This window comes from Mangifera indica, chromosome 3 (genome assembly GCF_011075055.1).
Source record: "Mangifera indica cultivar Alphonso chromosome 3, CATAS_Mindica_2.1, whole genome shotgun sequence".
Taxonomy (NCBI): Eukaryota; Viridiplantae; Streptophyta; class Magnoliopsida; order Sapindales; family Anacardiaceae; genus Mangifera; species Mangifera indica.
In genome coordinates this window covers 21,354,736-21,415,683 of record NC_058139.1, presented here as the reverse complement: position 1 = coordinate 21,415,683, position 60,948 = coordinate 21,354,736, and the positions used below count along the sequence as shown (strand labels likewise).

At 33.6% G+C, this 60,948-nt stretch overlaps 8 protein-coding genes and 1 non-coding gene across 13 annotated transcripts; 5 read left to right on the top strand and 4 right to left on the bottom strand.

Annotated features, from left to right (window-relative positions):
* Positions 1-1,499: 1,499 nt before the first annotated feature.
* On the bottom strand, positions 1,500-4,640 carry LOC123209974 (stress-induced-phosphoprotein 1-like). The gene is given in 8 exon segments (XM_044628088.1): positions 1,500-2,081; positions 2,315-2,494; positions 2,774-2,862; positions 2,865-2,946; positions 3,055-3,105; positions 3,188-3,233; positions 3,235-3,270; positions 4,239-4,640. Coding segments are annotated over 8 exon segments (729 nt in total). The 5' UTR covers positions 4,370-4,640; the 3' UTR covers positions 1,500-1,967.
* A 6,351-nt stretch (positions 4,641-10,991) lies between these two features.
* Positions 10,992-11,894, bottom strand: LOC123211004 (EPIDERMAL PATTERNING FACTOR-like protein 4). Its single transcript, XM_044629501.1, has 2 exons — positions 11,606-11,894; positions 10,992-11,523 (listed from the first exon to the last, which is right to left on the bottom strand). The coding sequence occupies exons 1-2, from the start codon at positions 11,691-11,693 to the stop codon at positions 11,291-11,293; spliced, it is 321 nt and encodes a 106-aa protein (XP_044485436.1). The 5' UTR covers positions 11,694-11,894; the 3' UTR covers positions 10,992-11,290.
* A 4,757-nt stretch (positions 11,895-16,651) lies between these two features.
* LOC123211883 (protein TIFY 4B) lies at positions 16,652-20,445 on the top strand. 3 transcript variants are annotated; one of them, XM_044630836.1, is made up of 9 exons: positions 16,652-16,974; positions 17,107-17,252; positions 17,336-17,466; positions 17,716-17,806; positions 17,895-18,057; positions 18,615-18,674; positions 19,313-19,370; positions 19,473-19,686; positions 20,020-20,445. In XM_044630836.1, exons 1-9 carry the CDS (start codon positions 16,857-16,859, stop codon positions 20,074-20,076), a joined length of 1,038 nt encoding a protein of 345 aa, XP_044486771.1. In that variant the 5' UTR covers positions 16,652-16,856; the 3' UTR covers positions 20,077-20,445. The 3 variants fall into 3 exon arrangements, with proteins under 3 accessions (XP_044486771.1, XP_044486770.1, XP_044486773.1); XM_044630835.1 differs by having other exon boundaries at positions 16,660-16,974; positions 19,307-19,370; XM_044630838.1 differs by having other exon boundaries at positions 16,662-16,974; positions 19,307-19,370; positions 19,473-19,653.
* A 2,261-nt stretch (positions 20,446-22,706) lies between these two features.
* On the top strand, positions 22,707-22,785 carry LOC123212631. Its single transcript, XR_006501591.1, has one exon. It is a non-coding gene; the product is annotated as a small nucleolar RNA snoR114 (small nucleolar RNA).
* Positions 22,786-25,610: 2,825 nt separating this feature from the next.
* Positions 25,611-29,648, top strand: LOC123210021 (1,2-dihydroxy-3-keto-5-methylthiopentene dioxygenase 2). The gene is made up of 7 exons (XM_044628175.1): positions 25,611-25,740; positions 27,810-27,921; positions 27,998-28,092; positions 28,382-28,496; positions 28,575-28,699; positions 29,215-29,285; positions 29,401-29,648. Exons 1-7 carry the CDS (start codon positions 25,723-25,725, stop codon positions 29,471-29,473), a joined length of 609 nt encoding a protein of 202 aa, XP_044484110.1. The 5' UTR covers positions 25,611-25,722; the 3' UTR covers positions 29,474-29,648.
* Positions 29,649-32,199: 2,551 nt separating this feature from the next.
* Positions 32,200-34,539, top strand: LOC123210066 (heat stress transcription factor A-6b-like). The gene is made up of 2 exons (XM_044628248.1): positions 32,200-32,989; positions 33,688-34,539. The coding sequence occupies exons 1-2, from the start codon at positions 32,726-32,728 to the stop codon at positions 34,411-34,413; spliced, it is 990 nt and encodes a 329-aa protein (XP_044484183.1). The 5' UTR covers positions 32,200-32,725; the 3' UTR covers positions 34,414-34,539.
* A 2,313-nt stretch (positions 34,540-36,852) lies between these two features.
* Positions 36,853-40,776, bottom strand: LOC123210065 (perakine reductase-like). 3 transcript variants are annotated; one of them, XM_044628246.1, is made up of 8 exons: positions 40,594-40,776; positions 40,427-40,526; positions 39,527-39,697; positions 39,040-39,243; positions 38,734-38,906; positions 37,999-38,095; positions 37,697-37,850; positions 36,853-37,242 (listed from the first exon to the last, which is right to left on the bottom strand). In XM_044628246.1, the coding sequence occupies exons 2-8, from the start codon at positions 40,484-40,486 to the stop codon at positions 37,067-37,069; spliced, it is 1,035 nt and encodes a 344-aa protein (XP_044484181.1). In that variant the 5' UTR covers positions 40,487-40,526; positions 40,594-40,776; the 3' UTR covers positions 36,853-37,066. The 3 variants fall into 3 exon arrangements, with proteins under 3 accessions (XP_044484181.1, XP_044484182.1, XP_044484180.1); XM_044628247.1 differs by having other exon boundaries at positions 40,619-40,775; XM_044628245.1 differs by having other exon boundaries at positions 40,427-40,776.
* Positions 40,777-43,397: 2,621 nt separating this feature from the next.
* LOC123211493 (transmembrane emp24 domain-containing protein p24beta3-like) lies at positions 43,398-52,859 on the top strand. Its single transcript, XM_044630258.1, has 4 exons — positions 43,398-43,713; positions 44,191-44,377; positions 44,607-44,714; positions 52,405-52,859. Exons 1-4 carry the CDS (start codon positions 43,495-43,497, stop codon positions 52,536-52,538), a joined length of 648 nt encoding a protein of 215 aa, XP_044486193.1. The 5' UTR covers positions 43,398-43,494; the 3' UTR covers positions 52,539-52,859.
* Positions 52,860-56,024: 3,165 nt separating this feature from the next.
* On the bottom strand, positions 56,025-59,580 carry LOC123212319 (meiotic recombination protein DMC1 homolog). The gene is made up of 15 exons (XM_044631418.1): positions 59,493-59,580; positions 59,294-59,376; positions 58,735-58,826; positions 58,589-58,660; positions 58,461-58,499; positions 58,243-58,300; positions 58,104-58,149; positions 57,945-57,990; positions 57,624-57,685; positions 57,400-57,466; positions 57,211-57,303; positions 57,059-57,127; positions 56,879-56,957; positions 56,448-56,614; positions 56,025-56,287 (listed from the first exon to the last, which is right to left on the bottom strand). The coding sequence occupies exons 1-15, from the start codon at positions 59,507-59,509 to the stop codon at positions 56,243-56,245; spliced, it is 1,035 nt and encodes a 344-aa protein (XP_044487353.1). The 5' UTR covers positions 59,510-59,580; the 3' UTR covers positions 56,025-56,242.
* Between the last annotated feature and the right edge of the window lie 1,368 nt (positions 59,581-60,948).

Genomic DNA, 60,948 nt, shown 5'->3' with positions numbered 1-60,948 from the left:
AACAATTTCATCAGTTTAAAAAGGGACCAAGGTTCCTTGCCACAAAAAGAAAATACAGGAATCGATTTTACCATAAAAGAATGACGGCAAAAAGAAATGACTCAACAAGCCCAGCAAAATCTCCACAATCCAGAATTGGGTGCAGGAATAGTATGCTAAGAGACCAGTAGTTTTCATCAAAATTAACACATCCACTTGAGACATTGCATACCAATTCAAGGCAAAAGCAGGCACTCCAATGTTTACCACAGTGTTTCTTGATAAATGTAACTCTCATCCAATCGGTGCCAACTTTTTGCCTCTGTTAAGCAACAGACTAATACAAATCCCTACTATGAACTGGGAAGCTTCTCCTTGAATATCTGAGGGAGCACTTCATGAACACTGATGCCTAAAACAGGATCCCCCAATTTATTTCATTGATGCAATAGAAAATAAACACACAAAAAAGAAGAGGTATAATTGTTATGATTCAAGTACTGTGAACATGGAATACTAGGATTTTTAACATATTTCTACAAGGAGCCAATTTCCATCAATACCGAAAAGAAATCTAATTGTACTACGATTTTGTTTAGGTTTTATTCAACTGAAAATAAATTGCCACAAAAAAGGAGCTATAATTGTTATCATGAGACAACTATTCAAATATTGCATTTTTGTCTGATATACTACTGAATTACTAAAAAGGTGAAAAGAATCAGCAAAAGCTGGCATACTAGGAATTTATATATATACAAGGAATCAATCTCCATCATTCCTGAAAATGAAATCTAATCATAGCTTTCAACCACTATACATGTGAATTTTCCCTTCTATCCATGAGCTAAAGAGGTCATCACTCAGTTTGGGACCAACAGGAAAAAGGAACCTTCACAAGAGGGGTCCAATGGTAAAATTTAGAAGATACAATACAAGCGATACAGTCAAAAGGCCAGCCAATTTATCCACAATTACAGAAGAGAAGTTGCTCAGTTGTCTCCATTAAAAAAATATCATCAATACGAGAGTCACAGTATTATTATTGCACAAATACAGTGGAAGGATTGATCTACTACATTTAAAATATTCACCTTTAGATAAACTTCAGCTAACCAGAACACTTGAATTTAGAGTTAATTAACAAGAAAAAAAAAAACAAAATACTTATAACAAAAAGGATTATGTAAATATTAGCAAGACACAGACCTGCAAAATACTTGCCCCTTTTCATTGGAACTAGGTATAAACCATAGTTTTCACACATGGGGTGACTCAAATTGAACAAAGAAACCGTCATGTTGCCCATGTTTCCACTTTCTTGAACCTTGACCTTTCCAAACCTGCAAAGACAGTACATCAGTGACAATATCTTCTCCTAGAACCATTTTCTATTTCTCAACTGGAAAGAGTAAACAATCACATATCAAATATACCATTGGTTTTGGAGAATGTGAAAATCAGCTAGAACCAGTCAAAGCTGAAGTATCCAACTGCATAAGTGATTAGACACACACTCGTAATCATCTAGATTTAATTCTTTGGTAAAGTTTATAGAAGCAAATTTAAGTTTTTCTTTGCTTTAGAAATTATATAAGCATTACACAGATTGGTAGTGGATCGCCCCATAAAATTCAAGGCTCCAACCCCAATTATAATTGGAGTGGTTCAAGCAAAATTAACAAACTGTTGGTACATGTGTGGGTGGTAATCTGGGCAGTAGCTCCTACATTAATTGGCAGGAACCATTACAAATATTGCATATTAATAAATGACATTAAAAATTTGGCACAATAAGGAAGCATTTATATTCCAACAATTTAAAGCTCATTTTCCTGAGGCACAATCACATTGAAAGTTACTGTCTCTTGATTTTCAATAGGTTGCACCGTCTGCATGATGCATAAAAAGAATGCAAATCCTCTTCCAGTCAATAAGACTCTTACCACATCAAAAACTAATATGAAAATAAAATATGTTAACTGAGGTTAAGAGATAATTCTTTTGGGTGCCACTAGACATGCTGCACTAGAGAAAGAATCCTCAGCATACTGCCTTAGAAAAGAAAAACAACTGCTGTGTGTATGGGGTGACTCAAATGCCTGGTACAAGTACAGGAAAAGAACCATTACAAGTAGAAAAAAATTTTCCAATAAATATTTCAAAAGAAAAAACAAATTTGTACAAACTGAAATCCATGGACTAAAGAGCAGCATGTATATCTTCAATAACAAGCTAACAGTTCAAAAAATTTAATGTATGAAACGTAACAAGCAAAAAGTCTGTGAGAGAGGTTATGAAACCACATAAAGTTACAAGGCAGAAAAATTGGCACTTTATCAATATTGACAACTGGAGCATACTTCTCAGTGTCTGTCTTTTCTTTATCAAGAAGGAAATAGACTCTAGCATCCACTTTAGATGTTTCATGCCAAGACTTCACAGCTGTTTCCATTGTCTCGACAAGAAAAGAAAAGGCATCCTTATAATATCCTTCAGATCTATACTTCTCAGACTGCAAAGAGGAAGACCAACTTAATCCTCCTTACTGGGAAATGCTCAAAACAATTCTCTGAGGGTAAAACTGCATTATACAGTTCAGAGAATCAGCAGGCTTTCTGCTTGTGAGAAGAAAATATGGTAAAATAAACATCCAGAAATTACTCAGGAACTGTCTGACATAGACATGAGCTGTATATATAGATATGTGTGCTAATGTGTGTGCGCAGAATATGATGGAATGTAAATATAATATACTACAACTATGACTCTTGGCTGTAGAAGCTACACCCACCTTTTCTGATTTCCAGGCATCCAAATGCTTTTCCATATCAACATTTGATCTCGCGTTCTCACATTCTTTGGCTTGCTGTTTGTCTTTGCCAACTGGGAAATCCTCTTGATCTTTCTTGTTACTTGTGCACTCCGTGGATTGTATTGCAAAGCTGTCTGGAAGGCACTTAAGGCCTACAAGATGTGAAAAGAAGCGACATTAGCAACAGGAAATAAAAACAAGTGCTGTTGAGCAGAAGGCTGTTAAATAAGTCAGAGGAAGGATTAAATTATAAAATATACATCATCATATTGTTCCATAGCCTCCAATATGCATCCTTTTCTGAAATAACCCTGGAGGTGCATCAAAATAATACTTGTTATGAAAGAGCTTAGAAGAACCAAGTACAACGAATACAAATTAAAAAACAAACACCTTTTCCCACTGGGGGTTCAATGAGATTGTCATCTCTGCATCAGCAAACCTTAACCAATTGTAGAAATGCTGCAGCGCGGTTGGTGGCCAACAATAAAACATCATAATGAAGGAGATGCGTTAATTCAACAATAAGGCATCCTGCACTATGTCGCTGAAGTGAAACTAATTAAGAACTTAATAAATGCAGAGCATATAACAGTGTTTTGAAGTAGACAACCCAGAGTGTAAGCAACAAGTATAAATTTAAATTACACATACAACAACTCGTTAAAGGGGGCTTGCTCAAATCAACATCGCAGTAAGACATTTAGATACAATTTTCTCTAAAACAAAAGAATGACAACTACTAAATATCCTGTTGAATTTCTAAAAATGAATCCTGTTGAATTTCTAAAAATGAAAAAATATTTCTATTAAACTACTAAATATCAAAACTTGCATAGTTTGTTAAACAATTAAGTCATTTTTAGTCAGCACATAATTGATCCAATTTCAACCCAATCAGTTAGTCGATCCACCAGTAAATTTCTTCTGATTTGATTCATGTCTCAATTCATATAAATTTTCTCTAAAACGAATAAAAAAAGTACACCTGGTACAGAGATATATATTTTTTCCTTTCCAATAAGCAATTGTGAAATGATTTTTTTTTTTTCAATCATGCTACTGCCGAAACAATCTGTCAATCGGTATTTGAGAACATCTATACTATCATTTAGCATGGCAACTAAGGTCAATATGCAACATAAAGAAACTAACCAAGTGAATTAGTCACAATTCCATACTAAAGAAAAATAATTCTAACCTTACCATTCTCAAACTTTCGAATTAAGCATATATTGATAGCTCGTCATTCGCATGAATGCTACAATGAACATTTGTGTTGTAGTTTCTGATACAGCCATTAGGGTTTAGATATCATATATATTGTATACACTCAATTTCAAACTCATTTCAAGAAAAAAAAAAAACCCAGAATTAGAAACTTAAAGGAAAAATGCAAGAAGGAACTGAACAAAAAAAATAAAAAACAAATAAAAAAAAAAACCTGTAAAGAGTGGGATTAGAAGGGTCTTGTTTGATGGCCTGAGTGTAAAGAGCAGCTGCTTTGAGGTAGTTGCCAGCTTTGAAGAACTCGTTACCTTTATCTTTCAATGGCATCTCACCTGCTTCAGCCATAGTTAGAGAGAAGATTGCAGTGAACCTGTTCCGTTTCTAAGGACTATGGAAGATCTTTGCACTCCCCACTGTTCACAGTGACGAGGCCGCCCCTGATCCACTTCCAAGTTTAAATGTGTTAAGGCCAAATCACTGTTTCCCACCCGAACTTTAAAGAAAGTATGTTTTAATTGGTAAAATGTATTATTGTTATTTTATACCATATACAACAGGAGTAAATATTAGTTACACCCCTATAGAATAAAAAACTATATTATTTCCTTTAATTATTGAATTCTTTTATAATAAAATTATATATATTCTTTTTTTATATATAAATAAATATATATATTTAATATATATTATTATATAATTAAATAATTTTAAATAAAAAATAAAATAACGATAAAAAACGTATTCTCAGCAAACCCTGTTTAAATGCTGACCTTTAGTCGACTTAACCTTTTCCTGCGCCTAATGTTTACTTAAATTATTATTTGGGATCTCATCTCCGCGTTCGATCTCAGCCCTTTGCCTCAGATTCAAAGACTGAGGGATGTGATCGAGTCTAATCCCTCGTCACATGTTCCGCATCCCCAAAACTCGAACAGAAGGGGGAGAGGCTTTCCAAAAAGTCTACAAGCAAGAATCGCAGTCTACCTACTTCATGGCCACTACTCCACTATCACTGTCAAATCAAATATCACTTCAACGTGTTTTCTCTTTTTGCTGTCTCCCCAAAATTCTAATCACTAACCTGTTAAAAAAAATTAAAAATAAAATAAAAAACCATTTTTTATCTAAATTTTAATTTAAAAAAAACATATACTCAAATTTTTATTTATAAATTAATTTTTGATAAAATTTTTTATTAAAGAGAAAAATAACATTGTTATTAAAACATCTAAATTTTATTACATTTTTTATTTTATATTTTAAAAATTATTAATTTTATTTTTATTTAGATTTTTTTAATTTAAAAAAATAATATTTTTTTTAAATTTATGATTTATTTTGTTATCCTCTTCGTTCACTTACGATGATGTTTGAATTCATACACTAATTATCATCTCTTTTGTGTAAAAAAATATCTAGAATCAATAAAGATGTCATTTATTTGTTTAAAATCAATAAAAATATGTTTTCATTTCGTGTCAAAAAAGGTGTAAGATATTAGTCCGTGTGTCTTCAGACAAAAATATTGTCACCATTAGTAAGAGAGGATAAGAAAATAAATTCTAAGTTTTAAGAAGAAAAATATTTTTTAAATTTTAAAATTTTTAATATAGATAAATTATTATTTTTTAAAATTTAAAAAATTTAAAATTTATATTTATTAAATATTATTAATAAATAATAATTTTATATTTATTTTTAATAATTTTAAATTTTTTATATCTTATAAATATATATTTATTTTTCATAAAAAATTTAAAATAAAAAATAATCTTGTCATCAATTTCATGAATTATTGAATGTTGATTATCTGGAAAAAAATAATAATAAGTGAGGTGGGTCTGCAACTCTGCACCCTCTGATTTTGAAGAGACACTTGAACAAATACATCATCACCTGGGAATCGGGGTTCCTACTCTCCCATAATATCGTCCCTTTTTTATTTTGAAGATTCAGTGGGGCCCTCTTAAAAGATTTTGTTAAGCCTTTTTTTTTTTTACAGTCCTTTTTGGTTTTAAATTTATATAATATTTTAATTTTTTTTCTTTCCATATTAAATTCTTTGTTCGTTATAATGGCTGTCCACTAAATCATTGGATTAGAAGTTATACATATTTTATATAATTAGTTTAATTTTAAGTGATAGTTTAATTTAAATAAAATTTTTTAATTAAAAAATATTTCAAACAGTATATAATATTAATATAATAATAAATTTAATCAAATAAAAATTTATTTTAATATAAAAGATCACCATATTATTGTAATTATCTTACGTATTAAAATATTATTAATATAAATTTAAAATAATAATTTTATTTTTAATTAATGTTATAAAGATAGTAATATATTGATATTTTTTAATAATTTATTTTTAAAATAATTTATCATTTTAATAATAAAATATTATTTAAACCAAATGAAAATGTAAAGAACATATGCCTAATGGTTTCCCAAAAAGATACTATTATATATAAATTACGGTTAGATTCGAACTGAATCGAATTTGGCTCAACTTAATAATAATAGAGCTCAAGCTTAGGCTCGTCGAGCTTGTTATGTTTGAACTCAAATTCTGCTCGAGTTTAATTTAATTCATTTTGAATTTAAATTTTTAATTAATTCGTTATTAAAATGACGTCGTTTTAATATATATTAGTCAAAATGACGTTATTTTGTATCAAAATTTTTAATTTACAAATTTTTACAAGTAAACTCAAAAATATTGGCTCAAGCTCGCTCAAGCTAGCTTAAAATTGTCTCGTTTCGAGCTCGAGCTCAAACGGATTCAGTTTAAATTTAATCCTAATATATATATATACACACATATATGTTATCATATAAGTAAGTATTATTTTATTATTAATTCAAAATCACTTAACCATATAATAACATATATAAATATATATAATTATATTACGCATTTTTAATTGAATTAGTAATTTATCACTCCCAAGTACTATAAAGGACTGAGTACAAGCCATGAGATACGGAAAGTTTAAAATGTGAGAGGGTGAAAATTTAAATCCAAAATTTGTGCTTCATATTTTGTGTTTTAAGCAATTCTATTCGAAAAAATATTTAATGATGTGATTAAATATTTAAAATTAAAGACATATAATTTATACAATAAAATTATATATATAGATAATGACATGTTATCGTATAATTTAATAATGATTTATTTTTAAATTTTAACTATCCAATCATATGATGATATGACGTTACTTGTATATAAAATTATATACGAAAGTTATGTATATAATACTATTCTAATTTATATGTCTTTATTTGATTGTAACTGAACACTAAAAATTAGATGTACATAATTTTATTGTTTAAGTAATTAATATAAATTTACGCATTTTGAACCATTAATTACAAAATCAATTTCTTTGTACAATTTAGGATGAAAATTTTATGTATACACATTTATACGTAATACATACTATTGTATCAGATAAATAATGTTATAGATTTATTAGAATAATATTAAGAAAAATTAGAATAGTATTATGATTCTAAGATTATGGACAGATACGAATCAAACCGAGTTTGAACATCTTTAAATTCAAATTTGGTTCGAATGAAAAATAGTATGGTTTGAGTTTTTTGATTCAAAATTAAGGATAATTTGAATAAAAAACGGTTTAACTCAAATTTATAATTTAAATATATAACTCAAGTTTACGATTCATTTAGAAAATGAAAATATTTTTTTTATTATAAAAAAATGATATTATCTTGTTAATAAATTGTAAATTCAAATTAAACTATTTTTAATTTGAATTTAATTTAATTCAAATTTATTTTTTGAGCTAAACAAGTTTAAGTGAAACTAACTCAAAATAGATCAAACCACAGCTACAATGTTTTTCGATAGGCCAAACGACTATTTCCCACCCAAGGTTTAGCGTTTTCTCAAAAGTCCCCCCTTTAACTATAGAAACACCAAACACCCACCCATAGCCGGTTAAATTTAACCAAACCCTAACGGTGATAGGGGTAAAATCATCATTTTTGCTATAATATTAAAAATAAACTAAAATAGAATCTAATTTTGCCTCCCTAAACTTTAAAAACTGAAATTTTCCCCCCGCCTAAGTTTTAAAAAATTACAGTTTCACCCTAGGGTTTGGTTTTGAAATCTCCGGCGACCTCTCCGGCTCCGTTGCCGACGGCCGCTCCCTCCCGAAGCAACCTCTCCTTCCGGCGATCTCTTTCCTCCCATTTGGAGGTCCGATCGACGCCCGGAGACGCCGTGGGAGACGAAGAACTTCAGTTTTTAAAGTTTAGGGGGGCAAAAAGAGATAAAATTTTCAGGCGTTAGGGTTTGGTTAAATCTAACCAGCCATGAGTGGGTATTTGGTGTTTCCATAGTTAAAGGGGGGACTTTTGAGAATACATCAAACCTTGGGTGGGAAATAGTCGTTTGGCCTTTTCGATATGGTGAAGTCTTTGGTACTTGTGGTATATGGGAAATGGAATCTCAATAATCAAGAAGCAACACTGGGAACAACAATTGTTCTCGTGCTTCAAAACAAACAATAATGCAGGGTGTGGCTCCGGGGCCTTTTGTTTTGCACTTTTCTGTCATCACTATTGCCATCTTCAACTCTGGCTGTTCCACCATCACCAACTCATTTTTCCATGGAAGGTCCTTGCCTTTCACCGTTGGCTTCTCTTGCACCCAATGGTGTATCGCACGCAACTTTTTCTGTACCCACCATCTCTTGAATATTAGTGATTGTCGTTTAAACCCCTTGCTATCTCACCTCTCTCAACACTGCTTCATCTCCCCCAAGCCAAACAGTCAAGTTTATTCCTTTTCAGTCATGTTACCTCACCACCACTAGTAGTTGTCATTCTTTCTCCTCACTTGCTCAACTCACTAGCTAGCCCAAAAAAAGGCACCAAAAACCACCCATATCTGCTTTCAAATCCATTGTCGTTACATCAAGTAAGCTAACCCATGTCATTTGATATTAGGGTAAATATGAAAATGTAAATTCCAAAGCACATTGGAAATCAAATTGTGACCCAGAAAGGAACATTCCACATGCTTATAAAGACTGGAAAACGCATGGATTCCCTCCTCGCCCATGCAGCAAGGCTTACATAATACAGACTGCTAACCCATTACTCAAAACGAGGTTATCACATCTTAAAATGTTTACACTTTTTAAGGAAAATGCCATTACCTTCAAACCTTTTTTTTTACCAGGGAGTAAACCTGGGCACTGAGAAAGACTTCAGGACAAACTCAATCTGCAAATTCAGATAAGTTAAGAGAGAGAATCTAAAATATTATTAAAAAATATTTAAACTCTTATTTTTTATATATGTAAAATATTTAAATTATCACTCAAATTATCCTAGTTTGGATAGACTTCAATCATACCAAATTAGATAAATTAAAATGTTAATATTACAATATTATTAGTAATGTTTTTAAAATCAGAATCGGTGATTGAATTTATTGTCTTACTGATTTATGGTTGGACTGATTTAATCGGAGAATCAATCAGTTCAACTTATTATCAAATTATAATAAATAGATTTTTCTTAAAAATTTGTAAAAAATAAAATTAATTAAAATACTCATACCCATAGAGATTAGAATATATCCGTTTTAAAGAGTAACCAGTATTTATTTGATTTTAATGAAACAATTAAAATAAAAAAGTTTTAATCTCATGATTAAAAAAAACATAATTCTATAAATTATTGTCTATAGAAGACATTTCAATAAATATGAAATATTTTTTTAATTTTATTTTTGAACTTATTTTTTTTTACAAACTTTTAAAAATTCATCAAATCTTATAAAAAATATTCAAATTACTAAAAAATATTTAAAATTTTGGTCAAACCCAGTTTTTTACCAATTCATCTAGTCAAACCCAGTTTTTGATCGGATTTGATTAGTTCAATGAAAAAACCTTTTTTTTATATTAATTGGATCAGACTTGGAGCTAGTTCCTAGTTCAATCAGTTGAACCGATCAATCCGATTCAGTTTTAAAATCATTGATTATTAGAATAGGTTTAAACTTTTGCATTCTTATATAAAGAATCCTGAATTGTAACTCCAACCACCTTGTGACTTTTACCTTCATACTTCCACCAATTTGGACAATGATATATACACAATAAAACTCTATGCATATTTTTTATGTATAATTTTATGTATATATATAATAAAACTTATACATAATTTGTGTACATAATTTTATATATAAATAATGATATATCATTATATAATTGAGTATTATATATACAATAAAACTATTTGTATAACTTTATACATAAATAATGATATGTTATTATATAATTTGATATTATTTTATTTTTAATTTATAACTATTTAATTATATAATGATACATTATTATTTATACATAAAATTATATACATAATACGAACTTTTCCATATATGATTAGGCAGTAATCAGTCACTGCATCTAATCATCCTTTCATATCACAGTTTAGCAAATTGATAATGATTCCTTAATCCCAACACCCCCACTTTGCCTTCTGTAATTTCATGGATTCAGTAAGGGTGTCTTTGGAATCTAGAGATGAAGAAAGGTCTGCAGATACAATACGGACAGAAAAAGCAACGTCCGTATGGCAAATATATTCAATGCTGCCTGTCCTATCTCTCAACTGCAGAAGAAGAAGGGATCATGGCGGAACAGAAATAATACAATCAATTCAATACAATGCAATGCAATGGAACCCATTTGGCCATTTTTGCCGTCTGCAACTGCAACTGCAACTGCTCACTGTTTATTACTTACTAAAGAGGGCACCATTGCTACATAAACCAGGCCATGAGCCTGAAACAATGAGATTACGAATGTGGGTACTGTTGCAGCAGAATCCCTGCTCCTTTGCTTAAGAGTATGGAGCTCTTTCTTGTGTGTCAGTAGAATTCAACAGAGACAGAAATGGGAGAAAAGAGAAAGAACCAGGAAAAAGTTTAGGTATATTTTACAAGTTAATGAAAAGGGCACATCTTAATTACAGCTTTTTGCTCCAATCTGTCTCATAATCAACAAACTTGCATTTACTGCAAGTAGAAAAGAAACAAAAATGAGAGAGAGGAAGATGTTGCAGAGAGATCCCTCTTGGTAATCTGACTTACAAGTGACTTACATTCTTAATGTTCCCAAAATATTAAAAATACTGTAAAATTATACATATCCATTAATGCAAGTCACAATTGAGAAGAAGGCTCCGTATTTTTCAACAATGGCTTGTCTTTTAGGGCATGAAGAGGTTGTTGCCACACTTGCAACGCCAAGCTTCTGGGTAGTACTCTAATGGCGTAATAAAACCAGGCTGAATGGGCACGTGAACGGGTGAACAAGGAGAACAATTTCCACACTTGGATCTGCACGTGGGTGGTGAAGAGCCTGGACCACTGAGTCGCTTCTGGGCCTTCACACCTCCTTCCATCGTCTCTGAGTCTGAGCCTCTCTCCTGTAACCCGCTACCTGCAGGCAGACCAAGCTTTTAATGATGATAAGCTTTAATATTGTGGGTTTCTGTGAGCGTAAAGCTTAAAAAGAAACTGACCCAATTGAGTTAGTAAAAAGAAGAGAAATGTGAAGACAGTGAGGGATGACAGTAGACACCGCTGGTGGTCGTGGCGGTGGCGCCGCATGGCCTGAGATGAAAAGTGTAATTTCTTTGAGATGTTGCAGTTGCTGAGAGGATTACTGTTGCTATGTGGTAAAAAAGAAAGAAGGTGAAGGAGGAAGGAGAGAGAGGAGATTGAAAGAGAGAAGAGAGGTGAAGCAGAAGAGCTCTTGAGAGTCAAAGAGACATATGTAGATTACAGAGAGAGAGTTGTTTTATTGCTTGGCTAAAGGTGAGGGGTGGGGTGGGGTGGGGTGGGGTGGGGTGGGGACGGCCGTGGAGAGGACTTGCTGAATGATTATAATGGCTGGGCTTGGCTTGGCTTGGCTTCAACATCGATCCTTGATTAATGCTCTTATTTACTACTTCCCATTCTGTCATTCGCAAATTTTACCGTTTGGATTTTACCCTTTCTTTGTTTTGTGGTGCATGCCATGGTTTTCGATCCATTGAACTTGAGCTTTTGCTTAGTTTGAAATAGTTCCTTTAAACCAAATTGAGCTTGACTTCTCTTTTATTTAAATTGATTTAAAGAGAACTCGTTGAACTCAAACGTTATTATTTTATAAAAAAATAATATATCAATCAATATATCATTATTTAAAAAAAAAAATCAAATAATTTAAAAAATTTAAAATTTATGATATACACATTTACTATATTATTATTATTTTTTTAAAATATATCAATCTATATTGATAATAAATATCATATTATTTTATATAATATATTTATTATATTATATTAATTTAATATATCTTATAATACGTATTATTTTTTATTTATATTTTATATATTATAAAATATTAATAGTTATATTTATGATTCCATCAGGCTAGTTGAATTGGCAATTCTTAAGTTACGTGTGTTTGGTTCCTTGTAAGAAAACGTTAAAAAAGTTAACCTAAAAGTCAAAAATTTCAACTTAGTTTTGAAGTAGAAGTTGATTTAAAAGGAAATTGAGGAGTTGAAATCAGAAACATTAAACCTTATTTTGACTTCTTACAACTCTGTGATGTGATCAAATCAGAAGGTGGAGTCTTTGATCTTTCATGTTCTCATTCATACATCAACTCATCTGAGTCTTTCACCTGTACACGTCACGTGCCTCTAACTCAAGACGTGTAAACGCTCGTATTAATTATTAAATCAATCAATCAATCAGTTAACCTTATTATTTAATATAAATTAATTTAGAGTTTTGCGGTGTGAGTGGCAAAGATGTAAAAAAGGGAAAAGAGAGGGGTGTTGAGTGGAAGGCAGCAGTTGGGAGCATGAAGGACATCTGAATCAAGCCCTAGCCTAGCCTAGCCTACTATTATCCAATACAATTATTTATAAAGTAGGCCAAAGCACTTGTTCCCACCAAATGTTTAATGTATTCTCTGATTCTCAAATCTTAACAACTTGAAAACTTAAGCCCGATTCATCATTCAATGCATAAAATATAATTTTATCAGTAATATAAAAAAAAAAGTATTTTATTTTTAATTATTAAATTAATAAATTATATAATAATATAATGTTATTTATGTAGAAGGTAATTTATAAAAAAATTATTTATATATATATATACTGTGTGTGCGTGAACAGGCCCAAACCTGAAAGTGGGGTTCGGTAGCATTTAAGGCAAAATGACTTGGGCAGAGATAAAGGCACAGGACCAGCGCTTATCAGAGCGTTGGTTCGCTCATCAGTCACCTCATGTGCGTTCCATATGGCAAGGCAACCAAAAGAGCTATGGCTGGTCATAACCGCAGCAGTATCAAATCATCATCCAATTTAACTTCACTGATTCTAACGCTGTTCCTCTCTGTACACACCGCAAACTGTGCCTTCCTTTTTTATACTTCCACTTTGCGGTGGATTCCAGCAGCATAGCTCGAATTCGGTTATTAACCTTTGAGCTCAAATCGAACTCAGTTTATGTGACTGTAAAAGCTTGAATTTAAAGGGTTTGTATATTGTTGAACATGAACTCAAGTTTAAATAGTTTTATATTATCAAGTTTGAGTTAGTCGAATTAATGAGTCTGAAAGGATTTAATTCGAATCTAATGACATAAAATCGTTTTGAATAATATATATTAAAATAACATCATATCGACTGATTTTAGTTTGATTATAATATCATATTGAATTCAATTTAAGTTTGATTTAATACTATAGTTGAATTTAAATTGAATATGAGTTTGACTCCCCTTAAATTAAGCTAAAATCGAGTTCATTTGAAGAGAGCTCAAACCAAAACTTGAGTTTGACTCTTTCTAACCGAGTAGTCAAACTTGAGTTGAACCAAACTTAAATTCAATTGAATTTAAATCCACCCTCACTTTTATTTATGTGTAATGCTTAAAAAAAAAAAATAGTACCTCAATATTTGAGACTTTTTTTTTTTTGTTATAACAAATACTAATAATGTCGAATTTAGATTTAATTGGTTTGTGCTCAATCTATGTTTGACTTGAATTTTTTTGATAACTGGAGATCTCATCTGTATTTGTTTGACAGGTAAACATAAGATATAGTGATCGAACTCATAATCATTGTATCAAGTAAGTCAACGTTTTAAAAACGTTGAAAAAACTCGAACTCATATATTTCACTTTAAAAGTTTTAATATTTTACCAATTTTTTTAATCTTAGAGGGCTAAGTTCAACTTGAATTAGTTAAACTTGAGTTAAAACTTTAACTCAAGAATTCAATTCAAGTTTGGTTTATTTGGTTTTTACGATATCTTGCTCACTCTTAAAAGTATATCTATGACTACCTAATGAAGGTATGTCACCTTAAAATATATGCCTAACATTCACCTAATCTTCAATCGAAGTTCAGCATAAGTGGGCCTAATGTTGGACTGAAACAAGGCCAGAAGGCCAGGTCATGAGGCTTATGGGTGACCCATTTGAGGGCCTTTGATTAGAAGGGTGGGGGCTACCATAGGGACAAGTAGGGAAGGATGAAGAAGCAACCATTGCTTTTAGGTCATCGGGTTCGGAAACCGGAAAGGGACGTTTCAATTTTAGGGCACCTTCAATGTTACTGCTTCACAAGGAAATGGAGATCTACCGATTCCCCTTTTTTGTACTGAGTTTCAGCTTTTGAATGTGTTACTTTCTCCTGTCGCTTGGGCCTCTCAACAATGGCATAGCCCACCACAAACTCTCTTTTCTCAGTGTTGTTTAGTGTGACTGAACTAGGGTTAGACTTGATCTGAATGATTAAATTCAAATTTGAGATATAATTTTAAATGGCAAAATTACTCATTTATTATGTGTCACTTAGATCAAATTTTATATGAGATAAAGTTATACTCAATCTATATTTGACATAAACGAGGATAGATTCGATTCCAATGGAGTTTGAATAAATTTTAGTTTGAGATCAATGAGTTGGGGTTTAAACTTAGCTTAAAAATGGTTTAATTTTAGAATTCATCATAATGTTATTTAAATTCAAATGTTTAAATCAGCTCAAATTTAAGTCTTTCATGAAATTTTGTTCAATCCCAAGTTTGGGTTTAAACTCAATTTTAAAAATAATTTAATTTTATATTTTATTCAAACGAGACTCAAATATAAATAGTCAAATCAATTTAAATTTTAAACTTGATTTATTTATAAAAATGATCCAATTCTTAATTGGAATTCGAACTTCAATTCGTAAGTGTATACCTTAAATAATTGATTTGCATGGTAGATTTTGAAAATATTTCTATTTGTACTCAAATATAATAAAACTATGTACATAATTTTTATATAATATTTTATGTACGATCAATAAGACGTTATTATATGATTGGACAGTTAAAAATTGAAGATAAAACAATATTTATTCACATAGTGACACATCGTTATTTATTCTTTATCATATACAGTCCAAAATGAGAGTCAACTGGTTTAGAAATAGTATCATATATTTATAGTTATTTTTTATATTAAGCAAAAGCAAAAAATATATTATTAGAACTATTTAATTGAATTCAAATATCTCTTGATTTAAGTTCAGTTCGAATAAAAAATAATTTAATTTGAGTTTAGTTTGAGATTGTTAAATTAAAATTAAAGATAATTAGAATTTGGTTCAAATGAAGATAATTTAGTTTGAGTTTGACTCATATTTATTATTCAAATTTGTGACTAAAATTGGTTATACAGATTTATTATTCGAATTCATAATTTATTAATAAAAAGTATCATTTTATTTAATAATAAACAAAACAATATTATTTAATAATTGCTTAATATAATTTCATTCAAACTATAAACCACAATCGCATATCATATTGTGTATTAAAAATCTAATTTTTTATATCACGTATCAAATATTGTATTATATTATATAATACATTTTAAAAAAAATTAAAGAATAAAAAAATATAATTGACACATCATTTTTTAAAACACCTTATTATATCATCATTTTCTCTAAAAAATATATCGATTCGAATCAATAATATATATTTTATCGTATGAGATTTTAACTATATCGTATTAATTCGATACAACTTATGATATATATTATTTTTTATTTGTATCGTATTATATATCATAAAATATTGATAACTATGTTATAGACTAATTTTGAATTCAATAAAATTATATACATAAATAATATATATAATTGTATATATAAATAATAATATAATAATATATTATTTTATCTTTAATTTTAATTATTTAATTATATATTACGTTTTTAATTTTGAAATTCACGGATGGAATAAATTGAGTTTCGAGAAAAAGAGGGGGGTGAAAAACATAGAGTCAAGTTTAAACTCCCAAGTAAACCTAAATTTCTGCTAAACGGTGCGAGTCCACGAGATCACAGGAAATGAGAGATATTTCTAGACCCCATCGTCATCATCGTAACCACTACAACCTCCTCAACCTACTTAAATGGCACGAAAAGCAATTAAATAAATAATTAAGTCCACTATGGTCCAATAATAATAATTACTTGTCTAAAACAATACAGACAGGTGATTACGTGGCAGCCTAGGGTGCAGCGCAGCTCCTAAAAGGCTCCCCAAACAAAGCAAAAGCGCAGACGGCTGCGGCCACTCTCGCACTCACTCACTCTTCCTCTTCTTATTTTAAACCTTAAAATCCTCTCATAATTACCATTCTCTACAAATCACTGCCACTGACCCTAAAAGGAAACCAAATTCTCGACGGAATCTGCCGGCATGGACGGCGGTATGACGTCATGCCGGTCAATTCTTGACAAACCCTACAGTCAACTCACCGAGGAAGACATTTCACAGCTCACTCGTGAAGATTGCCGCAAATTTCTCAAAGAAAAAGGTTTTAGTTCTTCTCTCTTTCTTGCTTTTCTTTTTTATTTCCATTTTTGCCCTTTCACTTTCTCCTTATTTTCCGGTACCTGAGCCGAAACTCCTAAACCATTAAATAATGCTTCGACACGTGGCGCGACAGGAATGCGCAGACCTTCTTGGAACAAATCTCAGGCGATCCAGCAAGTGATTTCCCTCAAAGCTTTGCTCGAAAATGACGAAGATTCCGGCGCCGGTTCCGGTGCTTTGAGGAAACTCTTAGTTTCGCAGCCTGAAAATGCGCGGCGCGTGAGTACACTCTGGCCTTCGTGTGTACTTTTTTGGCGTGAGTTATATGTTTGTTGTTCAAATAATCAATGTTGTGTATGTAGGCCACTTCAAATTCAGGTGATTCGCTGAAGGAACAGAGCACTCCGGTCTTAGGAGACGAAAACGGTGCGTACAGGCGGAAGGATCCACCCAAATGCGTGGCTAACACTGATAACAAGTCATCTCCTTCCAGGTCTATTTCGTTACTACTTTGCTTTACCTTATTTAACGTTTTTGAAAAATAAAAAAAAAAAAATTGAACAAGTTATAGTCTTATAGATGTAGTAATTACATTGTGATGATTGGGCCTCTTTACAATTACATGTTTGAAATTTCAGTTTGTTGTAATTGATGATGCTGCATAACGATTGAGTTTCAATTAAATTTTTTGAGATTTCATGTATGATTTATTTTAATGGAAGTATTTAACCTGTGACGGCAGAAATCTCGGTGAAGCAAATATGTTGGTTGGACAAATGACGATTTTCTATTGTGGCAAGGTGAATGTGTATGATGGAGTGCCTACTGACAAGGTAATGAAACTTCTTTTTTCCATGGATTCCTGAAGCTGTAACTATGCTAGCATGTTGGCTTCCAATGCATCCAAATATGGGTTTGCAGGCACGGGCAATTATGCACCTGGCAGCAACTCCTATTGATTCTCCTCAAGATGGTCCATTTAGTGGAGTTGCGGCATTAAGATCTGTTCCATGCCATTTACAAGCGGCTGGTGAGAGACATAGTATTGTACCTCCTTCAATGATCTCTCATCCCATGCAAGCAGGTAGGATTTAGCATAGACAGGTCCAATGTCTTTTTGTGATCTATAGATTTTATTGGCTGGAATTGTGTATGTTGTTTGAATGTCATGCTGAAGCTGCATTTAGTGAACAAAATAGTAGATCCTGGAAATATGTCTAGACTTCTCCATCTTTTTTGTCCTATAGCATGACATTTCTTTTCAGAGAACACCTTTCAATTATCGAAATTAAATGAAAAGTCATCATTATAATTTTGTCAGTATTCTCTTCCATAACCAAGGCGGGTTGTACCTTTTATGTTTTGCATATGTTGATAGCATTCACCACTTTACTGGAAGCTGCTGAAATAAATTGAGAGCACTCACAATTATTTGGATTGCATTCCTGAACCTTCCTTTTCTAAGTGTCACTTGCAGTCTAAATCTTTAAGTTTTATGAGTAATAACTTTTTTTTGTTGGAGAGTACAATAGAGAACTATTTAAGTTTCTTACATCAAGATAGTTAATGTGACATTGCCAAATTTACCATACAAGCATTTCATTTGAATAGATAACTACTAATTATGATCGACTTTCACAGAGAAGATAGCAGAATATCCTCAGGGATATAGGGAGAAAGGGAATATTACTCGCGACTCTGGTAAGAACTTTTGTTTGATAAATTTTAGAATTTCCAGCTTGCAGAATGCTTTCTCTGCTGTCTTTTTGAGCATGATGATTACATTTGGTAGTTACTTAAGTGCAAAATGTATTATTACCTGGTGACCTTGAGATGGCCAAAAATCCAACCTTTAATATTCTATATGTGTGGCCAAATACTAGGTTGCATGCAAATGTTCAGTGATTAAATATATGCACTATTTTACACCCTTGCCAAGAGGAACTTCATGTTAATTTCCAATTTTATCTCCTTTTCTCCTATCGCAATTAACGCCATTTTCTCCACTAGTCATCACCTTTTCTTCCTATCCTGCAGTCAGTGCATGCATCTTTCCTGCTTTTTGGCAAAACAACTCTTTTAGCACTGTAGTTTTGTAACACAATTTTCTTTTATCTGTGTTGTACAAAAGCATGCCAAAACATGATTATTTTAATTACCAAACCTTTTTGAGAAGCCTATCCAAATAGTGACATGACAAAACAAACTGGGCCACAGGATGCTTACTATCAGTTTTGAGAGCCCTAGGCAATTTAATAAGCTTTCCTACCAGACAATATATGAAAATTATTGACCACTATTATGTCCTTTTGACATTTTGACCTTTTCTTAAGATGTAGATGGTCAGATGAACCGAAAAGTTTCATTGCAGAGGTATCTTGAAAAGAAGAAAGACAGGTGCCTGCCGTAACTAGCATATAATTTACTGTATACCACCGATAACCTTCTGTTTCATGATCCCATATTAATGATTCTTGATTTTGCTCATATTCCTTTCAGGGGAAGATTTTTCAAAGGCAAGAAAAATGCCGGACCAACTCCATCAAGTTTGGAGATGTATTGGAACCATCAAGTGAGGACACATGCCTCAAATGGACAACCAGGCCTTAGCAGTACGAGTTCTCCACCCCAGCCTGGATTGCCAAATACTTATTCTGGCTCAGCTGACAACCAGGCTAAGGTTGCCACCCCTTCTGTTGATGTCAACAATAAAGTTAGTCTGGAAAATTCCTTGCCTGGTTGCTTATGGCTTAGACACACTCAACTTGCTTGTGATATACAATTGCTTACTGGTAGACTGATAATTGCGTTGGATAAATTGATCTTGATCTCTTTTGATTACTGTCAACCATTTGAAAGTGGTGATATTTTCCTTTCTACATAAAGGTATCCTACTGTGTGCCTATTTTGTTGCTTGGAGTTGTCATAGTGTCAATGAGTGGGATTCTGTGTATTTACCTCTAAATCAAATCTCGTTTATTAATGTTGTTGTTTTTAGTTGATAAAAGCGAATACTTATATATTCTTTTTGTTGGCTCCTCTGCAGATGTCTAAGAATGTGGAATTGAAGATGCTTTATAGGTCAGGTGGTTCTGGGGAGTAAGTAACCATTCTATGTGGGCAATTACAACGCTAAACCTAAAAGAAAGGGAAAGCTAGAAAATTTTTATTAAAATCATCCTACACCCTTTCCTGTTAGGACGATTTAGGCTGCTATGATATGAATGAGTTTATGGAGATTTGTGAGGGAGTCATGATTTTCTAATGGTAAGAGTTTTAGGCCTAATCTGATCAATTTTGTAATTTATGAAGCTTACTGCCAGCCTCAGGAATTTCTTGTTTCTGATGTTAAGGTCTCTCATCTTTAGAAATGAAAGCTAGAGGTAGCCTTATTCTATGGATCATTATGTTATGTATGTAAATTTTGGCTATGTTTAGCCATGCCAAGATTATGTCTATTTATTTGACTCAAGCTATCGTAGTGCTCTCTTCAGGTTTGTCTCGAACTTCTGCTTTGGGTTGATTCTTGCACAGAATAATATTACTATAATAAATGTACTACAATACTATGACTTTGGTTTCTTGGGTTGTTGCCCAACAGTCAAAAAATAAAGCAATAATCATGTTGTAAAATATGTTCTTTCAAGCAGGGGTGGATCTGAGCCCAACTCAGACTTGTGTTTTTTTCAAACGATTCGAACTCGAGTTTGGATAGATTTTAATGTTTTTAAAATCATATTGAATGTTGATCCGGTAAAAGGGACGGTTGAACTATGTGTTTGATTGTCGGATTAGTTTAGTTTAAATAAATATTTAAAAATAATATTATATAATTTATTATTAAATAGATAATATAAATTATTTTTATATAAAAATAAATTTAATTTGGGGGTATACCTATAACAAAGAATATTTTAGATTTTTTTTTTTCGCTGGTATCATCTCTATGGTGTTACTAAACAGAACAAAATTTGGTTTTTATTGGGTTTAATTCGGTCTAATTATCAAAAACGTTTTTTAGTGAATCGTTTTCGAGACGATGGACCAATCAGTTCGATTGGGTTGTTCTTTAAAACCATGGTAAATTCAGCTCAATTTTGAATTGTGCAGGCGTGAATCCAGGGAACTGCCAATCTTCTTCAACAATTTTTTCTATGCAATGTTTCTTTTCATCAGGGTGCTCTTCAACTATTTACTTGGCAAATCATTCCCCGATTAAAACAAGCTTAAATTAGACATTTTGAATTCCAATGAAGCACGAGCTGACCTGTGGTAAGGTTTTCTCAGTCGAATACATCCAAATTTTCAACTGTTATGGTAATGAAAAAACAAGGAGATGGTAGGCGACAAAAGTGATTTATTTCGCAACAAGTGCAACACCGCAAACAGAGAGGAGGAGATCAAGCCGTCGACATGGCAAATAGTAGCCATAGAACCAAACACCTTAAATCGGAATAGCCGAGTTAGAAGGGAAGGTGTGATTATGATCCAACAGTATTTTTGTTTTTTGAGTTGAAACGCAGTTTTACCAATGGCTCTGGAGGTGAGTGACTGAGTTGTTTTTCTACTCGGTCGTTCTAACTTTGACTCGGATGGTAAATTACGTTTCTAACCTCGGTTCTAATTTGAGTTTGATCAGGCATTGCATTTGGTTATGGATGAAAGTAATGAAGATCAACAACGCCCTCATCACCTTTACCTCAAACGGTTAGTGTCATTGGAGAATTTTGCAGGTTATTTTCTCTCTTATTATCGCTTATTTATACATTTAATTATGATTAATTGATTGTTACAGCATTAACACTTGAGGAATTTACAGATTTAGGAGTGCAGAGTGCTATACTGGACCTTGAATCCAAACGATTATGAGAAGGATGAGGAATTGCAGAAGATCAGAGAAGCTAGAGGATACAAGTGCATGGTACATGTTTATTTGTTGTTTAGTTTCGTTAATTATGCCCCATTTATTGTTTGTAATGTTAACAATCAAAATAATCTAGTTCAGAGTCAGGAAATTAAGCTAAATATTTGGCTCTGAATGAATTATATAAATGCAAATGCTCTATAAATTAATATCTTTATGGATTTATTTTTGCAGCGATTATATGCTGTGTTCTAGCTGAAACTTGGTACATAAACTGGTTTCAAAATTATTTTCGAGAGGAGTTCATTAATGAATGGATTGGATTGAGGTAAGCTTGAACAAATTGTTAAAACTTGTTGCTTACATGTGTTTATTTGTAGATAGCAGAATGTATAAAATGCAAGTAAAGAAAGTGAACATGCATTCCAATTCCTTAAACCTTTATAGATTATACTGAAGTAGCTTGTAGATAATTTTCAACTTGTGTGCAGCTTACTACATGTGCGGATTCTCTGTAATTTCTTTACTTTATTTAATATTTACACTATATATATTAAATGCAATTTGGTTTCCTCATACTTTGATTAATTTGTGGTTTATAGGGTTAAATAAACAATACTTTCGATAATACTCATCCATATGTTCTGTAGCAGTCAACTGTAACAAGCTGAGATTTTGTAAGGTATTAAAATATATATTTCAAGCTATTAACAGCAAGCACCAGTGGTCTAGTATTGGGATTGTATTCTACTATGAATTAGCAAAACTGATAAAATATTATAACTTCTACAGAGAAATCATGGGTTCGATCCTCTGTCACGCTTGTGAAACCCTTTAATTGATTATTTACTCTAAAAAAAAAGGTTGCAGGGCTGTGAAGTTGTATTACAAGTGATGGTTGGGTCCATCACAACTCATCTCTGGATGACAGCAAGTATATCTGAGCTCTATATATACATTTTTTAATTTTTTGTTTTGAAAGAATTTTTATAATACTTTCTGATAGCCGTTTGGGTGCTAACAATTATGTTATCTTTTTGTTGTAAACAATTTTTTATTTTTTATTTTTATGGATTTTACATGAGCTCTATATTTTTTTCTTTATAAAAATATTTTTATTATACCCTCTGTTATCCAGCTGGGCGCTAATAATCATACTATCTCTCTGTTGTAAAAAATCTATATATATATTTGTAATCTACAGTCCCAGTTGCCTATGTATTATATTTTGTTTTAAACAATATATATTCTTATGGATTGTACATGTGGAGTTATGTGGCATTAGAGTTTAGATCCTAAAAGTTTTATATGATTGCATCTCTGCTCATGCCTCTAGTGGGTTCACTTGGTTAAGGAAAATGGTGTTTGATGGCTTGGTACAAACATCCTTTATGATTTAGCTTAGGTACAAATTTAAATAACATGTTTGATTACATTATTTTGTTAGTATACTCTGTAAACCTGACGCTAAAGCCCTATTCACATGGTGACAGGGGGCTTTGTTTGAGACTCACTTTATTATGCTGAAGAATAAACCTGATTAGAGGAAAGCTAGAAAACTTATGCAACTCAATCTCAATTCCCTTTCCAAGTGAATTCTTCCTTATAATAAATTCTGTTCTCCCATTTGGAAGGGTTCAAGAGCATATATAAAAGTGAATACATGAAAAAAATGGTAACATGATTTGTGATCTTTAATCAAAGATCAATAGTAGAGCTTTCTTTCTTTTTGTCCACAAAACTTCTATTTGACAAAACAATCATGCTGTCACTTTTGCTGGGTTTGCTTGATTTGTGCCCAAAAAAAGTTTGCTAACTATGAGGAGAAGCTGAAGAACTTTTACATGGAGCATATGCATGCCAATGAGGAGATATGCTACTGCTTAGAAGGAAGTGGATATTTTGATGTTAGAAACAAAGATAACCAGTGGATTTGAATATGGATTAAAGCTGGTGATCTTATAATTTGCCGGCTGGAATATATCATCGGTTTATACTTGACACCAGCAATGTTGTTGATTTGCTCAGACAAATTGATCAGTAACAGTCAGAGTTTGTCAATAATATTGTTGATTTATGTTTCTGTGATGTGCAGTTGATGAGGTTGTTAGTGGGAGAACCAGTGTTCACAGCATATAATCGGCCCAGGAAAATCATCCTGCAAGAAAGGAGTACATCAAGGGCTTGACTGGAAAACTTGGAGTGCCGTTAGAAGCTCATCAGAATTTCAGATATCGGCGTGTTCACTTTCTGTATGCGTGTCTATTTTTTTATGTACTGTATATTTATATCTTCATAGCTGAAAGTTTCTGCCCTCTGATGCACCACATTTATCTTCTGTATATGGATTTGGGACATTGATAGGCATCTAACTTATAACATAGCATGGAATGGTATTTTTGTTAAATGATTGTAAATTTTTATCTGTTTAACTTTGAAATCTTAATGGTACGAGCATATTATGTGCTTATTTATGAGATGACAATCATTTATCTGCCAGGGAAATTGCTGTTGATTTATCTGAATTACTTCCGTGTAAAATGTTTCATTTTTAAAGATTCTGATGGCAGTAAAATAGGATATATTTATAAGCTGACTATGTGAGATGAGAAGTGATGTGTGGAAGCGCATGCCTTATGCCAAAGTGGTGATGAGAGATTAAATTCTAATCAGAGTCAAACTACACTTCATAAAAATAAGAGTAATTTAGAAATTACCAATTAGATTAGGATAAGAATAGCTTAAAATACCCATTACATTAGGGTTAAGGGTGAATATTGTTAGTGTTTTGTGGCATAAAATCATATCAAACACAGCGGAAATTGCATTAAAATTTTTCAACTCATGCATATTATCACGTATGTAGACCATAAACACTTTGCATGACCCCGTTTAATGGTATTATCTTACAAACATGCATTTTTTCAAACATACAAGAAAGTTTTCAAGAACATACCAACGTGGACGACTCATTCATCTTTAATGTTGGTAAACTTGTGTCAACAACTTCTGTTCCAACACTCGGAAGACACTTAAGTATCCGCACAGAGTATGAATTGAGAGAGAGGTTGTCAACAATCGTTATATGATGTGCTAGTACTTTTAAGGAGGACATGAACGTTTGTGTGTGAATGAGAGTGTTTTCGCAAAAAATAGCTTAAAAAAGTGAAATATCGTCTCTTTTATCGAAAAAATGCACGAGCATGCATGGATAATGTATGTCTGAAAATCAATCACTACTATTTTAGTAATTCTTTCTAAAAAACTACATTAGGTTAATGTCAAACTACATCAATTATTGTATAAGATAATCTAATGACCTCAAATAGAAGAATCAAATATCTCATCATTTGCTAGATAATATATTTCATAGATACTGAAATAATTATCTATATTATCTCATTTGTATTAATAATTATAAAATAATTTTATTTTATTAATTATTTTTATATTTAAAATGAAAAAAAATAAGGTTTTAAAAATGTAACATGTGATTTAAAGTTTTTAAAATCTTAATAATATTTTACTTATTAAGTTGTGAATTGGCAAATTGATCAAATCTATGATAATTAAATTGTATATTATATTATATATTAAAAATTTAATTTTTCGTATCATAAAAAACAATTTTTAAAAAATAAAATATAAAAAATAATAAAAAATATAATTAATATATCATTAATTTAAAAAATATTACAAATATTTATAAAAAATTTTTTACGCCCTCTTATTATATATATATATATATATATATTTTTTTTTTTTCTAAAAATGTCTTCCCCGTATTGGTAATATATATCTTGTTAATACCCGCCAGCCTTTGACCTTTCCTTATTTCTCTCGTCTTTTTCGCGTTCCTTCTAAACGTCCAAGAATTTCAAAGCCATGGTTGCCTCCGACAAGGTACTTCAAATCGACTCACCTTTCTTTTTTCTTCTTAATTATTGAATCAATTTTATCTGGTTTTGTAGCAATAAGGCGTGGTTCCTCATAGTTGTGAATAGAATCGAAGATTTATTAGTGTATTTGTTCTAATAAATTCTGTAAGCTATTCATAAGAAATTGAAATGATCTTATAATAATATTTCATCTTTGTATTGGTATTTAATTATTTGTTTCAGCTTAATTTCCCGTTGTGTTGTGTTGTGCTCTAGTTTATTTGTTTTTATTGTAGTTTTTTTTTTTTTTTTGCTTAAGTTGCTTTTAAAAGGAAACCAGGTATCCCTGGAATAGAACAGCCCAGAGTAGTGGCCAAAGGCTTCTCTCAAAGAGAAGAAATTGACTATCATGAAGTGTTTTCCCCTGTGGTTAAACACTGTTTTTATTGTAGTCAGTAGTTTGAATTATAGAATTCCTGATTATTAGATTATTGGATTAAACAATCAATTATGAAACGTTTAGCATAGTTTATGTGAATAATGGAACTGTGGATTATTATCATTTTTGTAAATTATATAAGCCACAATCCAAAAGCTGGTAGGATTAGCTTATTTTTGAATTACTGTATTATTGGATTTGATGAATTTTTTTTCATTTTTAACATTTTAACACAAATTATCAACTTTTTAGATTATTTGCCAAATAGTCACAATTGGATTATGGATAACCATAATCTAATAATCATAAGCTGTACCAAACAAGCAAGAATTGATTATTACATAATCAATTATCCCTGTAATCATAATACATAATCATAAGTTATGACAAATGGCTGTTGAATATGATTATTTTCCGGGGAAAAAACTAGAGATGAAATGAATATTGAAATTGAAGATTTCAAAATTGTAAATAAAATAGGGGGAGTGCATGATTTTCAAGAGCTATCGGTTTTTAGGCATATATGAGTTTATTTAGTAGTTTTTTAGTTAATTTTTTTCATTATTGCAAAGAATTTTATCTTTTTTTAAGGCTTATGCTTCAATGTGACTTCTAGATAGAGAGAATGACTTTAATTAGTTTTGTAATATTTGTATCTGTAACGGTCATCGATTGGGTTTTCTCTGTTGTACCAAAAATTCCATAGTGTATTTTTTACTTTTAAGGATTTCATGAGATGGTGGTGGTTAAAGCACAACGTTTTAAGTCATTAGGTAATTTGTATGTGTCAAGGATTCAAGATTCTTGTATGATAGATCTTTATTTTGTGTTATTATATATTATTCAGACACTTATTAGTTCTCACTTATAATCTCAATTTTGTTGCATGGGTAATGACTGGTGTCTTGTATCAAAAAAAAAAAAAAAAATTGCTCGGCACTAAATAATCATCTTAGTACAATTGGTTGCTTCCAACATTTGTACTCTCTGTTAGCTTGCATGCAAATATCTTTGATATTATCTTATTCCCAGCAAGTGACATTTTCTTCTATGTGTAAATTGGTTTTTTGTTTTGTTTTGTTTTTTTTTTTTTGGTTGTGATTGATAACATTCCTCTGGACTTAATCTTAAGAGAGTCCTGTAGATAATATGTATGAGGATGAGGTTTTAGGATCACTGAGTAGCAAACCTTTTTTGTTTGATGTACAATGACATTTCAGTGTTCGAAGCTGCCAAAATTTGTAGTGTGAAGGGGACAGGTGTCTGTTGGGGTGCACCATAGCAATTTTTGGACATGCGTACCTATGAGTATTTATGGGCTTTTAATATGGATCTGACTCTCGACAAAGTCTCTCGGTTTTCTGAATATATAATTTCTTCCTGATGTGAGAAAAGGAAGCCTTTTCTCTTTTGGGTAAACAGCTGTTTCATAGTGGTTTTTTTTTTGCCACCTCCTTTTTTTTCTTTGTAGAAATTATCCGAACTGAATTTGTTAAAATGAGGCATTGAAACGTTAGTTTAATTTATTGTTCATTAGGACTCTGTTTTTATTAATGTCAACTAGGATCAGAGACTTGAGTCCTCTCAGTTGTATGCCTTTATTTCACTTACGAAATTTGATGTGTTGAGATGTATGTGATCTTATAATTTCTCAGGATACTAGAGAGGAAGTTATTCAGGCATGGTACATGGATGATAGTGATGAAGACCAAAGACTCCCCCATCACAATGATCCTAAGGAATTTGTGTCCCTGAATCAACTTTCTGGTGAGCTTTTTTGGCAGACATATGGATTTGATGATAACAAGAAATGTTTAGTCTTTGACTGCTTGTGACCTTGTAGAACTTGGAGTACTCAGCTGGCGATTAGATGCCGATAACTATGAAACTGATGAGGAATTGAAGAAGATTCGTGAAGAGCGTGGTTATTCTTACATGGTTTGTCAGACTAATTTGCTGGATTTGTATTCATTTTGCACTGTTTCATGGTCATAGGGTTATGACTTTTGACCGTATCTTGATATCTTGGGTGTTCTGAAATAAGGATTTCACTTAATTTGTTCTGGGATAAACCCATTCAGTTCTGCAGAATATACACTATTAAAAATATAAAGGAAGAAAATTCAACTAATTTTGATAATGAATTTGATAAGTTCCTAACTATGTTTGCCATCTGACAGTGAGTGTGCAGTCTGCTGTAATTTTGACCAGATAAGCTTTTCTGCAGGACTTCTGTGAGGTTTGTCCAGAAAAGCTTCCAAATTATGAAGAGAAGATAAAAAATTTCTTTGAAGAACATCTTCACACTGATGAAGAGATACGCTACTGTGTGGCAGGAAGTGGTAGGATTAATTTGGTGCTTGGTTCGCTGTAAGTACTTTACCTTAATATAAGTTCTTAGTTGTTTTTTTCTGGTGAAGGTTACTTTGATATCAGAGACTGTAATGACAAATGGATTCGTGTATGGGTAAAGAAAGGGGGAATGATTGTTTTACCTGCTGGCTGTTATCACCGCTTTACATTGGATACTGACAACTATATCAAGGTACTGGTATCGTATATCTATATGCAATTTTTGTAGCTTCTGTGCCTACCGACTCAACAACATTTTACCTCAACACTAGCCCCTTAAAAAGGACCATTTATCTCCCTTGGGAATTTGAGTTTTGTTTTATTAAGGTTGGTGATGAAAGATACACTTGTCTTTTCTTTTTTCATGCTTGCATAATGATTGACGATGTAGTTTTAGACATCAGGTTAGATAGCTACTACTGCGAGCATAAATTGCTACTAGGATTTATAAATTAATTAAGTTGAAGCACTTTTCTTATAGGCAAGTTTTGATGTTTGGTGAGTAGCTATAGCTCTGAACTGGGGGATTTATTTAAATTCTCAGAGAGAAATCTGTGCAGACTCTTCCATAGAGGAGTTACTTCATCTTTTTTGGCTAGATGTTGATGTTATTGCCCTGATATTATAAACATTTTCATGAGCTGATTTAGTTCTCTGAGAATAGCACAGTGCAAAGAGTTGTTTCTTACTATGTATGATAATGTGCAGGCAATGCGTTTGTTTGTGGGTGATCCTGTTTGGACCCCATTCAATCGCCCCCACGATCATCTACCTGCAAGGTATGTTTTTGCCATTACTGTGTATGTTGACATCCCTTCTGTTTTTCTTGGTAAACATGTGGTCGATAGAATTTCTAGAGGCTTTGTTATTCTTACTAAGGGAGTAATGTTGCAGGAAAGAATATGTTAAAGGTTTCTTGCTGAAAGAAGCTGGCAACCATTCTATTGATGTCAATGCATCTGCATGATTTTGCATCTACCGTCAAATTGGAGTAAAAGTTATTACTGGTAAATAAAGAGCTGATTCTTCTGTACTCTCTTGTGTTTTGTATGGCTCCTTGGTTTGCTTGTATCGTTTGTTTTTCTTGTGTACTGTACTCTTGCTTTGCTGCTGACTTGATATAAGTATCTTGTTAGTTTCCAGCCATGCGCATCCAATATGGTAATAGATTGACATATTAAATATACATTATGGCTTTAAAATGCAGATTGGACTAGTCAGTACAACCATCACCCACCATGAAAAACAGTTACTGTTTATTGAAAACCTTTTTTAAGAGTTAGACCGGATTGAACTAGGTGGTTCGAATAGTTGGATTGGATAAAACCCAGATTTGATTTGGTCAATAGTGAAAATCAATTTTTTAATAGTTAATTGGTTCAACTGCTGGTTGAACGGGATTGCCCCTTCACTGGGTTGACATTCAGTCTAATTTTAAAAACATCGATATACATAATATTTCTGGTTGGTTTGCTATATTTGTGTAGAGTGTATGTGTTCACAGGTTTTTCTCTCTTACTTTATGGGTTACTTTTTTGCGTATCTCTGATATTTAGCACAAGTGTCCAACTTCTTCACAAGTTTGGCAAATGTCAAAATTTTGCGAGGAAATTGTAGCGATCAAAGTATTCTCATCATTATTGGTTATTTTTTATGTTCCTGGAATAATTGTGATCAGCACAACTCGAGTAGTTGGTTGTTATTTTGCTTATCTATGAATGGGAAAAAGTCCATATTGATAGTCAGTGGGAGCAAACAAGGTTCTTAGAGTCATCCTTGGGGTGGATTGAAGTCCAGCCAAACTTGAATAAGGGTTGGTTTGAATTTGATTTGAATTTTGAGTAGCTAACTCGAGTTCGGCTTGCATGAGTTGGTGATTAGTAACGTTGAAGAAGGTGAACAATAATGTTGAAGGAGAAAAATTATTGGAGAAGATAAAGAAGAAGAATTCTTGCATATGATTGAACTTAAATTAAGTCAGTTTGATTTGAATCGGTGTTAAATTTGATTCAAGCCAAATTTGAGTTAAGAGTTTCAATTCGATAACTTAGTTTAAGTTCGGTTTGAACTTTGTCTGGAGATACTATTTATTATATTAATAATATTTTTTATTCTTGCTGGTGACCTTCAATTACGTGTTTGACCAATTCAAATGAGCTCAAATTCAAATTCGAGTTGACCATTTAGAATTTGAGTTGAACTTGAGTAAGTTTATACTCGTATTTGTTCAATTTGAATTAAATTTTATTGTCGGAAAAAAATAAAAAAAGTTATCCGCTAGGGGAGTTCTAATGTCAATAGTTTGACAAACTAAAGTTATTCTAATTTGAGTTTGATTTGTTTGAGTTAAACAATAACCTAAACTTTAGTAACCCAGATTGAATGCACTCTTAGTCATCTAAGACTCGTAGAAAATGTTCGTCGCGTGCCTTGTGCATGTTTGAACTTCTCTCTCTTTGACCACCGCAAAAATGTGTTAGAGGAATCAATTTATTCAACTTGTATTAATGAGAACATGCAAAATCAATAACGCATATCCGAAAAGGGTTCTTATTTCTTGAAAAACAAAAAAGTAATATTATGTATTACCCTGATTATAATTAAGTGATTTTGAATTAAAAAAATAAAAAAACTTAATTAGATGTTATTGTATTATATAATTATATATTGTTATATCAGTTTATATGAATTAGATAATAAAATTTGTTTATAAATATAGTTTTATAATTTTTATTTAAAAAATAATGATTTTATAAATCAATAAAACTATATGTGATTAGTTTTGAGTATTTAATCAAATATTCTTAAAATGTGTTATCTTATGATTTGATGGTTTTGAAATAATGATAAAATGATATTTAATTACATAATAATAATATATACTTTATAAGCTTAAACAATAAAATTATAACACATGTTGTACAAGTGTGGTGCTGTAATATTACAACACGTTTCTACCTTGTGATGATTACACGTGTCCATAGGTGATTTGCACTTTCCGATGCCACGGCACTTTTAGGTGAACTTTTCAGCTTTAGGGTTTAATGTTTTTTAACCAAAGTACATAATTATCTTATTAAAATATATATAAATAACAAGGTACCGCTTAGCCACGTCTCAACTTAGGATGGGGGTCGTGGCTTAGCCCAAACCAAAAGAATAATAAGAAAAATAAAATAAAAGTACACTTGGTAGCTCTTGTAAACTAGACATATAACTTACCATGTATCAATATTTTTACAATAATATATATAATCTTAGGTGTTCAAGTTTGAATTTATCGAATCGAAATTAAGTCAAAAATTAAGTTTGTTTTTATAAATAAGTCGAGTTTAAACAGTTGAGTTTTAATTAATTTGAATTGAATATAAAATTAAATTATTTTTTAGTCGAAATCGAACCTTAGATGTTGATTTTGAATCGGCTTTTTTGGATTAAAGATAATTTAATCAATTATGAGTCTTACATAAAATAGACAATGATAGTGGTATTGAAGATCAGTTAATCAGTCATGATATTCATTGTGTCGATATAAAATACTTACAAAGAAAATTGAACACGAGATGTTTTCTAATCCGGTTTATAAAAAAAAAAAAATTATGACATTAATGATTATAAAAGAATGTTTAAATAGAATATGTACGTAAATTATAATAACAAGAACTCGATTTCAAATATGAGTCAGAAAAGAGTTGTCGAATTTTATAAGAATCTCTTCGTCTAACTTACAATGATGTTTAAATCTTCTTATATAAGAAAATGATGCAATGGATGTCTATCCACAAATCCAAACATAAACTATTTCAAATTGCTGCTTCTGTGGTTGGTCACTTTTCCGAAAAAATGTTGTGGCGGTAGATGTTTACCTGTCCCTCTTCCTTCTACCTCCAACCGAGACAAAGAGCAAAGTCAGTGGCCAATGGATTCTTAAAGGAGAAACAACAAGAGGAGGGAGAAAAATATCTCATTGCTATTTTGCTTACACTTTTCCAACTATTCTTATATAAATTACTAAAGCCATTGCTTTTCTCTTCACTCTCCCTTTTTCTTTCTTTTACCAGAGTTCTTCCATCTTTCTGTCATATTTATCTTCCATTTCTCGAAAATATTGAAGCCATTTCTTCCATCAAGCCCACATCTTTCATTTCTATCATTCTTCTTCTTCTAGATTGAAGGGTTTTTGTTGTTGCAGTTGATCATCATATATCTATATATATATATGTATACTTGTTCTCTTGTATCTGATATGGCTTCTGCTGCAACTCCTCAACCAATGGAGGGACTCCATGAGGCTGGTCCTCCTCCATTTCTCACAAAAACTTATGATATAGTCGAAGACTCAACCACCAATCATATTGTTTCTTGGAGCAGCGGCAACAGCAGCTTTGTTGTATGGGATCCTCAGACCTTCTCCATTAGTCTTCTCCCTAGATACTTCAAGCACAACAATTTCTCCAGCTTTGTTAGACAACTCAACACTTATGTAAGTAAACTTCCCATTTTTTATCTCCATTTACATCCATGAAAACAGTCATGTCATGAATCATAGTGAAGATGTTTGCTTTGTTTCTTTTTTCATTAATGGGTTTTAAAATGGTAACTGCTGAGATCATAATATAGAATATACTATTATTTATTGTGGGACTTCTGTGTCTAAGACCTTAGAAAGGAGGGCAGTTTTGTAATTAACTGTGGTAAGGGCATGCAAGTCATTTCACGGTTTAGATACATTATTACCCTGATATATAAACCCAGAGTTATTTTAGCCTGGATCTCTCTTATTTCTTCTATACAAACAAATATTGCTATAAAACAAACCTATGTACGTAACTTTGTTTATATGTGATTGAGTGTTATTTTATCTTTAATTTTTAATTATCCAATCATATGATGATACGTCATTGTTTATGTACAAAGTTGTGTACATAATACTATTTATTACTGTATTTTTGTATATTTCTTTGTAGTGATCCTATTGTATCGATTGACTGTAAATATCGAATGATTTTCTTATTTTAAGGTGTAATATTCTTTAAAGATAACCTTTTCCTTAGATGTAAGATTTCGTTTAGGAAATTTGAACCGGGTAAATCTTTTGATTGCATTTCTTTACTTTCTTGGTTTAATTTGTGTAATATCTGTCCTAAATCTCTTAACAATTATCATCAAAAATTGGTGCAGGGGTTCACGAAGGTTGATCCTGATAGATGGGAGTTTGCAAATGAAGGGTTTCTGAGGGGGCAAGGGCATCTTTTAAAGAACATTAGAAGAAGAAAGACAATTCAACCTCATGCTTCACAGCAAGCTCTAGATGCTTGTGTTGAAGTAGGAAGGTTTGGATTAAATGGTGAAGTTGATAGAGAAAGGCGTGACAAGCAAGCTCTAATGGTGGAATTGGTGAAGCTGAGACGGCAACAGCAGATTACCAGAGAATATCTTCATGTAATGGAACAAAGGTTAAGAAAATCTGAGATGAAACAGCAACAAATGGTGAGTTTCTTGGCGAGAGCCATGCAGAATCCACACTATGTACCGCAATTTGTGCAGCAAAAAGATAGAAGAAAAGAGTTTGAAGAAGTGATATGCAGAAAGAAAAGACAGCGTATTGATCAAGGGCCTAGTAATTTTGTTAAGATGGAACCTGAAGAAAATGGTGACATGCAAGGACCCAGTGGTTGCCAAAACATGAACCCACAAGAGAAATTTATGGAAAGAGGAGATCATCATGAATACAGAAGCACTTATAATGTGGAGTTCTGGGAAAATTTCTTGAATGAAGATTTTGAGGAAGAGGATGAACAAAGAGAAGATTTAGATGTGCTTGTTGAGCAAAATTGGTGTCATGGGCTTCAAAGTAGCTCGAGTGGTAAAATGGTATCCAAATACGCGAGCACAAATTATCCATAATTTTTTTTTTTAAGTTCCTTGAAAATTCCAGTATGTCAAACCCCATTGATTTAGTATATTAAGCAATTGATCATTTTGAAGAGTGTAGAACAATTAATTGTTATTGCTAAGTGCTTGCTTGCTCTATTCATGTGTCATATCTGGTCAACATATGCACATGAGATTGATAAAACCTAATAAAAACATTACACATCTTTATCTAAAAGTGGATTCGAATCAAACTGAATTCAAATAAAAGTTAGTTTAATTTTAATTCGAATTTATAATATTCAAGTAAAGCTTGAGCTAATTCAAAGTAGTGCACAATGTTATGGCACAGAGAAAAATGAAAGTGGGATCACAAACTTTCCTGGATTAGAATGTTCATGGCTGGCGCCTGCAAACTTACATCACATCTCTCTAGTCTCCATCAATGGTGGCCTTCTGCGAGTGACTGGGCCCTGGAAATTTCAGACTCAAGAATCTAGTTTGATACAACAAATTTGGCCCCTGAATAGTACAGGGCAACTTTCAGTTCCACTTTGGCCCATTCTGATTTCAGGCCTTCTACCGAACTTCGCAGGTACAAATCTTTGGTTCCCCGGCCATTTATGCGTCAGCAACCCGCACTCACTTCCTTTTTTTTTTTTTTTTTTCCTCTTTCCTTTTTAATCAAAAATACAAAATGCAAAAAGGAGAAGAAATATAAATTATTATTAGAAATATTTCATGCCTCGATAAAAATATCTGAGTTATGACGGTATAATTTATTATATATTTAATAAGAGGGATAATAAATTATTACAAGAGAGGTTAAGTTTTTTCTCTATGAACATACTATAAACCATTCATTGGAGAGTATATAGAAAAAAAAAAGATCGGTATTCAAAGTTGATTTGATGTCAATTATAATACATTAAATGGCTTGCCTTCTAATTGCAAGAAACTGGTTATTTTTGTGTATAAAATAAATTTATACTATCGTTGATATGGTAGTTGAATTATATATTATATCATATATTAAAAATTTAATTTTATATACTATATATTATATATTATAGTGCACCTTATGAGAAAGTTAATAAGAAATGGTAAGAAAACTTAATCAAATCTATTTTTGACCGTTTATTTGATCAAACTCAGTTTTTGATCGAGTCAATAATAAAATCGATTTTTTATATTAACCAGACTGGATTTAAAAACCAATTTCCAATTCAATCAATTGAATCAATCAATATGATTTTCAAATCATTGGTTCTTTCTGATCTTCCCGCAGAGTTGAGAGAGACTAAAGAGTTATAAACACTCTCAAGCAAAGCGAGATCTATGACATGGTAATGGAATCATTTGTTAGATTTAACATACATCTAACAAATGATTCCATTACCATGGGTAAATAATGGATTCAGAGAAAGGAAAGCTTCCGAAATTGCATTCATTGAAATTACTGGTCCTTTGCTCCTGAAATGAATGACAGCTTTCATCAGGTAAAATCATACCATATGCTTCGGAGTGAGTTTCTAACCATAGATTATTGGGCCAATCAAAGTTTACACACCATTGCTCCCCACAATCTGGCTTGCTCCACATGACCTCTTTGTCGTTTCAGAAGAAGTGAGCAAAAATTGGGTTCTCAGCTTCGACTTCTGCAGTTAATGCTGGTTGGTGGTGGGTTGATATGTATAGCAGGAGAGGTGGAAAACTATGGTGGATATGTTGGTTCCACGTCTTCCGGATCTTTTTCTGGAAAGTTTCAGTGGTTCACGTGGCTTTGGTTGTCCATACATGGTGGAGTTGGATGACGTGGCTACCATTTTTACCAGAAAAAATTGTCACCCGTGAGCTTGAATTGTGAGGGCAGTGGTGTTCTAGGTTGCCGGTGATCACTAGGGCGTTCAGGCGAGTAGTGTACGGTCTCATATACAGCCACGTTCTATATTTTGCTGGCTTCCATAGGTCAAAGTGACAATGGAAGGGTTTCATGTAAAGGGGATATGAGTTCAAATTCGGCGACGGTGCTTACTTCCATGGAGCCTGTTTGTTTCTGGTGCGTCATTAGCTAGTTGCATACGCAGCTCTATTTGGGGCCATAAAAATTCATTTATCATGCTGTTGGGGTCTAAAGGATTAATCATATTTTGTTTTCAACACCCTTTATTGGGGGTGGATTCAAGAGCCAAATGGTCAGATTTTCATTAGAATTTATAAGACCCAATTTGAGTTTGCACTTAGTCGAATTGGTGTATAATGTTATTTAAAGACTATTGATAGAATGAACAATGTTTATGGTGAGATGAATAATGTTATTGAAGAGGCAAACAAACTAAGCTACAGCCACGTTTTCAGACTGGATCTCCAACTCGAGTTTGAATCATTCAAATCAAACATGAAATCAAACCCACGTTAATTTGATTTGGATCCACCCCTAATTGGATTACTACTTAGCTAGATTTTTTCACGGAATATGAAGATGCAAGAACTGTTTTCTATTGTTTATCAGACTGGCATTCAATTTACATAAATCCTAATCTAATTAGAAGGAAAATGTCCATGATAAGAGGGACAATTATCAAATATACCAAAGCTGCACTCTTATTTCATCCTTGTTCTGCTGGAACAACCCACATAGACACAGAAGAAAGAGTTCTACTTGAATTTTATTGTCCATTTGCAATTATTTTGTTGGAGTGTTAGCATATTTATACTCATACTTTGTCAAATAAGCGTAATTACTGTGGCCACCAACTTCCTCAACGGGCACAGCATCACAAATCTCTTTCAAACTCTCTTCTGTAAGCTTCAGAGCCAAAGAACCAATGTTATCATCCAGGTTTTTAATCTTGGTTGTCCCTGTATCATATGAAAGTGAAAAGTAAAAAGCCATCCAAGTACTGTAAATCCCTAATCATCCCCAAACATATCTATCAAGAAGAACATGATGAAGCAGGGTTTTCTTTATTTTCTGATATTATAGGAAAAACAAACAAGGGATAACAACAACTGGAACTACAACTTTTTTTTCTAGGACTAAATTTTCACCATCTACAATAGAAGATATCAAATCAATCATCTTTATTTTAAAATAAAACAAAACGAAACAAACAATTTTAATTGTGTTTGTTCAGTACTTTCAATATAAAATACTTTAAGTTCCATCACTTCTATTGGAAAATTTGAAAGTTCGGTTCTTTTAATAGAAAAATCTAAGAGTTAAGTTCCTACGGTTAGAAAAAAAACAAAGTTCAATCCCTTCGATGCCTTTAAATATTGTTATCCCAAGAAACAATGTAAGAGTCTAACATACCAGGGATTGGGATTATGTCATCCCCTTGATGGAGAAGCCATGCCAAAGCTAATTGAGGAGGGGAACAGGAATATTTGGCTGCCACATTAGCAAAACGAGAATAAACAAGTTTGTTCTTCTCTAAATTGTCCCCCGTGAACCTTGGATGTGAAGTCTGTGACAGGAATGCCATTTATGAGTTGAAGAGTAGGTCAGGCCAACATCAAATGGTGAAAAAACTGAAGCATGTAACAGAATGAAACAAATAAACCTTGGCGCATTTATATGTTTGGTTTATTATCTTCTCTTTTGTGATCACTTACCAATATACTCTCAGTAGGTAAGCTCTCCAAAACTGCCTTGCCACCAAAGAAACCCCTGCCTAGAGGGCTATATGCCACTATCCCAATACCAAGCTGTCTGAGGAAGAAGGTTAGAAAAAATTAAGCATTCACAATTAAATATAAAACCCCAGAACTATTTGAATAACATCCTAGTCCAATAGCTCTGTCTACCATCAAAATATTGTCCGTTTTAAACAAATAATCTGTCATGGTTTTGTTTTTTAGGTTTTCCAACCTAAAATATGTCTAGAAAATTCAGGAGCTTACAAGTTTTTTAACCATTGCATATGCATGGTCAATTTGAGATTTATCTAGAAGTGTTACATTCACCCTTCTCAATGTTCTTATTAAGGTTTGTCTACCATCATTCAAGAAAACATGCAAGGTGACTCTAATATCATTTTTTGGTCCAATAGTATGACCCGTTGTCAAAATATTATTTAGTTTGGATACATATTCTATCACAATTTTGTTTTTTAGGTTTTGCAACTAAAAATACGTTTAAACAGTTTATCACAAGCTATTTGACTAGTCATATCTTATCATCACTAAACAACGAAGATCTTTACATATATCTAGCATCTCTCTTATACTTTGTCAATGAGAGATTTGTCTAGAGGTGTTAAAATTTGCAATATCAACCATGTGCCTCACATTGAAAGAAAAAAGTTTATGCAGATGAAGAACACTAATTCATGGTCAAAATATGCAAACCTGCAGAGTGGAATTATATCATCTTCAATATCACGGGTCCAAAGAGAGTACTCCATTTCTAAGGCTGTTATAGGATGAATTGCATGGGCTCTTCTTACTGTGTTGACACTGGGTTCAGATAATCCAATATACTTTATCTTTCCCTCCTCTACCAGCTTCTTGAGCTCTCCCATCTAATTCACAAGTCACAGTGTAAACTCATCCCATAATATGTTCCCATATATATTATCAGAACATAAGTAGAAGAAAAAGAAGCACATATATGCAATCAATAGAAAGGAATCGACTTAACATTGTAACACCTACAGTATCCTCTATTGGCACCGAAGTGTCCACACGGTGCTGATAGTATAGATCAATATAGTCCACATCAAGCTGCTTTAGACTGGCTTCACAGCACTGCCGCACATATGCAGGTGTACCTTTTACTCCTATTTGACCCCCCTCAGTCTTGAAACAACCAAATTTTGTAGCCAACCGAATTTTATCACGAGGAAGCTGCTTTAAAGCCTGGAAGAAATTTCATGTATTATAACTCAGTGGATATTTCTACAAGAGACCCACAACAGAACAAAACTATGAAAGCACTGCTACTAAACCTGTTGCACAGCTAGATTCAAATTATAGCAAATTGGCATAATTAGATTAATGATATTAAATTGGTGGTCTTTAGCTTTGTATCATAACTCATATATAAGCCTTACATGCAATGTAGTTAATTGAATGAAGTGCACAGTTTGGTTTCTTCTGTATCATTTTATCTGAAAATTTGCAGTTGAAGCCAAGAAGATACCTTCCCAACCATGATTTCATTGTCATGATCATCTCCATAGAGATCTGCCGTATCAAAAAAGGTGATACCCTTGGAAAAAGCTTCCTTTATAACTGAAGACCCGGCTTCATGAGTGAGAGGTGCATTATAAATTCCAGACAGTCCCCCACATCCAAAACCCAATCTAGAGACCTGCAGATCAATGTACACACCATTAGACTCTGTGATTATTTGAAGTATACAGAGGTCCTAAGGCAACTCTACTGATTTGCCATATGACTTCATTAAACATGCATTTTTTAAGAATCAATTACGTCCATCTAAGCACATTCTAAACCCAAATCCTGTGAAGTTTAAATTCATGTCAAACTAATTTTCAAATGTTAAATATGTCAAACATTAAAATAAAACTATATACACTCAGTTTGAGTATCCATTTGGGTACCTAAATAATGTGTCATCATGTAATTGACTGATTTTGAATTAAAGATAAAGTAACACCTAATTAGATGAGGACTTATCATTTGAGTAACTAATTGGTTACTCAAAATTGAATGCACATAACATTGCCCTAAAACTAAATACCCATTTCGAGATTTTAGTCTAGTTTCTGAGAACTAGATTTCAGGTTCCTAACAAAACATTCTTACTTGGTTTTTGATCTCATATCCTAGAACTGTTTTAACAGTAGATCTCTTACATTTCAATTTATTTTCTGTCTTAGCAGTAGATCTCAACCCTTATAACTCAATCCTAAACTTCATCAATTTCAAACTAAATTTTCAGCTTTCACATCTAAGTTTTCAGTTTTATCAGCTACTCGCTCAGCACAGAAATGCAAATGCATTTGAAAAATGATGGAAATCTTGTCACTTACATTTAGCTAATAAAGAAAGGAAAACCCATGAAGAAAAACCTCACCTCTAAACCTTGACTGCCCAATTTCACTCTTGGGATGTGGATTTGAGGTTTCTCCTCCATTGTTTTTCAGATAAGCTTGAGCTCAGTTGTAGATTCCTTCCTATAAAGAACATAAGAAAAGTGAAATCAACCTTCCACCTTTCACTTACGGTGATGTGAGGGATCACCTGCTTAAGTGGACTCGCTAACTACCAAAACGTTAGTTGGTAAAGAGGCGCCTTGACATCAGCTTATGCACAGCAATACAGCCCATGCACGCACGATAACCTTCGCTCCTTAAACAGCGAGCAGAATCCAGTCCATCTCTGTCTTCCATAGAGAAGATAAAAAAAAAAAAGGCATTTGGTCTCTTTGTTTCTCTATCGTGTTGCTATGTATTATGTATAAAGTATTATATTATTTTATATAATAAAAAATAAAATAATATAACAAACTCCCCGTTATTTTAAAAAATATTGTAAATACTTATAAAAATTTAAAATTTTTTATATATATTCTTATTTTATTATCATTTTTTTTTTAATTTTATATCGATACATATCAATATTATTTATCGTATCATAAAATATATATTGTATCGTATGATATATTTACTATATTGTATTAATTATAATATATATAATACATATTATTTTTTATTTATATTATGTTGTATCTTAAAATACTAACAACAACTATAGTTTCCATCAATAATATTACGCTTAGTTGAATAGTTTGAGTTCAGTTTTGTAATAAGTCCGAACTCTTTTCAAACAAAATTAAATTCAAATTATTTTAAAGGAAACTTATAATTTTAAATTTGAAATTGAGTTTTTTAAACAAGTTAAAATTGGGATGACAGAAGCTACTCGTCTCTCAGCTTCAATCCAATCCTAGTAAGGGTTGAAACTTTAAATTTTCTTAGGTTAATAGATAGGTGGAAAAATTACTTTTTCAAACTAAGAGGATGAAATTTAATTCATCAAACTTGGAGTGGGAAATAGTCATGTGACCATTAAAATTGAGCCAAACGACTATTTTCCACCCAAAGTATGATGATTTCCCAAAATTCTCCTCGTTAATTTTGAAAATCCTATTTACTTACCTATGACCGTTTAAATCTGTTAATTTTAAGGGTAAAATTATTGTTTTATATTTAATATTAAAAATGAACTTAAATATGATTTCATTTTCCCCCATAAATTTAAAAAACTATCTTTTTTCTCCTAAACCAAGTTTGAAAAAATCACATTGCTCCCCTAAGGTTTAGTTTCAAAATGTTGTCACATTCTCTGGCGCCATCGCCAACCGCCTCTCCTTTCCGACGGTTTCCCTTCCTCCAACGGCCTGTCTCAACTCCACCCCAAGCCCTTTGGTGTTGAGAGAAGTCGTCTAGGAAGAGAAATTATCTTCCCAGATGAAGACGAATCATCTTTCTAAAGGAAGACAAGTCATCTTGTCTTCGTTTGAGAAGACGATCATCTTTTCGGATGACAAAGATGAGATCGATCGACCTCATCTTCGTCATTTGGAAAGATAATTTCTCTTTCCAGATGATTTCTCTCGACGTCGAAGAGCTTGGGGTGGAGCTGAGGCAAGCTGTCAAAAGAAGAGAAACCGTCTGGAGGGAGAGACGACCATCGATGGTGCCGAAGAAAGTGACAAGGTTTTGAAACTAAACCCTAGGGGTGGAAATGTGATTTTTTAAAACTTGGCTGAAGGAATAAAATGTTAGTTTTTAAACTTTTAGGGGGGAAATGAGATTAATTTTTCAGGGGTTAGAGTTCCATTAATTTTAATTGGTCATGTGTAGGTAAATAATAATTTCAAAGTTAACAGGGAAAACGTTGGAAAATTAGTATACTTTGAGTGGGAAATAGTCCTTTGGCCTTAAAATTGAGATATACTTGACCCGACTCGACAAGATTAAAATCAAGGCTTAGTTACAACAGTTAATGATGTCATTAGGCTAAAGGACTTATTCCCCTCCAAAGTGTGCTGATATCCCAAGTTCCTCTCGTTAATTTTGAAAATCTCATTTACCCACCCATAACAGTTTAAATCTATTAGTTTTAAGGGCAAAATCGTTATTTTATATTTAATATTAAAAATAAACTTAAATTTGATTTGATTTTTCTATCCTAAACTTTAAAAACTAATAATTTCTCTCCACCCCAAGTTTTCAAAAACTGTATTTTCTCCTAGAGTTTTCTAACTTTTAGATATAATTTTTCCAATAATGAAGAGACATCATTGACGATTTCCAAGCATGGTCTCATCCTCTCTGGTGCGTCCTCTTTCTTGTAGTCCTCCTCGGTGTCATCGTCGACGAAGATGACTCACATGGTGTTGACAATAATGGTCAACAAAGACCGAATCTTTGTCTCTGAATGAAGACAATTAGTTTTCGTCTTGATGAAGACGAAGAGTCTTCCTCAACAACAGGCGAGTCATCTTCGTCGACGAAGATGACTCACCTGGTGTCGATGAAGACTCAGTCTTCGTTGATGAAGACCGAGTCTTCGTTTCTAGACGAAGACGAAAAGTCTTCACCAACACCAGGTGAGTTGTTCTTTTCGATGACGATGCTGATGAGGATGGCCAGAAAGAGGCCATGTCAGAGAGGATGAGACCATGCTTGGAGATCATCGGATAACTCTCTTCATCGTCAAAAAATTGAATCTGAAAAATTAGAAACCTTAGAAGGAAAAATGTTATTTTTGCAAACTTGGATTGAAGAAAAATTATTAGTTTTTTAGGGTTTATAAAGGAAAAATAATATACCTAACGGACTCAGTTAATTTTAATCGCCTATAGGTGGTTAAATGAGATTTTTAAAGTTGGGGGACATTTGAACTATCAGCATACTTTGGGGGGTGGTGTGGGTGGTGGGGGTGTGAAGCTATGTGGGGTTGGCCAAGCCGTTGCATTCGTTTGTCTCTGTCGGCCCGACCCGACTACTAAATTTTATACAAAAGCCAAACCCATTCATCAACACAAGCCAAGACCCCCTTCTCTCCCAATTCTGCACGAAATTAAAATCCAATATCCGCCGAAAAAATTAAAATCAAAAAAATCAAAATCTGAAGATGGAGAGAAGGCAGAAGTTGAGATTGTTAGCGACGTACATGATCGTAGCTATTGTTGTGAATTTGATCGGCCGTATCTCGTCCCTTTCGGTGGTGGTGAACGAAGAAGAATGCGTATACGAGTACGTCATTTACGAAGGCGACACCGTTTCGGGAAATTTCGTCGTAGTTGACCACGATGTCTTCTGGGGCTCCGATCATCCTGGCATAGATTTTACTGTAAGCATGCACATTGTCTGCAATTTTACTAGATCGAATTGTTATTGACTGATTTTAACTGCTTCAGGTTGACCTTTTTTTTGAAATTTTTTCAGTTTTATGGTTTTTATTCAATTAAGGGTTATTGGGATGGAATTATTCCCAGTTTGGTTTAAAAAAACAATTTTGTCATTGTTGAAGTTGAGAAAAATCTTAAAGAAACCTCTGCGCTTCTAGGGTTGATAATAATAAAACAATTTTATCAATTTTCCCTCATAGGTTGAATCTTTTGTATTTGAAATGGATTATTATCCATTTCAACCAGGAGCGGTTTGCATTTTCTGCCTGCAAAAATATTATATTTTAAAGGCCAAGTGAAAAACAACAAAAGTTTTTCATGGCGAAACTTGAATAGAATTATCTTTTTATCATTTGAACCCATTTATATTATTATTGAATGTTAATCATGTTTTCTTTTTCCCGTTGTCTTTCACTCAGGTGACATCTCCTGCGGGAAATGTAGTGCAAACTTTGAAAGGGACATCCGGGGACAAGTTTGAATTTAAAGCCCCACACGGTGGAATGTACAAGTTTTGTTTTCGCAATCCCTTTTCAACACCAGAATCAGTTTCTTTCCACATTCATGTGGGCCACATTCCCAGTGAACATAACCTTGCCAAAGATGGTTTGTCCTATTCATGTTGATGTGTTTTTAGGGTATTATGATACTTAATATCTACATATGTATTAATTTAGGCTGTACATTACTACCAGATATACTGTTTCTATTCTTGTAGGTGCAACTGTGTTTGCTAGTTGAATTTTGTTTGCCTAAGCAATGTTTCTGTTGCAGATGCTCTCTGTACTATTCTCTATTTTGATCTATATCTTACATTTAACTGGCTGTGTTGTAGAACATTTGGACCCTATTAGTGTAAAAATTGCTGAGCTGAGGGAGGCTTTGGAGTCTGTTACAGCAGAGCAAAAATACTTAAAAGCACGTGATGCTCGACATCGTCATAGTAAGATTATTCTTTTCTTGATTATCTTTCCCTTTTTGAATTGGATTGTTTGTGAATATATGAGTATGCTATTTCTGGTAATTTCCTGAATATATGTCTATTTATGAACATATTTGATGGAGTCTTAGAGATCAGTTTACCAATCCCTAAATGAGTGTTTACACTTTTTCGAGTGCATTTTGGAGAATCATGAAGTTAACTTAGTCGATGGTAGTGCTATATATTTGAGCATCAGTGTATTACACAACTTAGAAGATCCTCGTTCTTGTCGTATGAAAAAGGCTTGATATATAAGCATTGCAAGTAATGTTTGGTTCATGCAAACTAGAGTTTGTGAGTGTAAATCTGCTGTGCTTGTTGCTGTTGCAACTCGCTTAGCTAGTAATGTCTCATTGTGCAACAAGAAGCGTAGACTTAGATCTAGTTTACAGCTGAGGGGATGGCAAGAACTAACTTGTATTGTATGACCCATAATTTTCCATTTTCAGCCAAAACTAAAAGTTTTTGAGTCAACATTTATGATTATCACTACTGCATGAGTGATTTGATCTATATGGTATAGATAGGGTAGACTGTAGAAAATAGAGTAAGAATTCCCAAGTTGTATTGTGAAAGTTTAGGGATTTTAAAACAATTCCAAAGTTCATTGAGATGTCATCTTAACTTTTAAGAAACTGATATCAGCCTTGAGAAAGACAATCATTTAAATTTTTCCAAGATCGTACAACATGTCAGCATTTGTTTTAAGGAACTGATAGCAACCTCAAGGTCAAGATAAAATCATTTTCCTTTCCTCTGTGCTACATAGCTTTTCTGAAGCGTTAATCATCCTCTTTCAACTGTATGGTTCAAAGGATCTGGCAATATCTGTAATCAATAGTTTGCCTCCTCCATCTCCATAGGAGCTTACCACTTTGTTCATATGTTATTTTTTCTTTTAACAATTACCCAGGGATAAATATTCCAGATTTTGTTACAGTTGTAGATTCGTATTGGGGTCATAAACAAATTTTCATTTACTTGGTTGTTTCTAGCTTACATTTTATCTTGTTCCTGTTATATTGAGGATGCAAAATAGATATGTATGATGCTGATGCTGTTTGCACCTTATCCAAGGAAATTGACTCACAACTCAAATAACCCACCTTGTCTCATCTCTGGTTCAGTGTAAAACGTGAATTGTGTTCACATGTCTGATAAATGTTACTGATAGGTACCTGAGAAAGTTCCAGCAGCAGCTCCCCTTGAAAGCTGGCGAATCCCAAAATGTGTGATGAAATTCCCGATCAACGCATACTATTTCCCTGCAATAAGAACCTGCTCTTATATGGGATATTCTGTAACAGGCTTGATTATTCCATTCACCTCAACTCATTTCAACATTCCAAATCAGATACATAAGTGAATACAAGCACGCATAAACAAAAGCTTCATTCTATTATCATAATTCCAAAAGTTACATGTGTATACATTTTGATCACTGAATCATTGAATATAGAGGCTTCAAAAGATTACAGTTGCACAGTAATTGTTTTTCAGAAGAATTTCAGATACACTGTTATATAACAAAATAACCTACAAAAGACTCCTAGGCACTTCGAGAGGCCCTTTCTCCCTCCTAACCTGCGCTATCTTTCTTTCTTACTTTTTTTCTGTCCCTTCAGTCTGTCTTTTCTCCCTTTTGTTGCTCCCAGCTACCAACTCTCTCACAAAGGTGTCCTGCTCCTTCACTGTGATTGGCTGCACTGATTCCTGTAAACTTGCTCCCTGCTTGAGTTCCACATTATCAATTGTACTCATTTCTTTAGCTCCCTCTTTGTTGTTTATTTGGGCCTTCTTTTTACGTGGAATGTAAACCCGAGACCTAACATTACCCCTCCCATCGAGAGGCACCTTGTCCTCAAGGTGGAAATGAGGAAAGGCTTGTTTGAAAGTTGAGAAAGGCTCCCAAGAATTTTCATGATCCGGCAGATTTTTCCATTTGATCAAAAGTTCTAGCTCCCCTTGACTAGAGTAACGATGCCCCCGCACTTCCAAAGGATGCAGCTCCAATTCTCCACTTTCAGACATACAATCAGGCAACGGTTGGCTAACTACAGCGGGTCCAACTTGTTTCTTGAGTTGTGACACATGAAATACAGAATGTATTTTGGCTGTGGAAGGAAGTAGGATGCGGTAAGCGACTGTACCCACTCTTTCCAATATTTCAAATGGCCCGTAAAAACGAGGGCTAAGTTTTTCATTGGGGCGTCTAGCAAGCGATCGGAAACGATATGGCTGCATCTTTAGAAACACACGATCTCCTACATTATACCTCACATCTCTCCTTTTACGATCCGCAAATTTTTTCATCTTCTCTTGAGCTTTACATAAATTATCTTTTAGCTCATCAAGAATATCATTCCTCTCCTTTATCATTGCATTAATCTCTTCAACTTTCGATACTTCCTCCACCCACCGAAGCAAGGTTGGCGGATCTCTTCCATAAAGGGCTTTGAAAGGTGTCATCCCGGTGGAACCATTATATGTTGAGTTGAACCAATATTCAGCCCAGGGTAACCATTTTGGCCACTGTTTAGGCTGCCTGAAACAGAAACAGCGTAAGTAGGTTTCCAAACTACGATTCACTACCTCGGTTTGACCGTCGGATTGAGGATGGTAGGCCGAACTGAATTTCAAGGTGGTTCCTGCCGCTTTAAATAGATCACTCCAAAACTGACTCAGAAAGATCCTATCACGGTCCGAAACAATGGAATGCGGAAAGCCATGTAATCTTACCACCTCATTGACAAATTTTTGAGCTACTTCCTTAGCTGTGAAAGGATGTCGTAGAGCTACAAAATGGCAATATTTGGTCAGTCTATCAACCACAACCATAATGGTGTCAACATTGGCAGCTTTCGGAAGGCCTGAAATGAAATCCATGGAGACGTCTTCCCACACGCTAGAAGGCATTGGAAGCGGCTGTAGAAGACCAGCTGGTGACATGGCCTCATACTTCATTCGCTGACAAATTTCGCATTCAGCCACGTATTTTCGAATATCAAACTTCATTCCCTCCCAAAACAACACAGTCGAAAGCCTTTTATATGTTCGAAAAAAACCAGAGTGCCCTCCACAGGGTGTGGCATGGAACTCAGCAAGAAATTTTGGGATAAAGATAGAGGTTTTTGAAAGAACCAGCTTACCTTTATAGAATAGCCTTCCTCGTTTCAACTCATAGCCAGGATGTGAATTAGAATTGCAGAGCAAGTCTTGTAGCACACTCTGTAATTTGGCGTCTTCAGCAACCTCTTGGTCAACTGTCTCAAGTCCTACGGTTTGCACAGCTGACACTGCCCATATTTCTCCTTCAAAATTTGGGTGTCTGGATAAGGCATCAGCAGCCTTATTTTCGCACCCTGGTTTATATTGAATTTCAAAATCGAACCCCATCATTTTTGAGATCCACCTCTGCTGGTCAGCTCCAATAACTTTTTGATCCGTAAGAAACCGCAGACTTCGTTGATCCGTTCGAACTATAAAATGCCTTCCAAGCAAATAATGCCTCCACTTCTGAAAAGCCATTACAATCGCCATTAATTCACGCTCATACACAGATTTATTCCGAGTATTCGCTGAGATTGCTTTGCTTATGTAGGCAATTGGCCTCCCTTCTTGCATCAAAACAGCACCTAATCCAGCATTCGAAGCATCTGTTTCGATCACAAAATCTCGAGAGAAATCAGGGGTAGCTAGAACCGGCACAGTCATCATTGCTTCTTTTAACTTTTCGAATGCTTGAGTGACCTCACCATTCCACAAGAACGAATTTTTCTTAAGAAGTCGTGTAAGCGGTTCCGCTATCTTGCCATAACCCTTTACGAATCGCCGGTAGTAGCCCGTAAGCCCCAAAAAACCCCTCAATTCTCTCAATTCCTTTGGTAAGGGCCATTCTTTCATTGCCTGTACCTTTTTTGGGTCTGCTTCAACTCCTTCAGCGGACACTATATGGCCTAAGTACTCCAACCGTTTCTGTCCAAAGGCACACTTCTTAAGGTTTACTACTAGATGATGGTTTCTCAGTAGCTGTAAGACCACTCGGAGATGCTGCAAGTGTTGATCAAATTGTTTGCTGTAGACTAAGATGTCGTCGAAGAAAACAAGAACGAATCGTCTCAAATAGGGTCTAAAAATTTCATTCATTAGCCCTTGAAAAGTCGCAGGTGCATTGGAGAGTCCGAACGGCATCACTAAAAATTCGTAGTGGCCGTTGTGAGTTCGAAAAGCTGTCTTTTCTACGTCATCCTCCCTTACTCGAATTTGGTGGTACCCCGACTTGAGATCAAATTTGCTAAATATCACAGCACCCGACAATTCATCCAGCAGCTCATCTATGGCTGGAATAGGAAATTTATCTGGTATTGTAATTCGATTGAGAGCACGGTAGTCTACACAGAATCTCCATCCCCCATCCTTTTTCCTTACCAACAGCACTGGGCTTGCGAATGGGCTGTTGCTAGGACGTATAATTCCTGCAGCCATCATCTCTTTTACTATTTTTTCTATTTCGTTTTTTTGGAAATATGGGTAGCGGTAGGGTCGCAAATTAGGGGGTTGTGCCGACGGCATTAAGCGAATGGAGTGGTCTTGGTCACGCCTCGGAGGAAGCCCCATCGGTTCCCTGAATAAATCATGATATTCCTCCAACAGCTCTTTTAATTTTTCTTCTGTTTCTATAATTCCACCATTTCCCGAATGAACCATTCCACAGAACTCCAGCCAAAATCCTTCCCCTCCTTCTTGCATAGCGCCAACTAAAGTTCTCAAAGAAGCTTCGAGGCGGTACAGAGCTGCCTCCCCCTTTACAATGACCTTTCTACCTTCCCATTGAAACTTCATTGTTTGTAACCTCCAATTGACTTTTACTTCACCCAATTTGCATAACCAATCCATACCTAAAATTATATCCACACTACCCAAGTCAAACGGAAAAAAATTTTGTGTCACTATGATGCCTTGAAATGTGAGGTTCACTTTATCACATCTCCCTATTCCTTTTACCTTTCTTTCATCTCCAAGAGTAACAGCAAACCGAGCAGGGGTGACAGCCAAATGGAGTTCCTCCACTAATCTTCTAGAAATAAAACTGTGGGTAGCCCCACTATCCACCAAAATTATCACTTCCTTCCCTTTCACTAGTCCAGAAAATTTCATCGTACGGGAGGTGTCCAGCCCAACAACAGAGCTGGAGTTCAAAGATAATTCCATCTCTTTCTCTTCCACACTAGCTCCGATCTCTTCCTCCAACTCCTCTATCTCACCGCTATCATCTTCAGAGGCAATCATAATTCGAAGTTGACGCAGCTTGCACTTGTGTCCGGGACTATATTTCTCATCACACCTGAAGCATAAGCCCTTTTCTAACTTTGAACGAAATTCCTCGTCGGAGAGCCGTCGAAAATTTCCATCGCGTCGAGGCTGAGTCACGGCGGTGCCTGAGTTACTCGCTCCACGATTGGACGAAGACGCAGCAGAATGCGAAGTAGGGATCGCACGATTGGGTGAGAAATTTTGCTGAGTTAATTGGGGGCGGTTTGGGCCTAGTTGGGTCGGATTGAGGGAGATTGGGTTGGGTCGTTGGGCCGGGTTAAAGGCATCAGTATGCAAGCTGCCAGGTTGGGTTATAGAAACAGACCTGTGAACAGTTGGGCCTGGTGAAAAAAAAGTTTGAGATTGGCGGGCTGAGATTGGGCTTGGATTTTTCGGGTTTGGGCGGGTATAATATGACCCAGGTCTGGCATCAATCAGCCAGTTCTTCTCTTCTACCTCTTGAGCTCTGGCCATGGCTTCTTTCAATGTCGACGGTCGGAATAGCTTGACCTCTGCCTTGATTTCTCTTCTCAAACCATTCATAAAGGCTGACATAAGGACCTCTCCAGATGCATCAGCCAACGGCGCTGATATTGCTTCGAACTCACTTCGGTACTCCTCAACAGAGCCCATTTGTCGTAGGGCCATTAAATCTTCATACAGGGAGCCCTCCTGTGCTGGTCTGAATCGAAGGAGGATTTCCCTTTTTAATTCGTTCCAATCGGTGAAAGGCTGACGCGTGTTATTCCACTGAAACCACCTCAGTGCTTTACCGTCCATGCAAACTCCAGCAGCAACCATCTTTTCACGATCATTTACCCTGTTGACAGAGAAATACTGCTCTGCCCGAAATATCCAACCTACAGGGTCCTCTCCAATGAACACCGGTAATTCCAATCGACGGTGAATGAGCTCTCGTCGTCCTTCGCCGATGTTGTCAACGACTTGGTCTCTTGGTCCTCTCTCTCTCTCTACGTTTCCTGGTTCTTCGGTGGCATTAGGTGGTGGAGGCGTAGTTGTTCTCACTGGCGATGATCGCGTCGGCGACAAAGGTGGCTCCATCGGAGCCTTGCCCTTGTCAGAGGTTCCTGCTTCCTTGGCAACCAACAGTTCTCTGACTTCACGCAGATACGCTTTCATTGTTTCCATTCCAGTCTCCACTCCCTCTAATCTTGCGCTTGAGTTCACCACATTACTGTTCATTTCCTCTAACCTCCCATCAAACCTATCTAGTCTGTCTTTCATCATCTCCATCTCCTTTTCCAATCCATCCACTTTGGCCTCCATCCTAGTCATTGTGCTCTGATACCAAGTGATAGGTACCTGAGAAAGTTCCAGCAGCAGCTCCCCTTGAAAGCTGGCGAATCCCAAAATGTGTGATGAAATTCCCGATCAACGCATACTATTTCCCTGCAATAAGAACCTGCTCTTATATGGGATATTCTGTAACAGGCTTGATTATTCCATTCACCTCAACTCATTTCAACATTCCAAATCAGATACATAAGTGAATACAAGCACGCATAAACAAAAGCTTCATTCTATTATCATAATTCCAAAAGTTACATGTGTATACATTTTGATCACTGAATCATTGAATATAGAGGCTTCAAAAGATTACAGTTGCACAGTAATTGTTTTTCAGAAGAATTTCAGATACACTGTTATATAACAAAATAACCTACAAAAGACTCCTAGGCACTTCGAGAGGCCCTTTCTCCCTCCTAACCTGCGCTATCTTTCTTTCTTACTTTTTTTCTGTCCCTTCAGTCTGTCTTTTCTCCCTTTTGTTGCTCCCAGCTACCAACTCTCTCACAAAGGTGTCCTGCTCCTTCACTGTGATTGGCTGCACTGATTCCTGTAAACTTGCTCCCTGCTTGAGTTCCACATTATCAATTGTACTCATTTCTTTAGCTCCCTCTTTGTTGTTTATTTGGGCCTTCTTTTTACGTGGAATGTAAACCCGAGACCTAACAGTTACATTCCCTGAATACTGCTATTCTGTTAACCAAATCATGGATAAAGATTCACTATAACATGCGAATTGTGTATTTTTCAGGCTTTCATATAAAAGCGTGTTGGTCATCCAAGTGCTGGAGCCTTGGCACTTTGGATTTCATGGTGTCTGATGTGTGTCTAGGCAGGCTTTCAAATATTATTGTCCCTCCTAAGTTGTGTCCAGTACTTTCTGTTTTTGCATTACAAATATTGAAAATCAATTAAAAACACTTCTCTTGTTTTTTATTATTTTGATATTTGAAGTTTAAATTATGTAGCTGCTAACTGATTGCTTGAATTGTGTATTCATTTTTATTATTATATTTTTCTTGCGCTGCAGCAAATGAGAGCACAAGGAAGCGTCTTTTAGGCTACACAATCGGAGAGTACCTTTTATTTGCTGCTGCAAGTGCACTTCAAGTTGCATATATTCGCCGTCTCTTTAGCAAATCAGTTGCATACAACCGGGTTTAAGACATGGCTGCGGCAAGTTCACTTCAAGTCATCTATATCGCTTTCACTTTAGCAAGCCAGTAGCATACTACAGGGTTTAAGACATCTTATCATCGTTTGTCTGTTTTATTAACAAGCAGATGGATGTCACGGACAGGTTTAGGAAAACTTGTGCACTCTATGACTAATGATGTGTTGGCTCACTTAACTTTTTTTTTTCATGTATTTTATTTAGTTCATTAAATGTTAAGTTGTTGGACCTCTAAAACAGTCGCATGCTTCGATAGTGTATTGCATAATGGGTAAAGCCCAATAAAAAAAAAACTAGAAACCTTTCTATGAGCGATTCTAAGTTTTAGCTTTTGGGATCATTAGGGTTTTTTGAATCTGAATTGATGAAAGTTTAGGTGGAGCCCAGAGGCACCAAAAAGGATTTTTTTTTTTTTTCCCCTTTCTTTTGGTTGTGGGAATGAAACATGAAAGCTAAAATGTGCAGTGTGGTGTGTCAATGAACTCTGTGCATTTTCCAGAAGTAATTCTCCAGGCATAATTTTTTTGAATTATGTGTATCTTTTTTTTAATATACAAATAAATATATACATGATAAGTTATTATGTGATTAAATATTATTTTATTTTTGATTTAAAATTATTTAAATCATTTGATGATATATGTTAAATATAGTAATTCATATATTTAAAATAGATATACATAATTTTATCGATTTAGATTTGGCAATAAGGATATTCTAGGGGGAGGTAAGATAATAATTGTGGTATCCTTCCACAATTATGTTTAGAAACCTCACTCTTGTTATTCCTACTGCTCTTGTAGATCGTACTGATTGTTGGACTGGTCGGATCTGGAATTAGGGGCAAATTTGTTTTGCGATTGTTCCAAAAGCGGCTGTTGATTGAGATGAAATGCAATTGGATTATCAAAATGATGAAATGTTATTATATAATTAAAAAATTAAAAAAAAAAAAAATATATTTAATCACATAATTATATATTATTATTTAGATATAAAATTAATACACAAAATCTATATACATAATATTATTGATTCAAAATTATTATTATTATTATTATTATTATTATTATATTTAACCCATGCTTGTACCCATTACTGATTGCCACGCCATCAACTATTTGTGGCTCTAACTTATCAATTATTATTAAGGCCAAAGGACTATTTCCCATCCAAACTATGCTGAATTATCAAAATTCTCCCTACTAATTATGAAAATACCATTTACTCACTCATGAATAGTTAAAATTAACGATAGTAAGGGTAAAATCGTTATTTTTATATTTAATATTAAAAATAAACTTAAATATGATTTCATTTTTCCCCCTAAATTTAAAAAACTAACTTTTTTCTCCTAAACCAAGTTTGAAAAAATTACATTTTCCCTCCCTGGGGTTTAGTTTCCAAACCCATTCACTTTCTCCGATGTCATCGTCGACCGTCTCTCCCTCCCGACGGTTTCTCTTCCACCCACGGCTCATCTCAACTCCACCCCAACCCATCCGACGTCGAGAGACGTCGTCTAGAAAAAGAAATTATCCTTCCAGACGATGAAGACGAGATCGATCGATTTAATAATTAATTAAATACTTGTTTGTTTTTTTCAATTGACTAGTACGTTACTTATTATATAAAAAAATTTGATTATATATTATATTATATTAGATTTAATAATTAATTAAATATTTTACATTTAAATTATTATATTGATTTTCTATATGAGATTTGTGAAAAGTACAAAAATTATTATAATATTATTATATTTTTAAAAGCGTATTATTGATAATGTATCGTATTAAACCTGTATATACACGTTTCACACTTTTCTCATATGAAAATTTTAGAGACATTTTTTACAAATGTATTTTTCATTATTCATTGTATTATACTTGTATAATTCATGTATTATTTTTTTTCGTTCCGTATTTACTAACTAAGGTTGAAATACACATGAGAGAGTGGCCATTATTTGTGTGGGTAGGAATCATAATATTCCAAAGAAAAGAATTTGGTTTACCTTTGTGCATAGTATTGAAAAGGGGGTGACTGTCATCCGACTCTTTATATTTGACTAATTTGATGATTAATTGAGCACTCAATTAAAGGTGTCAGGAGATAAGGTTTAACCCGTTGAGAGGAGCATATCCATTTGAGTACAACCAAGACATTATAAGATGTAAAGGACTTGATCGTATCTGGTATCGGTCATATCAACAAATAAAATAACTACAAAATATTGATGTGGTGATGGTAGTGACGACTAAGATGGACAACACTGATGATAATGATAAAATGATGATGTTGTAATAATCATGATGGTGATGGCAAAAATGAAAATCTATCGATTGGTGACAACAAATGTAAGTGCATATCATCATCTTCTTTTATTGGATTTAGTTAGAGTTTTTTTTTTTTTTTTTTTCCACTAGAGGTGGTGATTAATGTGTTGGTGGCGAAGGTGAAGCTGGAGGCGGAGATGAGGGAAATAGATGAGGAGAAAAAAAATTATAAAAGAGTAAAAATATATTGAAAAAAAAAATATCATTGTAATTATATTTAAAGTTAATTTAAGATATTTTTGTAACAAAAAAGATAATAAATTGTTAATTAATATTTGTATTAGGTAACGAAGACATTTTTATAATTTTAATGAAACAACAAACTAATTATTTAAAGTGAAATCAAATGGTTTATACGGATTGAATTGACGGATAGATGGAAGATAATCTTTTCAAATTTGAAAGATTGAAATTATAGTTTCATTTGCCACGGTATCAAATTATGCTCTAAGCACCTTCCTCATTACTTGATCGTAAATCCTCGCGTCATCATAAATCATCTTGCTAAACTTTCATACTACCGGCTTCACATTTTTCTTCAGTCACAAACAAATCTTGCGTTTTGCTGATCAGAGAAGACAAAATGTTGGTTGTGTTTGAAAAATCAGTGGCCAAGAGCTCGGAGGCTCTGCGTAGCCCACAACCAGACTCGGTTATGGTACTCAAAGAAGAGTCATTGGCTAAACACTTGGCTCTCTTCACTCTGCCTCTGTCACCGTCAATCTTGGCTCCGCCGGCCTCATGGCTTACTCTCTTGACAAGCTGAACCCTCTTTTACTGTTTCCTTTCTTGTTAGGCTTATATCATCTATTTCCTCAGTGCTCACTATCATGTTCATGACTTCTATGCTTCGTTGGACACTGGACTCAAATACTGTTATAAGTATTTCCAAAAACTAAGTTATAATGAAGCTATACAACATTGCTTACTGTTTAAACTAAGCCTTGGCTGCTTGTTACATACCACGGACTAATATTAATTTGCACAAACACTTGCCGATCTTTCCTATATTGTTTGTATGATTGACACTTAGTTACTGTTAATTATGGGAAGGATTTTTCTCCTCTTCCGTTCGATCTTAATGATCATGTATATTGAACAAGCCTCAGACTCAGACCAAAATTAAGTAATGGAATGTTTTCTAGGGAAGCACTCTCCTTGTTGAGGTTGGAGAATGTTAATTGAAAACATAACTGAATTGAAGTTTAATTCTTTCCGCTGCAGAAATTAAAAACAACAATTTGTCCTTACAAAACTTTGCGCAAGCATTACTACTTACTAGAGGACACGGTGATGAAACATCCTTTAATTTTGCTGCTTCTGATGATGCCAAAAGAACTGCGCTGAACTTTTGGTTAGTCCTTCGCATCGGCGATGCCCCCTGGTGTTATCTGAAATACGTAATTTTGTCAAGAAAAACTTCTGAAAAATGACAATTACCTTCTTAACAGTTGGTTTAAAACTTTACGATTTCCTTCATGCTGAGTCAGGTTTCTTAGTGCGATGTATATGCATCATGTTTATATTGAAAAGTTCATTAACTTAGTAAGGTAAGGATATTGCTTCAGCTTCAGGCAGATTTGGGGCATCGAAAACCTTGCAGACACGTTGTTCACCTTTGCCTTTTCGAAACATCAATCTTATTGTAGCTGCATGAGCAAGCACATGCCCTCCCGCTGGTTTCTTTGGATCTGATATGAACATTCCACCTCCTGGATCAGCTATGACTGCAACAGTCCAGCAAAATCTTTTAGATATCATACAATAAATGAGGCCAAATTGTTGAAATTACATCAAGTTTGTTGACTACTGCCTACTATAGTCTGCTCCTATTAGCGCAGGGCTTTAATGGTTTCAACTTCTGGGTGAAAAACTACCCCGAATTTGTAAAGTTAAGGCGCAAAGCTGTGATTTAAATGGCTTATGCTATCTGAAAAGTTTCCTGCCTACAATACCACTAAAAAGAGGTCAACTAGATTTGCAATAGGTACCTTGGTTGGTCATGTAGACTGCAACGTTAAATTCCTCAGCTATCTTTGTCAATCTGGAGAGCATTTGTCCCAATTTTTGCTGCAAATGGCCAGTTGTTCATTTCGGGTAGAAAATCAAGATAAAGAAAAGATTGTATGTTCTAAGGTACTTTGGGCATCTAAAGAAATCTTGAAATAAACCTGCCGATCTGCAAGTTCACCTCTTCCTGTGAAATCTACTCGAAAAAGGGCAATCACTGAATCTACAATCTGAAAACATGTGCGCTCGTAAACATTAATTCACTGTACCTCACGATGGTCTCCTAGAATAATTCTCTTGACAAAAAACTCACCAGAAGTCTGAATGGTTCTTCGGACATTTTTGCAGCCAGACCAAGCAGGAGGTTATACTGATGCTCATATGTGTATGCACGAGCATAAATGATCTTTCACATAAAAAAAAATAATGATAACAACAAATAATGCTATGTGACCCTCTAGCAAATAAATATTTACATGGAGTGACGGAAAGATGCTGTTACATTGTCAAGGACAGCTCCAGGGTCCATTCCGAATCTTTCAGCTATGGGTACAATTCGGTCAGGGCGGCTGCGAGTACATACAGTTAAAGAAAAAATAAAGCATGGTGAAACTAGGTGATTTACATGAAAACAATCGTAATTTATTGTCATTAAGAGAAAAAAGTTAAAATTAGCTACAAGAATGAAATGTCACTTTTGGTTTTGAGAGAAAAAGGGGAACATACAAAGTTCCTTCTGTATCGATGTAAGCAACCTTCCCATTTCCACCTCGCATGTTTGTCGGAAGCTGCAGTAGGTGATTCGAATGCTCAATTCATCACACTATTTGAACATATTGTATTTCATTTTAGATGCGTAGTTTTCTGTTTCATCATGCTCAATGACTCAATGCCACTTACAAACCAGTCACTTGCTCGGGCTATAGAAGGACCAACAAAGTGCATATACCCCAGAACACACATATATCAACTGAGAGTTCATAGTTGCACCAACTTTCACAAACTATTAACCATACGGAGCATTCATAATCAAGTCAAGAAACTAACCTGCGTGGAAACACATAGAGTATGTGCAAGTTGTGTTTTGCCAGACCTGAATGAAAATTCAGTAGAAAGTGAACGAAATGAACGCATAAATATGAACCGACGTAAGTTAAATGATTATTAATATTCAACATAAACAGAAAAAGAGTTTGTGTTCCTCACCGAAACTCCCCAAAAGCTTCCGTAATAGCAAGAGTTTCAATCCCACCTTTTGAAAATTTATGGGCAAATCTTATAGAAAATTAAGAATGCATAAACGATAATGTAAACAAAATGGAACATCTCAAGAGAATAAGATTACCGCCCAGTAGTTCATCAAGAGCTTGGCTTCCTGTAGTGATTTTAATCACTGACTTCCTCTGCAAACAAAAATTAATTCCAGCTTTAGGTTCATTGTGGATAATAACTTCTACTAGGGAGAGCATTTGCGGAATCTCATGGAATCGGGGTATTAAAATGAGAAAAAAGTCAGACAAGGTCAGAGGCTTAGTTTTAATTTATAAATTAGTTGGAACGTACTCTGAGGAGAGCATCACTTCCAGTAATATAACCGAAATTCTGTAAATTAAAATTAAAAGTGAGAGATTGGGAAAACAATGAGTAACAAACATAAAAACCAAAATAAATCATATCTAGAGAGCACAAACCACTATCTTCTCTGCAGCTTCGCAGATTTTATCGACTTTTGCCTCGGACAATCCTTTGATTCCAGCCAAATGCTGTGAAAACGAAATTATAATTGATTTCTGGATCTCTAACAACAACATAAACTTGATTCGAAGATTGATCATACCTTCTTCGTGTGCATCATCAAGCCATTGCAGGTGTATATCCCCGCATCTTGAAGCTTCTTTATATCTCCTGCATTGATTCCTTGAGAGATCACTGCACGAATTGCACACAGTAAAGTCGTCTGATCAGTTAATAATCAGATGAAGTCAATCCTGCTCCGTCTGTTCCAGTGAAATTCGCTGGAAACTAACAATTCTTGTCAAAGCAGAGTACGATTCCGATTTAGAGTAAATTAATTTTCAAATATGATTTTATCTCTATATATGTACGTGAAACATTTGAAAATACACATCTGTTCATATTGTAAAGCTATATCAAACTCAACTGAGATTCTAGAATACACTAACAAGAAAAAGAAAATTCATAAACTCCGAATTATACAACTATAAAAGAAGACAAGTGAGAAACACAGCGTCGTGAATTCTAACACATAATTTCCCAGAAATAGGCCAAAAAAGACACTCAAAAGTTTCCTCAAACTAAATGATTTTCACTTAAAATACAAAACGGCGTGAATCGACGAGTTTAGTATAAATCGTATATTTCAAAAGCTTACATACGTTTATCAATTGCTTCGAACAAGTCCTCTTCGTCATCAATATCTTCTCTCTCCACAAGCTGTAGCTGGCTTTGTTCTTCGGCTCTGAGGCACACCAACACATGATACGATTAAACTTTGAGGTCTTAATATGTGTCGCAGAGTTAATGTGTATCTCATTTAAATCAAAAAGGAAAATGGAGTCAGATCTGTCAACTTACTTGAGAGTAGCAATCATCTTTCTTTTTAGTAGAGAAAATCTCTTCCGGACTTGTGTTTGTTTTTGCGTGTTTGGCTGGTGGTGTATAAGTAGTATTTTGAATTGTGAGTTGCTATTTTGAAATGTGAGAAAGGCATGAACTTTTATGGCGGGAATCGGATTCGAATAAGCTGCTTAAATTGGTTTTAAAAGGGGTTGAGGCACGTTTTCGTTTACATCACCAAACAGTTATATTTTTTATTACGTTATCAAATTTATAATCAATTTTAAAACCCCGTGAGTCTGATTATAGAGTGGGAGGTTTAAATTTAAGTTCTACTGAAATATTAAAATTATACTCTTAATTAATTTAATTTAATAATTACAAAATAATTTAAAATTTTATCTGTTCGATATAATTAACTTAATTTTAAAAGAATGATAAGCATACTATATATTTTTATTATAACTTCACTAGTATATTCTATCTTTTTGAAAGTTCTTTAATTAAAATGGCGTTTATTGATATTAAAAAATTATTTTTTAAATATATTTTGTTTATTAAAATTCTTTTAATTAAAATAATATTTTATTTAAATTCAAATAAATAATTTTATTACCATTTTCAAACTTTTAACTTATAATGTCTCTATTATAAAAAAACAAAACAATAAAATAATTTTGGTTAAATTTTGCTTACTTTGACTTTCAAGTTGTTTTATTTATTTAGAGAAATAGACTTAAATAGTAAAAATTGAGGTTTTTAAAGGTTATAAATGTCTGTTAACATACAAGTTATTTATGTTATTGTGTAAAATATTTATATCAATGTTAAAAAAATAATTATGTTGTTCCTATTTAATAATTTATAAAATTATGTGATTGTTTGATACTTCAATGAGTAATAATGAAAGTTAGATTTTTTAATAGAAAATTCAGAAAATTTAATAAATTTAATTAAAAAATAAAAAGGTTTAACTTATTTATTAAAAAAGAGTAATACTATATATACACATTTTTAATAAATAATTTGATATAATAGTTTGGTAGTTCTTAATGTTGTTATCTCGTTAATGATTTATACTTAGGAATATAATTTAGTTTTTTTTAATAGTAAACCCGTATTGGTTTTAGAAAGGTATAATGTCTATTTTCTACCCAAATTTGATGAAATATATTTTTTTATCTTTGAAGTTTGAAAAATTTATTTTATTACCCATTTATCAAAGCCAAATGTTATTTTATCAATTAAATTTTTTTTGTTACTTTCTTCAATATATAATAGGAGTTTTGATAATATAAATAAATTATATTTTATCTTAATTATTTTATATTTTTTTTCTTTTTTCTCATTGCTTTGGTCGTTGGAAAACACCTAGAGGAAGTCAATGGATTTAGACATGCCTATGACTTTTAAAAGCAAGGAGACATTTGCGAGTTAATGGAATGACAAGGTTCAATCTAAACAATGCTTGTTA

Excerpts from the sequence above, each read along its gene's own strand:
- LOC123210066 (XM_044628248.1), top strand. The coding sequence starts at position 32,726 with ATGTATACTTGTTCTCTTGTATCTGATATGGCTTCTGCTGCAACTCCT. Across the intron at positions 32,990-33,687 it reads TTAGACAACTCAACACTTAT|GGGTTCACGAAGGTTGATCC; the intron begins GTAAGTAAACTT and ends AAATTGGTGCAG.
- LOC123210021 (XM_044628175.1), top strand. Across the intron at positions 28,700-29,214 it reads ATACTGACAACTATATCAAG|GCAATGCGTTTGTTTGTGGG; the intron begins GTACTGGTATCG and ends GATAATGTGCAG. Across the intron at positions 29,286-29,400 it reads CACGATCATCTACCTGCAAG|GAAAGAATATGTTAAAGGTT; the intron begins GTATGTTTTTGC and ends GTAATGTTGCAG.
- LOC123210065 (XM_044628245.1), bottom strand. The coding sequence starts at position 40,486 with ATGGAGGAGAAACCTCAAATCCACATCCCAAGAGTGAAATTGGGCAGT. Across the intron at positions 39,698-40,426 it reads TGGGCAGTCAAGGTTTAGAG|GTCTCTAGATTGGGTTTTGG; the intron begins GTGAGGTTTTTC and ends ATTGATCTGCAG. Across the intron at positions 38,907-39,039 it reads CGGTGCCAATAGAGGATACT|ATGGGAGAGCTCAAGAAGCT; the intron begins GTAGGTGTTACA and ends CTTGTGAATTAG.
- LOC123211493 (XM_044630258.1), top strand. The coding sequence starts at position 43,495 with ATGGAGAGAAGGCAGAAGTTGAGATTGTTAGCGACGTACATGATCGTA. Across the intron at positions 44,378-44,606 it reads ACATAACCTTGCCAAAGATG|AACATTTGGACCCTATTAGT; the intron begins GTTTGTCCTATT and ends GCTGTGTTGTAG. Across the intron at positions 44,715-52,404 it reads TGATGCTCGACATCGTCATA|CAAATGAGAGCACAAGGAAG; the intron begins GTAAGATTATTC and ends CTTGCGCTGCAG.
- LOC123211883 (XM_044630835.1), top strand. The coding sequence starts at position 16,857 with ATGGACGGCGGTATGACGTCATGCCGGTCAATTCTTGACAAACCCTAC. Across the intron at positions 16,975-17,106 it reads CAAATTTCTCAAAGAAAAAG|GAATGCGCAGACCTTCTTGG; the intron begins GTTTTAGTTCTT and ends GTGGCGCGACAG. Across the intron at positions 19,687-20,019 it reads CTGTTGATGTCAACAATAAA|ATGTCTAAGAATGTGGAATT; the intron begins GTTAGTCTGGAA and ends GCTCCTCTGCAG.
- LOC123212319 (XM_044631418.1), bottom strand. Across the intron at positions 57,304-57,399 it reads CTGGAGCTGTCCTTGACAAT|ATCATTTATGCTCGTGCATA; the intron begins GTAACAGCATCT and ends TTTATGTGAAAG. Across the intron at positions 56,615-56,878 it reads AGTCTACATGACCAACCAAG|TCATAGCTGATCCAGGAGGT; the intron begins GTACCTATTGCA and ends GGACTGTTGCAG.
- LOC123211004 (XM_044629501.1), bottom strand. The coding sequence starts at position 11,693 with ATGCGGCGCCACCGCCACGACCACCAGCGGTGTCTACTGTCATCCCTC. Across the intron at positions 11,524-11,605 it reads CTTTTTACTAACTCAATTGG|GTAGCGGGTTACAGGAGAGA; the intron begins GTCAGTTTCTTT and ends GTCTGCCTGCAG.